The sequence below is a fragment of the Eurytemora carolleeae genome, unplaced genomic scaffold (assembly GCF_000591075.1).
Source record: "Eurytemora carolleeae unplaced genomic scaffold, Eaff_2.0 scaffold135, whole genome shotgun sequence".
Classification (NCBI taxonomy): domain Eukaryota; kingdom Metazoa; phylum Arthropoda; class Copepoda; order Calanoida; family Temoridae; genus Eurytemora; species Eurytemora carolleeae.
The window spans coordinates 59,063-131,151 of record NW_019396194.1 but is presented as its reverse complement, the minus strand read 5'-3'; the positions used below and the strand labels follow the sequence as shown (position 1 = coordinate 131,151).

The 72,089-nt window shown below is 31.8% G+C and overlaps 2 protein-coding genes and 3 long non-coding RNA genes across 5 annotated transcripts; 3 read left to right on the top strand and 2 right to left on the bottom strand.

Annotated features, from left to right (window-relative positions):
- Nucleotides 1-16,608: 16,608 nt before the first annotated feature.
- LOC111697804 (uncharacterized) lies at nucleotides 16,609-22,301 on the bottom strand. Its single transcript, XR_002764384.1, has 3 exons — nucleotides 22,227-22,301; nucleotides 20,177-20,213; nucleotides 16,609-16,658 (listed from the first exon to the last, which is right to left on the bottom strand). It is a non-coding gene; the product is annotated as an uncharacterized LOC111697804 (long non-coding RNA).
- Nucleotides 22,302-28,483: 6,182 nt separating this feature from the next.
- Nucleotides 28,484-45,038, top strand: LOC111697827 (protein msta). The gene is made up of 16 exons (XM_023467954.1): nucleotides 28,484-28,527; nucleotides 28,710-28,786; nucleotides 32,974-33,039; nucleotides 33,704-33,720; nucleotides 34,467-34,538; nucleotides 35,547-35,659; nucleotides 37,928-37,985; nucleotides 38,099-38,135; nucleotides 38,217-38,255; nucleotides 38,358-38,400; nucleotides 40,492-40,594; nucleotides 41,078-41,144; nucleotides 41,518-41,574; nucleotides 41,791-41,816; nucleotides 42,339-42,418; nucleotides 45,000-45,038. Exons 1-16 carry the CDS (start codon nucleotides 28,504-28,506, stop codon nucleotides 45,036-45,038), a joined length of 918 nt encoding a protein of 305 aa, XP_023323722.1. The 5' UTR covers nucleotides 28,484-28,503.
- Nucleotides 45,039-45,194: 156 nt separating this feature from the next.
- LOC111697816 (uncharacterized) lies at nucleotides 45,195-49,342 on the top strand. Its single transcript, XR_002764388.1, has 4 exons — nucleotides 45,195-45,257; nucleotides 45,624-45,685; nucleotides 46,796-46,863; nucleotides 49,277-49,342. It is a non-coding gene; the product is annotated as an uncharacterized LOC111697816 (long non-coding RNA).
- Nucleotides 49,343-49,751: 409 nt separating this feature from the next.
- Nucleotides 49,752-53,716, top strand: LOC111697815 (uncharacterized). Its single transcript, XR_002764387.1, has 4 exons — nucleotides 49,752-49,765; nucleotides 50,644-50,722; nucleotides 52,996-53,074; nucleotides 53,537-53,716. It is a non-coding gene; the product is annotated as an uncharacterized LOC111697815 (long non-coding RNA).
- A 2,070-nt stretch (nucleotides 53,717-55,786) lies between these two features.
- Nucleotides 55,787-57,356, bottom strand: LOC111697814 (chondroitin proteoglycan 2). Its single transcript, XM_023467945.1, has 5 exons — nucleotides 57,265-57,356; nucleotides 56,714-56,751; nucleotides 56,115-56,158; nucleotides 55,993-56,056; nucleotides 55,787-55,916 (listed from the first exon to the last, which is right to left on the bottom strand). Exons 1-5 carry the CDS (start codon nucleotides 57,311-57,313, stop codon nucleotides 55,839-55,841), a joined length of 273 nt encoding a protein of 90 aa, XP_023323713.1. The 5' UTR covers nucleotides 57,314-57,356; the 3' UTR covers nucleotides 55,787-55,838.
- Nucleotides 57,357-72,089: the final 14,733 nt, after the last annotated feature.

Here is a 72,089-nt window from a genome sequence, read left to right as displayed (position 1 = left end):
TCTGAATCATAAATGATACAAAGTAAATTGATGGAAATTTAAAAAAGGGGTTCCATCGAAAACAAATTTTAAGTAAAGGAATTGAGTCTTTGGCATAAACTCTGGTTTTCTAATCCCTAAATCTCTGCAACCCAATGTCATAGACCTTATATATTTGAAATTATGAATTCTGTTAGATACAATAATAAGTTTGAAATATCAACGGATATAAAGATCTAGGGAATAGAAAATCCGAGTTTGTGGCAAAGACTCAATTCCTTTGTCAGTTTGCGCAAATTTTTATGTTACTGCAAAAGTTTCGCAAACTCTTGAATAAAACGAGATCTTGAATATAATAATCCATTTTTTGACAAATATGCATTACATTTTTGAATTGTTTTTTGAAAGGCAATCTAATAGATAGGGTTTCTGCAGCGAACGAAAACTTTCGCGAAAAAAATGCGAAATTTTTTGTTCGCATTTAACTAACTTTTTTGCAAAAATGAATTAAGCAAAAGAAATGCAAAAACGATGCGAAATTTCACAAAAACTACTGATCTGATCTGTTTAAGATTTTAAGGTGTAATAGAAATAATATATTCCCGCATATTTGTTTTTCTTCTCATGTGATTTTGAGTAAAAAATAGTTTCGTGAGTTATTTTCACAGGGTCTATCAGATTGCCTTTAAAAAAATATTCACAAATTTCATGCATATTTGTTAAACATGAGATTACCTAAATAAAATTCTGTATTGTATGCAAAATCTCGATATTCACCCTTTTTTGACTCACCCTGTAGTTTATCTGATATTATTTGGACATAGGACAAATACAGATTCACAAATACATTACACATCACACTTACTTAACACGTTACATTTCATTCAAGTTTAATAAACAATAATACAGCCAATTTAAGTTTTTTTATTTCTAAATATGCAGATTCCCTTTTTTGGTCCAGCTTCATAATATGTTTGCCAGCATGCACTTGTCACATTGGTTAAATGAATACAGTCTTTGTCACACATTAAAGTTTTTTAAATCCAAAAACCCGTGCAACCTGATGGTGTAAACCTTTGAAATTTTAATTTTTCTTGTTATTTCATCAAACAGAATTCATAGTTTAAAATATCTAAGGTCTATGACATTGAGTTGCAAAGATATAAGAATAAGATGTAAGAAAATCAGAATTGGTGGCAAAGACTTAATTCCTTTGCCATACTTATTTGATGTTCCGAGCCGCAGTACTTTGCCATACTTATTTAATGTTCCGAGCCGCAGTACTTTGTTTTGCCCCAGATGAAAGCCACTTGTTTAGTAAGATTCCCTCCCCCCCCATATATCTAAGTCCACACTTACCAGGGAGTTAGAAATGTTTCTTGAGACAACCCCAGCTGAAGATGGCATCTTGAAGCCCTAACCTACCGAGTCTATAAGGTCAAACATTTCATGCACAGGAAGCTTAAAAAAGTCGGGCTGAGAAAAAAAGTTAAAAAGTGTGCATTGAACAAATAATTGTAAAAGAACTAGGCATCGACTTATTTTCCTGGAATTTTAGAATATACAATGCTTAGTCCTATTTAAAGAATGAAAGAATAGAATTTAACCTAAAATAAATATTACAAAATATCAGGGAATTCATTTGAATGATGTTTTAAAATGACCAAAATTCAATTTTGAATTTGAAATTACGATTTGGTCTTTAGTTCTTTCAAGGTTGGTAAAATTCATTATAAAAATAACTTTTTATATTATGCTGAAAACATTAGTTTGATAGTTTTTATTAAATCAATACAATGAGGACGACTTTTTTATGTAAATTTTCAATGTTAACAAGCTTTTCTCAAATTACAAGTTTACTTAAGTAATCAAAGAGAAGCTTTTTTAAATGACACTGAGATATAAGTTAGTCATAAAATTTAAAACGCTTTATGCCAACTTAGTTATACTTTTTTGTAGCACAAGTCATATACATTTTAAAAATGCATCACGCTTGTTTCTGGCCTAAGTTTAAAAGAAATAATAAGCAAAATGCTTTTCGATTTTTGCTTGAGGGCGAGCACATCATAGTTTGCAGTGTTCTCTTAACCTCTATGTTTATGTGTTTTCATCCTGTTTAACAGCTTGATTAAATCAAAATTGAAATCAAAAGTCGTCTTCTTTGTATTGGTATAATCGCCTACCACCGTACAATACTATTTCAAAGAATACTAGGTTTTTTATATAGATATGTAAGTGATATGGATAATACAAAAATATACGTATTTGTTGAATAACACTTTACCTGACTTACAAAAGATAGATTGGTATGTGTAAACTGAATGCATGGGTGTACAGTATAAAGCATAGAACATGCTAGTTCTTAGCAAAGATTATAAAAGGGAAGTTTTTCTAGGGAATTTACATTCAAGAGCCAACACCTTTGGAAATAACGATGTAATCTCTGTTTTAAGTTTTTTTTAAGTCATTGAAAAAGGATCTTTTCTCGTTTGTTATATACTTTTCAAATCTAACAAACCTTCAATTTTTAAGAAATAGAAAGCACTTTTTTATTTATGGTTTTAAACAATTAAGAACAAAAAACGAAACCACAAAATCATAGATTATTTTTTCAATCAAAGGAATTTCAAACTCAAATTTTCTATTTCCTATATCTTAACAACCTGATGGAGCAAATTTTTGATATTTGAACCGAGTTTAGACGGGGTTGAATTACAAGACAAAGTTCAAACTTGGTTGTTTTAGCCGAAAATTGGGTTTCGAGATTTGAGCCGGCGCTCATTTAGAACAGGTTATTGGCGGTTCAGCGACTCGGTTTAAATTATTTAAATTCGGCCTCAGGGTACCACAGGATTTGATTGTTAAATGAATAAACTCTGATGGATTCTAGAAGATAGTGAAAACTTGGTGTATTACTCATCAAGATTGATTTGTTTATACTGGATAATGCATCATTTAATCTAGATAATTGATTACAAATATTTACACAATAAAGAATCAACAGTACGTATATTATATAATATATAATAAAGAACAATATATTCTGATCCGTAAACTATTTCGAAAATATTAACTGTGCTTTAAATATACAGGGTGAGTCAAAAAAAAGTGTGATTTGCGGCGCCTGGTGCAAAATTTTTTTGTGCAACTGTCCTGTTTTTTCAATATTTTTTGAAAAGTTGTAACTTTTTTGGTACTCCAATACCCCCAAAAATATCCGCGAACCTTTTTTTTTCCCAAAATCAAAAGTTTAGAAAAGCAAATATGTGTATATAAATTATTTCTATCGAAATCTAAAATTTTAAAAAGATTGAAACACAAAAAATTCGCAAAATTGTAATAAGAAAATTCGCAATTTTTAGTTCTGGTCTGTTTTTTAAGGAAAAGTTTTTGAAATTCTCTAGTTCTTTTCTTCTTAGTATATTCGAAAGTATTTAATATACGCAGAGCTGAAAACTTTAGAATGGTGGATATCGGGATTAAGGCTTAATCCACTCTTTTTCTTAATCTCGAGATTAAATATTGCTTGTTCTCCACTCATTTTTAATCTCCAGATTAATTATCCGATCAGGATTAAGGATATCCCATTCTAAAGTGTTCAGCTCTGTTCAGTTAAAACCAAAAGAGCCATTGAAAAACATTTGTTCCGTATAACTTGCGAATTTTCTTATTACAATTTTGCAAATTTTCTGCGATTCTGTGATTCAATCTTTTTAAAATTTTAGATTTCGATAATAATAATTTATTTACACATTTTTGTTTTTATAAACTTTTGATTTTGAGAGAAAAAAAGTTCGCTGATTTTTTTGGAGTACCAAAAAATTACAAATTTTAAAAAATATTGAAAAAACACCATTCAGGAGAGTTGCACAAAAAAGGTACAATTTTGCACCAAACTTTTTTTTGGCTCACCCTGTATGTAATATTGATTAAATTAGATTGAAGGATGTTTGTTTTAAACTTTAAACTAATGTTTTCTGGTATTTGAACAACTTTTCGAAGACATATTAAATAATACAATATATTTTTTGAAAAAAGTGGAAAGAGAAAAAGCATGCTGATAAAAGTGCAAAAGAGTGTTTTTCAAAAATAATTTGTACAAAAGTCCATTTGGAATAAAATGAATTTGAAAAAAAATATTTACAGCATTCAACAGTGGCATATATCAGATGAAAAAAAGGAGCAAAATTTGAAATATAAAAATTGGCAGTATGTGCCATGCATACAAAATTTATTTTTAAAGATTGGAAAATTCAGAATACTTTCAGTTGAAATTTACCTTAGTATTGTCTGAGAGCTGAGAAAAACCGGTTCTAGAACTACTGATACTTGGACTTCGGGATCCACGGTAAATGTTTAACTGAAAAAAACAAGTTTGAAAAAAAAACTATTTTGGCAAGATTGATTTTGTGAGAATTAATGTCGGATAAGGGTGGATAAATGGCAGACAGGATATGAACCCACACAAACATTTCCGGAAAGATGTGGATCCAACTTTTTGCATCATTTGCCCGTCCATCCATAACATCTAAGAAACCCCCATTTTTTCTTGCTTTTTAACTGACTAAAAATTATTTAGGCATCCTAATTTTTGTCTAACAATAAATGTTAAAATTTTGTAGCGAGTTTTAGAGTTTAAATCTATATTTATATACATGAATGACAAGCTTAAAATTGAATTTATAAAGGTTCCCATCACTAAATCAAATATATGATGATTTCATGGCAAGATTTCACACATTTTATTGAATATTGAATCTTATTGATTGAGTATATTCTTCAAATTGAGACTAGAATATTGAAAATCAAATATAGAATTTCACTTACTAAAGTTTATTTTGGAAAATTTCCTTTCCTCTCTCTTTTTAGTTTTTGGTTAGGAGTATAGCTAGACTATTGGAGTATAGCTAGACTAGTGGAGTATAGCTAGACTAGTGGAGTATAGCTAGACTAGCTCTTGAAAAGAATTGTCTTTTCAAGATATTCCATTGTCTTACTATATTCAATATCTTCTTGTGTACAAGTTATTAATGTAAAATAAGACATAATTTCAAGTAACCCTTATTTTATAAATCAGCAGTGATAACGTCATCGTTATCACACGCTATCACATCAACGGATTAATATTAAGCGAAAAAAACATTATAAAAAGTTAAAAATGGATTATTTTTAGTTGTGGTTTCTCAATAAATTTGATTTGCATATTTGTAAGGCATTAGATAAAGAAAGATAATTTAGAATACTTTTCAAGTTAACCCTAAACAAGCTGGGGGGGGGGGTTGGCGCCCCCTCCTGTAGTTTTTTGTCCTAGCACTCTTATTTTTGACACTATTACCGTAACATTTTGTGACTTTTAATGAATAGTTAATTAAAGGATTTTTTGTCAAAAAAATATGTTTTATAATTTATAGGGTAGGGTACAAGGCAGAAGGTCTGTGAAAAAAATCTAAAATAGCCCATAACTTGTTTGTGACTAATGCTACAGATATATTTTTGAAAAGCCCTTGAAAAATGGATGTAGAAATATGTGTCACATTTTGATATTTGTTTAAAACAAAAGAAAATTTCATTTTTTTACCCTTTTTTAGGCATTTTTTCAACCCGGCCTCCTTAGCACCTAAACTTTTAAAGTTATTGGTCTAATTTTTTTTTCTTTGAGCTGGTCTTGAAAAATTGGGCTTTGAACATGCATTTCAACCCTATTCTACAAGGCCCCCCTAGGCTATACATAGATTCAAACTCCCTAGCTTGTTTTGGGTTAAAGGTACAGGGTACGGTTGTGAATCAGACTAGGCACTCTGTGAATGAGAGTTCACTTGAGATTACGCCTAAAGTCACTTTTAAAAAACCTGTTTTGACGTTGAAGAGTTAAAAGGTTTTACCTATTCTTTGATTAAAAAAAACCTAATCTTGGGGGAATATAACACAGTTTTGTCATTACACTCAAGACCAAATACTCAGAGAGAGACGATAGGAGAGAGGGGAAGGGGGGTTTGTGAAAAAATATTTGTTGTCCAAATGTAAATAAGTAAAGTTAATTTTCGGCTCACTTCCTGTAATCGTTCGGAAATGATGAAATGGTTTTTAAATACGAAAATATTAAAATGAACAATTTTTGCAAATGGAAATATTCAAAGAACGTGAAAAAGCGATCAAAAATTTTAAAATTGTGAATATTTGTTGTAGTTATTTTGTTAGATTGGTTTGATTGGCTCCGAATTAATCATTTGAAAGAAAAGTGAAAAGGATTGTTGGTGCAATATTTAGATTGTAAATGTTCTTTTTCTAAAGAGTTATGATACAAGTTTAAAGATAAATGTTGCAAGTTTTAAACAATTACATTAATATGTTGATAATGTTATAACCTTCCAACATTAGAAGAGAACAAATAAAATTAGAACCTTTAATCAAATTAACTGTTGAATTTTTCATTTTAAAAATGAAACACAGAAACAGAAAAAAAATGTCACTCAAAAGACAAAATTCGAATCATTGTAAAGCGACAAATTTAGATAACCTGTTATTTAAAGCCAGCCATTTTGTATAGGGCAGGATGTATTTAGTTGTTAGTTGACGGTTAGTTAAAATAATACATAAAAAACTGTTTGCCTAAGAGAAGCTAAACTTCCTTCAAGAATTCGATATGCAAAGCAATTTTCATTAAATGTGAGACAACTTTCTTTTTAAACCGTAACAATCTTTCTAATACAACCCCCATTTGAAAATTATAAGTTTGGTAAAACATAAAAAATCAAATTTATTATAGAGATGACTGTATTTACCTTGCTTCGTGTTCTAGGGATGTATCCATGGTTATTGTGCAGGGCTTCCTGTGATCTTTTTAACTTTTGATCCTTCAGACGGAAATCATTATTTTTCCCAAAAATATGAAAAAGATTTAGAAAATTCGAATTGCTCTTTCTGCGGTAGTTTATCTTTTTGAATTTTTAAACAAGACCAGAAAACAAACAAAAAAGGATAAACAAAGATATTGTTATATTTACTGAAGAAGTGGTTCAACTAGCCATAAATAGTTCAACTACTTCGAGCAGTTCATTAACCCCAACATTAGGTTTTAGATCGACTCACTTTAAACATTAATAAGCTTTAATACCAAAGTGAAATAAATTGTCTTCTATTTCAACTTTTAGTTGAGGCTTTATCTGTGAGCATCTTCTCTTTGTACAGTTTGCGGGTTTCATGAACTTTTTTCGCGCATTTTTATAATGTTACAAAAATAAAAAACTTTAAACACAAATATTTAAAATATTGATCGTTCATAAACGTACCTTCCCTGGGGTCACGCGAGATCCCATATAAATGTGGGCCCGATCTATTCAGCCTTTTTGACGTTTATCGGATACAAACAGACAAATAAACAGACAGAAAGACAAGTAAAGTATATATATAGATTTACATATATAAAGTAGAAATCTATGTTTGTTTGTTTGGATATCCGGTCATAACTCGGAAACCCTCTGATCGATTGGTCTCAAATTTTCATCGATGAACTCGGAAGAAAGTTTGTACACATTGGGAGTACTTATGGAGTACCCTGGGCAACGCTGGGTTCCAAAGCTAGTCTTTTAAAATGAAACTTGAATTTAATTTTCAGTAAAAAATATTAAAGTCAGCGACATCAGGTTCAAGGATTAGAAATTATGAGACGATTATACCTTTAATGGACACTGTACGCTCGGCAGTGGTATACTACCGACTGCATAATATATGTTGTACGAAACCTTTAAAAAGGTTACAAAAGGGAAAAGCATAGATTAATAACAATACAGATAGAACACTAAATTTCAAGATTTAAGGCTTTTCGTTCACAAGAACCCTGAGGCAGAAGCTCAGAGTTCCGCGCAGGCAGCACATGCTCTCGCTCTGTCGTCTTGTAATTCAACGCTGCCTGCGCGGAACTCCTTTGGGCTTCTGCCTCAGGATTATTGCAAACGAAAAACCCCAAATCTTGAAACGACGACATCTAGTGTTCTATCTGTGTTGTTTAAAAAAAACTTGAAAGGACAACATCTAGTGTTCTATCTGTGTTGTTATTAAAAAAAACAAAATCTTGAAAAGACAACATTTAGTGTTCTATCTGTTGTTCTATCTGTGTTGTTATTAATTTATGGAAAAAAAGAAAATAATCCAACAATCAACAAATTGTTAAGTATTTGGAGATCTTTCAAATAAAATTAAATTAAATGACAAACTTGGAAGAAATAGTATTTGTACTAAAATCAAAAATAGATGGGCCCCCTCAATTTGAAGTAAAACATGCTAATAAATGACAGGAAAGTTATCTATAAATAAAACCAAATGATACAAGTTAGAAAATCCAATTAAACTTTAAGTTAGATTTTGATATTTTTGCCTGATTCTCAATTTTGGAGCTTTAAAGTCTTAAATATAAAGAAATATGAGCGTATAATAACTTATTAATTTTTTAAATCGTTTGGAAGAATTTTTGATGAAAAAACTTAACGCTCACTCTTATCATGCTTTTTGTCTGTATAAGTAGTATACAGATAAAAGCAAAACTTTTAATTTCTGAGCATCCATAAACCTTTCCTGGGGTAATGTGAAGTGACACAAAATTTGGACTCGATCGGTTCAGCCGTTTTCACGTTTATTGGTTACAAACAAACAGATATCAGACAAGTAAAGTTTATACTTATACAGATTTAGATATTTAAAAAAATAATAATTTCCTTTTTATCCTTGAGCATCCGCGCCGCAGCAAACGCCATACCTCGCCACCTAGTTATGTAATTATGTCATGCTACACTCAAGCACAATGCACAGAGTTTAAATCTAATTATTGTTATGCTGAACCAAAGGAGCTCGTGTGTAAACAGCCTGAGCTATCTTGTACATTGTAGCTCCCCGGTCACAATATATATATATATATAACTTGTCAGTTATTTAATTAATATATGTATGTTTAAACTTGTGCAGTGGCCTAATAAACGAGTTGGTTTGAATTCATTTAATGTAGTGCTGTACAGTAATGTAGTGCTGTACAGTTATGTAGTTATATACAGTAATGTAGTGTTGTAGAGTTATGTAGTTATATACAGTAATGTAGTGCTGTAGAGTTATGTAGTTATATACAGTAATGTAGTGCTGTACAGTTATGTAGTTATATACAGTAATGTAGTGTTGTAGAGTTATGTAGTTATATACAGTAATGTAGTGTTGTAGAGTTATGTAGTTGTATACAGTAATGTAGTGCTGTAGAGTTATGTATTTATATACAGTAATGTAGTGCTGTACAGTTATGTAGTTATGTACAGTTATGAGATTTTGTACAGTTAAGAAGTTATGTACAGATATGAACTATGAACAGTATTGAAGTTGTGAACAGTTATGAAGTTATGTACAGTATTGAAGTTATGTACAGTTATAAAAGAACAGAGAAAATTTAAATTGATACTGACTTTTTTTAAATGAAGTTGGTACTGATTGAGAATTTACATGAAACGCCGAAACTTTTGACTTTGATTGTAAAGCTAAAATCCATTATTTTTTAGAGCCTGAAACCCAAATATTAATTCAGATATAGACTTAGATTTCGATTTTAACTTGGTGTTAAAATGGTTAAAACTATCTTTTTTTTAAATTTATCAAAACAAAAGATTTAAAATTGTTTTTGATCACATTATTTATATGTAGATCAAATTCTTTAAAAAAATAAAAAAAAATAAACACATTTAATATTTTTCAAAATCCTTTTTTAAACATATATTACCTTTAGTTGCATAGATAATTTGATTCCTCCGTCCCGGCTGAAATACAAGATGAGACATTTAAAAAATATATAATTTACAAATCTTTCTTTCAGATAAAAATGGTTCAAATCTGTCTTGAAAAATTACCAGACCACCAAGTTCAGACTCAAAGTAGGGATGGAAATAAATTTTATTTATATTTACAATGTAAAAAATCTAAGTAAAAATCCTTTTTTTAAACCAAAACTTAATCAATTATTTTGGATGTTTCCGAAATAAAAAATGTAGTTTTCAGAAAAAAAACTTTTATTCGCGTTTTGCATTGAAGCCAATTTGACTTCAGCAATTATGATTGTTTTTTAAATTTAATTCTAAAATTATGCGCAGTGCACACACCTAGTTCTAGTTTTGAGTTGAGAATATCATAAAGCAAGAAGAACTAAACATCACAAGAATGATGGTGGATAAAAAGATAGTTATAAACAATAATAGAAATGATAATTTTATAATCTCAGTCCAAGTATGGGAATCCTTTCCTTTCTATTTTTAGTAATTATAACATTTTGAGCGGGTTTGCCTCAGATGAAATAATTGGTATCATGAAGTAAGAAACATTACAAGAGGAAACTCAACAGAAGAAACGGAAGAAAGTGTACATATATCTAACAACATCAGGATTAAAGGGAATATAAGCAACATTTCAAGTGACAGCGCTGTCCGATTTACAACGGTACCCAGGAAACCTTATAAATCTGATCAAAAATATGGAAAGTAACCGTCGCGCGTTTTTCTGAATTAAAAAGTGTTTATTTCTATTTTTCTAGTTTTTCCACTTTCAATGGCATCGTTGTAAATCGGGCATTGCCATCTTTGTGTGGAGGGTCACTTGAAAATGGACATACAGTCCCTATAAGGATTTTACCAAGAGTACAGTAGTAGTATATGGTACACTGAGGTACAGTAGAATAGTAAATAGTATACTGAGGTACTGTAGAATAGTATATAGTATACTGAGGTACGGTAGAACAGTATATAGTATACTGAGGTACAGCAGAATAGTATATAGTATATACTGAGGTACAGTAGAATAGTATATAGTATACTCAGGTGCGATAGAATAGTATATAGTATACTGAGGTACGGTAGGATAGTATATAGTATACTGAGGTACGGTAGAATAGTATGTGGTATACTGAGGTACAGTAGAATAGTATATGGTATACTGAGGTACGGTTGAATAGTATATAGTATACTGAGGTACAGTAGAATAGTATATAGTATACTAGGTACAGTAGAATAGTATATAGTATACTGAGGTACGGTAGAATAGTATATAGTATACTGAGGTACAGTAGAATAGTATATAGTATACTGAGGTACAGTAGAATAGTATATAGTATACTGAGGTACAGTAGAATAGTATATAGTATACTGAGGTACGGTAGAATATATGTACGAGGAATCTAGAGGTTTGGATACGGGATGAGGGCCGGGGGACGGTAGGAACGAGACTAGAGAGTAGAAACTAGACACACATTCAAGAAAGATATCTAAACCTATCTTTCACAAAACCTCATAAAAAAGGATTATTTAAAATAAGCAGAAAGGTAAATAAGAAAGTTTAAAGAACAAAAATGAACCTAATAATTAATGAAAAGAAAAAAACTTTTTATTTCAAAAGTATAAGATTAATGTTGTTTAAGAAGAGTAAGAAAAGTTTTGTTCACAATAACAGAAGAAAAAATTAATCTTTATTATCTCGTGGAGATTTAAATTAATGTTCTCGAAGACTAAAAATAAAACCACTTCTAATAAATTTAGGTTTGCATTTTTGTTTTCTGATCAGAAAATTTAGCAATAATTTAATTTAGTTTGAAATCACGTTTTCGAGCAAAACCTTCCATTCTAAAGAATTTTTGAGAAGATTTTTTTTTAAATTAATCACTCATAGACGTAAATCTCAAACTTAAGAAGTTACAAGGTCGCAAAGTCTAGATAAATTAGCGTACTCCCTGATACTGAGATTTGAGTGATTTGACAGAAATTTCACATTTTTAGAAGTAATATCATCTTTTTACTTACTAGCTTACTAGCTTGAGAACCCAGCGCGCTGCATTGCCAAAGCTACTCATATTTTTTTCCGTCGTTTACCCGCGCTTGGTCGTAAATTAAAATGTTAGCTATTTTTCATTTTAAAATTAGTGCACCCACCCAACTTAGAATCTAAAAACCAAATTAAGAACATTCCTGTGCTTCTTCCCAGTTCACTAATCAAATTTGAGGCAAATCGGTTTAGGGGTTCCTGAGTTAAAATCGGACAGATAAACAGACAAACAGAGATTACAACTTTATTTAGATTTGAGTGTGTGTAGAAATTAGAAACATCATTAATTCTCAGTTTGGAGCTACAAACAGCCGATACGTTGAAAGGTTACACAACCAGAGAGAAACTATTTTTGAGATCTCTTTTGGGGGTGTTTTTTTTTATAGAATAACTTTGCTTGAGACTAGAAAAATTATAGCAGCTGATTTGCAGTGCATATTCTAAATTGTTTTTAATTTTTTGACAACCCTGATAAGGGTAAAGGGTAAAACTTAAGCTAAATAGTAAAATTGTGCAAAATAAGGTTACCTGTTTTCTTCTGATCTGGTAATGGTAAAGTGCGTTGCTCTGGATTTTTTTTTATTTCTTAATGGACAAAAAACAATTAGCAACAGTTTTATGAAAGTTTAGAATAAGTTTTCATTTATAGAAAAGAGTCAAGACCCGACTATAAAATTCATGATTGCGTGATTTCTTTAAATAGATTTTACAAAAAAGACAGGATTAACATTTTATTTTTTTTATTTTTAACAGCCTCTGACCAATATTTTTAGAATGATATTCAAAAACATTATTAAGTAGGAACTAAGATATAGGATTAATATTTTTTTAAAGGGATCGACTGTTAGCGTAATATCAAGTGTCTCTCCGTGCAAAGATGACAATGCTCGGTTGGATACCATTGATCAATATCGTGAAAGATACTGCCGTTTTCTAAGTTTATTAATTAAGACATTCCCATGTGTGTTCCGGTAGTGAAACCACACTCGGAAATAATCTATTTAAAAAATTTAAACATTGATATAATTCCTACTTGATCAGACAAAGCTTTGCAGGGCATAACCAGGCATTGTCAACTTAACATATGTTAACAGTCCCTTTGAAGAGATACAGGGTTGAAAGATGATTGAAATCGGGAGACTGAGAGTGGCAATAATTTCCCCCCTGTATTTCTTAAAAAATTTCTGTAGAGAAGATACAGCCCGGAATTTTCTATTTTTAGACTTAATATTTGTTTAGTTTCAGGTTTTGTTGACAAATTGTTTCTTTGTGAAACCTGTTTCTCTGTAAACATTGAACAATGTGCGACCAGAAAATCATTTTATAAATTCGAACACAAAATTATCTTGAGCTTGACCGCAAAATGACCGTAAAATATGGAAATTTTAAGGCCCCAACCCTAGAGGATAATGGGGGGGGGGGANGGGGGGGGGTACTAATTGTGAAAATTTAAGGACCAAAAACAGGGATAATCAAATGGTGGATAATTGTTTTCTAAATCTTAAGATTTCTTAAGGAAGTCTCTTTTAAAAAATAAATATTTTATAATTAAACACAAACTACTTTTTTGCTAAGCTAAGGTTTAAAACTAAATTATTTCTTACTATGTGCACATATGCTATGTTTTGCTAGACACATGCAGAGAAATTTTTAAATTTTCTCTTAAATATGAAATGTCGCAAATTATTTTGTAATAATTTACAACCAAACTATTTCTAAAAAGTGCCCTGAACTTTTTTAGAAATTAATCAGTTGTTTTGGACCTTAAAAAGTAAAAATCCTTTGCGACATTTTTTTCAAGTTTCTAGTTCAAATCAGGGGTCGGGCGTAAGTTGGCAGAGGGGGGGATAGATAAGACTCCTAAGAATGCGCGAATACCGGATAATATTTCTTTAATTCTCTCTCTCTATGACAGCTTGCCATGACAGCTTGCTTCTATATAAGTGGAATGTAGAGAGAATTAAAGAAATATTATCCGGTATTCGCTCATTCTTAGGAGTTTTATCTATCCCCCCCTCCGCCAACCTACGCCCGACCCCTTCAAATCAAGTAAAACCAAACCAAACCTGATCCTGTTTACACTTTTCACAAAGTATCATTGGACTATCAGCACCCTTCATTAGAACCGGTTCTTCGACTTGTTTTGGCTCTTCCGTTCTATGTGGATGCGCACCTAAAAACAGAATAATGCAGGATTTTTAGAGTTTTTCTAAAAGCTATATAAAAAATAATACATATGTATACAATTTTTCTTGCAGGAGACTGCAAGTAGTTTTTAGTTTATTTTTAGAGTTAAAAACAGGGGAGCTGGAGCTTAGCTACCTGTTCATGTGTATTAGCCCAAGTGAATACTTCAGACATTTTACCATAGATAAATAAATAATCATAGATAGCTTATGTACGCAAAATCACCAAGAATTGTACAGTCCGCGAACTCATACTTCTAGGGGTCAAAGTGTACTTCAATTATAAGCGGGGTTGATTCCAGGAGGAAGGTTGGCCTGTAAATTTCGCCCATGCTACTCTTAGGTCATTTTTCGGGAACGAAAAAAAGATTTTATCTTGACAAGTACTAATTCACAAGATATTACACTGCAGTACCTCATGTTCATACATCACAGGGCCCACTGTTTATCAACACAGCTGTACAACTTTCCTACTTTATGGACCCTGAACTTTCCTTCAGCTATATTAATTCTTTGTAAACAAAAAATAATCTATTTTGAATAAAAAAAAATAAAAAATTGTATAAACGAAACATTAAAAAAAACATAAACATGCCCCTAAAATAAACACAACAAATCTAGGGTCCGGTTTGCTACATCAGCTGGTAGGCCCATGGAAAAAATTACCAAAATAAAATTTGTACTGTGGCCGAGTTCAGTGTAGATAGATAGATAGAATCATATCTATAAGCGGGCCGTGGTTTGGTGTTTTAATGGATTTCATAAATATCATATTGACGAGAACTGAAGAAGGACATGAGAAGGACTAAACTAACTTAAATTTCTTTCTACAGAACTCATGTACACCACAAGTACTCAATGACATAAGAACAGCCAATGTTCACAACCGACCTAGTTAATCTATATATAATAGGAATATCTTTAAAACATCTCTGTACATTTATATCTTTCAAGATGAAAAATGTCGTCTTATGCGCAATCTATCTTTATCTATTCAGTTTACTTATCAAGGATATTACGAGATTATGGCCTAATCATACAGTACAAACATCAAATATGCAGTACGCTTTCGGAGTACAGTGTATGGGAAGGTTTTGTATCTTGAATTTTATTTAGTTTTCTTAGAACCGTTTATTAACGATGAAATATTGCTCTGTAAAAGTCTAATAGTACGTCTTCCTGTGAAAATGTAATCCTGCACACGATAAAGCTGTAGTGGATTTCAGTAGTTAAATGGTAAAAAAAATTCTCCTAAATAAATATTTTCAGAAATCACCCCCTTGTAATGTAATATATATAATTGGAATCGGAGTACATGGCCTGTACAGCTAGTAAAGGATTAGCGTACATCATCACTCTAAATACTATAACCTCGTTGTTTATAAACATATATAAATAACACTTATAGTTTAAATGTGAAATGACTTTTAAAAATCAAAGGGGGCCCCCCTAATTTCACTCAGGGGGGGGATAATGGACGGCCCCCTTGAAAACCGCCCTTGAGCGGGAAGAGGAAGGGATAAAACCTCCGTCACCCCCCCCCATGGGTTCATATATGCTTTTATATGTATTAATTCTATGTATACTTGTTGTAAAATGAAGGATTTATATATTTTATTATATAATAAACCATCTACATATTTTATATTTCAACTAATGCCAAGAAACTTCAAGACACTATAGTGTCTTGAAGTCTATAGACACTCTACCAAGAAGCAAAATATTACATTTTTATGATTTTTAAATAAAATCGATCCGAATTGCAGCAGATATTGCTACATTATTATATTAATAAGTGTAGTAACTATATTTCAAGAAACTTGTATAAAAAGTACAGTTATAACCAGAAAATAATAGATTAGGAAGACGACATTATAGCTATATCTCAGTGTATTTGATTTGTTACAAAGCAAAACGTTTACTAGACACTAATTAAATCACTAATATAGTGAAATGGGTCTTTTTACACTGCCCAATTGCTTTTTACACTGCCCAATTGCTTTTTACACTGCCCAATTGCTTTTTACACTGCCCAATTGCTTTTTACATTGCTCAATTGCTTTTTACACTGCCCAATTGCTTTTTACACTGCCCAATTGCTTTGCCATGTTCAATGGACTTTTTTAACTTTATTCTAAGAGTCGTCATCCTTTAACAGAGTTTTCTGGTTATCCCTGTATAATTAAACATTTACAAAACAATATTTTTTTACCTTTTTCTTTTTTTCCTTCTCTTTTATTAAAACTCTTCATTCGTTCTGCATTTCTTGCTTCACGTTCCTCTCTTTCTTTTCTTTTCTTTTCTTCTTTTTCCTCCAGTTTCCGAAGCTAACATAGAATTTAAAATAAAAGAAGAACAAAAGTTCACAAGTCAACAAACATTAATGTGATTGTTTAGGGAAAAAAATGGTGGCATAAGAAACTGAGTGTTTGAAACAAACTCTGATATTGTAATCCCTATATCTCTGCAACCTGATATCTTAGACCTTTGATATTTCAAACTTTGAACTCTGTTAGATCAAATAATCTAATTTTGATTTTTACATCAACATCTTATTGAGAATATGAAATATTTTAAAAATAGATAATTAAAGAAGTAAATTAATTACCTTCTCCAGTCTTTTTTCCTCTTCTTCGTCTTTTCCAATTTGCCAAGCCACTTAAATAATTTAAAGCATATTTAATATCAAGATATTGATATTTCTAAACTTAGGTATCTTTATCTTGAATGTTTGATCTAGATATCCAATGTGGGTACGTTAAATGATTGATTCCTCAATTAAAATTATCTGTATATATGTTATGATATCTTGATTCATTACATACAGGCGCGTAGTGGGGGGCGGTACCCCTGTGCCCACCCTAGACATGTACCCCCTAGGCCCCCTAGAGCCAGAGGCAGGCTCTAATTTATTTAACAGTAAACTTACGTAGATATTCAGATTTTTTACTTTTCTTATCAATCGACAATGTCACAATTTGTCCATTTTATGATTATTTCTCAAAAATTCTTTCTTGTTCCTTAATCTTATTTACAATATTTTTTTCGCGGGGTTTCATTTAAAATCAATTTTTCTCTCTTTTACTACTATATTTTATAATTGTATGATTGGTAATTAATTAAGGTCAGATGACTAATAGTCAGCCTTCATGTAGATTAATATAGATTTTAAACTTTATTTTCTTCTTAATACCGGTTTTAAAGGGGGTGCACACAAAAAAATTCGCCAAAAGTGCACCCCCGCGCATGGGTATAAATGAGTTGATCGCGAGTCGCGACCAATATTAGGTATATTTGTGTTAAATTTAGTTTGAAAACCTAGGCGAGAAATAAAGCTTCGGACGGAGTCGAGAATTGAGCTGAAACAAAAGTTTAAGATTTTCGTTATATTTTTGAGTTAAAAAGTAGAGGTGGTTTGATTTTTTTTGAAGGATCATATTGAGGATGTGCTAGGAGAGCAGAAATTAACCTGAGCTGTGTGGAGTTTGAATAGCTGGCAAGTGTCCAACTTAGGGGGAGCGGAGAATATATAATATGGAAAATTATAGTTCATTAAAATATAGTTGTTGTTCCTTTCCTTTCCTACTTGGCAAGGTTGGATATTTTTCTTGCTTGTTAAGTTTAGAAAGTCATTATGCTTGATATATTTATCTGAGTAAAAAATAGTTAGAAATCTCTCCGCAAGAGGTCTCTAAATGTCGTAGAAATAGTTGCTTTGCAGATACCAATCAATCTGTATGATAGCAATTTAGAACTAAAAGCTGGTGGATACAGAGTAATATCCAAAATTCAGTGATGGTGATGGACCAAACCTCTGTAGAGTAAAAAAGTAGATGTTAGTTCCACATTTATTGAAAATATATTTCGGTCTGGGTTGACCCTCGTCAGTTCTTGAGATTGTTTCTTCACAAAGATTATAAACAAACATAATATATTATAAGTAATATCCATCAGTATTCATTTCTATGCAATATGCACTTCTGAACTCCCACGTTCCATGTTGGTGGATTTAATCCGTATATTACATGTTAGAAAAACTAATCTAACAGTAAATCAAACTACTCTGAAACATTGACATACATAAACAATTTTTTAGTTTGACAAGTTATTTGTCTAATTTTTGTCCACCACACTTAAAAAGGAAATCACTGGTTCCAGTGAAGTATTGTTTATGAGAAGAGATGGCCGGAAATGACCAGAAAAGTCTTCAAGAAATGGACACACTCCCCAGTTAAAATTGGGGTTTTTTTGGTAGCCTTAAAAAAATCTTAGATTTTTTAATTTTTTATAAATTTTTTCACCTCTACTTTTTAACTCAAAAATCTAACGAAAATCTTAAATTTTTTTCAGCTCAATTCTTGACTCTGTCCGGAGCTATATTTCTCACCAAGGTTTTCAATCTAAAATTCAACACAAAATGGACACATTCAAAATTTTAAGTTTTTAAGTTTTTAACTACCTCTGTTAACACAAATTCGAAACATAAGGAAGACGATTGTACCGACTCAAATGCCGATGTTTATTCTCAAGATGTGTGTATACACAGGATCCATTTCCGCAATGAAGCACACACATGTAACCCTCGCTCCTCACCCCTCCACACCTCCTGGTACTCAGTCAGCCAAAAACTCTTGAGATGATCACAACTCAGTCTCAGAGAGCTACCCTGGCTCCTGCATGTTGTTAATATAGACGATGCTGACATCCAGCCCATCAAGATGTTCCAAGAGTTCTAACGCTCCTCCACATGAGGATAATCTCAACTCTAAAGAGTTTACTAATCGAACCTGGAAATATTGTTGGGGATTATATATCCTACGAGAGCCTGGAGAGAGCAGAAACCTGTTGTTACAGTTCTAGTTGATCTGCACTACCAACATGAAGTTCTACATAGCTCACATGAAGTTGCTACTGATGTTTGTCAATTTATAGTTTCTTTATTCATTTTTAACCAACCAATTTTAACCCCACTTGGGAAACTATTTCAAAACTTTTTTTTTTTTATTAAATAAATGTTAGAAATATCCATTTAGATCTTTTTTATTTTATTATATTGACTTTTAAAGTCAACAACCTCTTATATCGCTTAATTCATATAAAAAATCAACATTCGTACTTTGGACAACCTCCCGCGTTTCTGCTATATCCTTACTATGGTACATATTAACTTTGACACAGTTTTATATCAATTTTGTCGAGACAGAGACATCGGATAGAATTACTATTGCGATAAACTCCAAAAACTTTTTGGCTTCAGCTTATACCCCCTTTCATTTAACTTTTTCGCCCTAGCACTCACATCATTACCTTGAAATTAAAATAGCCAATAACTTTTTTGTTATTACAGCTACAGATCTAAAAACTACAATTTGAAAAGCCATAGAAAAATTAATGTAAAAACATGGGTCAGATCTTCATATATGTTAAAACCTAAAAAAATTAATTGTTTACATTTTTCTGACCTTTATTTGACATTTTTTTTAAATCTTCCTAGCACCTGAATTAAAAAAGTTATAAGGTCAAAATTTTTGAAAAATTTGCCTTGTTTGACACATTTCTTATTGCCGGTGAGCTTTTACTATTTGTAAGATTATACTAATCTCAATCAATCATCGCTTATTGGATCTTTATTAAAGTTTTTAATCAAACAGTTTTGAGATGTATTGTAGAACACCCTGTAGCTAGGTCGGAGAATTTAATTTTACTATGATATTCAATTTTGATTAAATGTATCCAACATAGTTCTAGATTTGATATTACCTAAGTAATCAATTAAACTTGTATGTACGTATCTCTAGACATGTTCATGATTTTAACTCTTTAATTTTTAAAGTAGCTCACCAAAATTCTCATCAATTTTTATTTGAGAGCTTGCAACCTTTGAATCACTGTTATTCCTATCAACCCCTTTGGATGTTTTAATCACGAGAATTTCCCAAGAAGGGAGTGGTTCATTTGGTGTACCGTTCCGTTTTGCCTGTATGTGAATTGTGTACTATACACTATACAGCTCGCTCTAGCCCGGTTATTAAAATAAACCGGACTTAACAGTGAAATTGGCTTTGGGAATCATTCCAGGGGTTCTTAACCATACTGAACTTTCTATGGGGCTTTATACAATATGTAACTATAATTTTTAACTCACGGGGGGGAGGGGAGTATAACTAATTACTTACTTATTCCTTCTGTTCGCTGGCAACTTTCCGGGACAACCTGAAAAAGAATAAGATTTGAAAAATATATTTCCGATCAAATTCATAAATAACGATTTGCCTCACATTTGATTGTGGAACTTGGTAGAACCACAAAAATATGTTTTTAACTTGGTTTGAAAATCCTAAGTCGTAAGGGTTGACTTGCAAAGAGAAAGTTCAATATCCGGGTAATGCTGGGTTCCCACGCCTTCAGTACAATAGGATATAGAACATGTTAAGAATAAACCCTGTGCTGAAGTCAGAAAACTTTGGTGAGGAGTATCGTTAATCTTAAACGCTTGATCTTGATATCCAATGTGGACAATTTTAAATTTGAGCTAGGCCTTAATCACCGTTTTTTACCCTTATTCCAAATTAGGTAGTTTTTGGATTGAATTTCTTTCATAAACCTTCCCTGTGGTCACGTGATGTCCCACAAAAAATTTGGGCCCGATCGGTTCAGCCGTTTTGACGTTTATTGGATACAAACAAACAAACAAACAGACAAACGGACAGACAAGCCAAATTTATATATAGATATACTGGTAGAGTTTGGAAAAAGCAAATCTTTTTGATTTTTTCTACATAAAGTTGACCTACAAATTAACAATAAATCAAATCAGATCAGAATTCTTCGAATCCAAATATTTAGTCAAATATTAATGTAAAAATTTCTAAAAATTTCTGAAAATCTGGTTATTGTTTTAATTGTGTATTTTCTTTCGGATATTTAAAAAAAGGAAATCACGAAAAGTTTATCTCTGTTTAAAGTTTCGGCTGTGCAGTGTTCTTGAAGTGGTTTATAATTCTACCGGTGTGGTAGGACCGTGGGAGCAAGGTATATAAAACAAAAATGATCGGAGAATATAAATCTCCTCATTTAACAACCTAAGAATGCTTTTTCTCGCTTTAAAGGGACAATTCACGAAAAATAGATGAACCAATTTTAAATTTATTAATCCTGTACCCTTCCCTCCTTTACAGATATTTTAAAACCTCCATATCTTGTAGCGAATACCTACTCCATAACAATTTACTGGAGACGTATCTATCCAGGTCTACTCGTTACCAAGATCAACCAGGACCAACTCTCCGATTTTAAATGCCACAAAGGCACTATTTCAACCAAGCTTAACTCTCCAGGTCTAAAGGACACAAGGTCCAATGAAATTGCTACACAGGCAATTTCTCAACCAGGCTTAACTCCCCGGTTCTAACAGACACACAGTCCAAATCTCAACTCATATAATTTAACAAGAACCCAAGCTATCTTTCAAGCTATATTCCATTCAATGCTAAATCAACTAGCAAAGATCTCTGCTCGTATGTTTTAAAGAGAACCAAAGCTGTCTTCCAAGCTTGCTTAGGCGTATGATAACGTAATTGAGAGCAGAGTCTCAATCAACTAACTTTATTCAACAGCTTAGGTTACAAAGTTGACAGACATTGACGTAATTCAATTCTTTCGATGTCATTGATATCACATGATTAAGAACATCATATTACGTATTTATTGCACGGTAAACGTTTAAGGTAGATATTTAAAGGATTTAAGAGGATAGTTTTAAGGTAGTTAATCTATCTATGTCCATATTTTATATCATAATTTAAGTATGCCGCATGATTTGAGCTAATCATGTTAAATATTTGATTGGAACGCATAAGGTAAAACTAAGCTAAAGTTTCTGAAAGGAAAAAAGTGTGAAGTGTTCGGTTTTTTTAAACAGCCTTTTTCTTTGTTTTTTGTCTTGTTTAATGCTTCATGGTAAGAGATGTTCATTTATAATAATTAGTAATAACATCATAATTATTTAAATAAATGATTGATTATACAAAGAACTGAACACTTGCCACAAACTCTAATTATTAAACCCTATATCTTTGCAGCCTAATAATGTACATCTTAGATCAGCTGACCCAACCGATTTTATAGTATGAATTATGCAAAGCATTCGACATCAGGTGGCAAAAACAAAGGGATTATAACGTTAGAATTTGTGGCAAAATTCCAATCCCTTTTTGAAAATGTTACCTTCGCAACAAAAAGATCTCCTCCCGGTGGGAATTTATGATGGCAAATCATGGACTTGTGTTTTCCTCCTGTTTTTGTATTTGTTTCATATGAATGCATGGTTTTGTTACAGTACAGTTGTTGACACAAATAAAAGAACAACAGGGATATTCGGTAACTTTATTGAATAATAGCATGAAATGAGAAATAAAAGCAAAGTTTAAAATAGTACAGTACAGTACAGTACAGTACAGTAAAATAAAGTACAGTACATTTTAGTATAGTACAGTACAGAACTGCACAGTACAGTAAAGTACAGTTCAGCACAGTATAGTACAGCACAGTATAGTACAGTACAGTATAGTACAGTGCATACAGTAAAGCACAGTACAGGTTGGAAATGCTGAATGAAATAAAACAAATTTCTAAATAGAAAAAAAACAAAAAGAGTAAATTGTATGATCTTAGGATCATAGAAAAATGTTTGCTAATTTTTTTTCTTTTTTCTGTTCATTGGAAAACATAAAAACTTCATGTTGAAAATAGTTTGATATTTTAACATATAAGAATAAATTAAAATATTTAAAATTCACAATAGTTGCCAGAATATTTTAAAATATGAAGACGACTTTAAAATCTATATTATGTTTATATTTCACTATTTGTTGGTCTATAATGAGGGTTGGGAGTGTGACTTAAAAATTAAATAATTAAATAATTAAATAATTAAACAACTTAATTCTTAAATCTTTTAAATGTTGTAATTTCAAGTTACCCTCTATTTAAACGGTACCCAAATAGATTCTAGTACAATAAATGGCAATGTAGAATTTGTACACTCTCATAACAGCTGTATTCTTACGTCACAAGTGTCAACTTAGTTTTTGTGTCCGACAAAATTATCAATAATAGTGATAATTTTAGAATAAAGTGCTTATATTACATTAAAATAAGTGCAATTTTTTGTGTTCTTTATTTTCTGTCTTTAAACTTTTTATTTAATCTTGGAAAACATTTCAACTTATGTAAAAAAATTCGTTTTCTTTGTTTTATTTGACACTTGTGACGTCGTGTATAATTGGTTCATTTCTCTGTTGCCACCTATTGTGCTTAATAATCTTTTAATGGTACCCATCAAACTTTTCTCTAATAAATCAATGTTATTCTAACTTGAAAACCACAATTTTCCTTCTTTCTGTACCAAGAAATTCGTAAGTCACTTTGAAGCTTTATAATTTTTTATTTTTTAACCAGTTATGTGCTTTCCGTACTTTTTAGTAAATGATTTCCAAATTTTTTTTAGCTGAATTTTTTTTATCTGACTGGCAAGAAATTTTTCATAGGGTCACATCACTCATGATGAAAGTTGTCTGATCGGTTCAGTTACAGTGAGGATTGTTGGATAAAAACAGACAGACATCAAAATAGACAAATGAATATATAAATGGTACATTTTTATCAAACTATCCTGTCTTTTTGCTTTGTTTAGCAAGCATAAGCGAACTACTCGCCCCAGCTGCGACCGGCATTTTAGTCTGAAATAATTGCACAGCTAGGTATTTTGCAGGTATTTTTCAGGTATTTTTCAGGTTTTTTCAGGTATTTTTAGGTATTTTTCAGGTATTTTTAAAGTATTTTTCAGTTATTTTTCAGGTATTTTTAAAGTATTTTTTAGGTAATTTTCAGGTATTTTTCAGGTATTTTTTAGCACTTGATCCTGATAACGATAGTCTTACTCATGGTAATCTGACTATATTTTGTTTAAGGAAGATGATTATTTTAAAACCACTTTTCTTTAAAACAGATTGTAAATTAATTAACCCTATAAAATCGGTTGTGGGGATTTGGGGGGGCGGTCCACTCCCCTTCTCTTTGTTTTATCTCCATGACCTAAAAGTGTCACAAGGTTAAAATTTGCCCAAACATTTCATTTGTATATTTTTCTGCGTAGTTTTTGAAAAATTTTAAAATCTCTAAGTTGGATCTCTAAATTTTCAAAAATCGGTAGTTTTTGAAAAGTTGAACTTTTATATCACTCCCCTATCTCAGCTGTAAAAGCAAAACATCCGAGTGGGGGAAGATACCCCCCCTCCCTCTCCTAAATACCCCAACTGGAATATATTTTTATAAATCAGCTGATTTTAGAATTCACTTCCTAAAATTACAAAAATCAAAGAATTATAAAAGTAAAATATAACTGAACCAAATTTTGAAAATACACATTAGAAAATAAATATTTTATTATTTATATAGAGTTTACAATTCTAACTACAATTTGAGACTAGTTACCAAAATGGCATTGACAATCTATCTATCTTTTATTTTTCTATCTATCTATCTATCTACCTTAGAAAATAAATATTTTATTATTTATATAGAGTTTATAATTCTAACTACAATTTGAGACTAGTTACCAAAATGGCATTGACAATCTATCTATCTTTTATTTTTCTATCTATCTATCTGTATTTTATTTTTCTTTCTATCTATCTATCTTTATTTTTCTATCTATCTATCTATATTTTGTTTTTCTATCTTTCTATCTATCTTTTACTTTTATATCTATTTATCTATCTTTTATTTAACTATCTATCTCTCTATCTTTTATTTATCTATCTATCTCTCTATAGTTTTTTAACATCTGTCTATCTCGCTTTTTATTTATCTATATAATGTAATAAATACAGCTCTCCCCAGATTTGTTAACATTTGTCTGTAAATCTAAATGCACTTATAATTAATTACACACAACTTGTAATACGATAAGCCTAGCCTCTATTGTACGTCTGTAAAACTGTATTGTGATCAACTTATAACTACGAAAGTGACTGGCTTAACTATGCTTATATATATCCGGGCTGAATTTGTAAATATGTATATTAAAGAGCATGATGTATTATTACATGATAAGAGTAATTTTGAAACAATCCTTGAAACAAAAAGGCTGAAATCATGCCCATTTGTTTGTCATTGATCGATTGAGAGCTTGTGTCCTTGTTGACATTTATAGCTGGGTTTGTGTCCGTGATGACATTGATAGATGAGAAGATCGTGCCCATGGGTTTGGCATTGATTGATTAAGAGCTTGTGTCCGTGTTGACATTTTTAGCTTTGCTTGTTTCCGTGTTGACATTGATAGCTGAGAAGATATTACCCATTGGTTTGTCTATGATCGCTTAAGAGCTTGTGTTGACATTGATAGCTGACAAGATCATGCCCATAGGTTTGTCATTAATCGATTGAGAGCTTGTGTCCTTGTTGACATTTATAGCTGGGTTTGTGTCCGTGATGACATTGAAGATGAGAAGATCGTGCCCATGGGTTTGGCATTGATTGATTAAGAGCTTGTGTCCGTGTTGACATTTTTAGCTTTGCTTGTGTCCGTGTTGACATTGATAGCTGACAAGATTGTACCCTTAGGTTTGGCATTGATCGCTTAATAAGTTGTGTCCCTGTTGACATTGATAGCTGAGTGTGTGTCCATGTTGACATTGGTAGCTGACGAGCAGTACCTGGATTGATACAGATTTGGAAGCAGTTTTACGAGTACGGCATTTACTACATCTATCTATCTTTAATTTATTCATCTATCTCTCTATCTTTTATTTTTCTATCTATCTATCTATCTTGTTTCTTATTTATCTATCTCCTAGCAACCTAAATATCTATCCTTCCTTCCTCCAATATTATCGAGATATTGATTTAGTTCTGAGAAAATTATCCAAATCAGGAAAATTATCAAAGTAACAAAAACACAAAATCTATAAACATCTAGAAAATAGAATAGAAACAAGAGTAATCTAGAAACTGGAATAATCTAGAATAATCTAGAAACTAGAATCATCTAGAAGCTAGAATAATCTAGAAACTAGAATAATCTAGAAACTATAATAATCTAGAAACTAGAATAATCTGGAAACTAGAATAATCTAGAAAATAGCATAATCTAGAAACTAGAATGATCTAGAAACTTGAATAATTTAGAAACTAGAATAATCTAGAAACTTTAAAAATCTAGAATAATCTAGAAACTGGAATAATCTAGAAACTAGAATAATCTAGAAACTAGAATAATCTAGAAACTAGAATAATTTAGAAAGTAGAATAATCTAGAAACTAGAATAATCTAGCATATTCTAGACACTAGAATCATCTAGAAACTTGAATAATTTAGAAACTAGAATAACCTAGAGACTAGAATAATCTAGAAACTAGAATAATATAGAATCTTGAATAATCTAGAAACTAGAATAATTTAGAAACTAGAGCAATCTAGAAGCTAAAATAATCTAGAAACTAGAATTATCTAAAAACTAGAATAATCTAGAAACTAGAATAATCTTGAAGCTAGAATAATCTAGAAACTAGAATAATCTAGAAACTAGAATAATCTAGAAACTAAAATAATCTAGAAACTAGAATAATCTAGAACCTAGAATAATCTAGAAACTAGAATAATCAAGAAACTAGAATAATCTAGAAACTAGAATAATCTAGAAGTTAGACTAATCTAGAAACAATAGAATAATCTAGAATAATCTAGAAAATAGCATAATCTAAAAATTAAATCAATATTATTTCTTTAGCAGAAAAACAAAAATTTTAAAAAAATTATTGAAATTGAAAAATGTAACTTTCCTTTCATTTATTCCCTTTCTTTCTGCTTTTAACCTGCTTTCTCCCAACTTTCTCTTTAGCTTTCTCTCAAACTTCTATAGATGCGGGTCATCTGGGTGACATACATCTTCAGTGTACACTGTTCATAGACATGAGAGATATTCATATGAAATGATTAGTTTTCTACTGTGTGGCCCAGATAGCTTGACTGTAGACTTAAACAAATGTTTACTGACAAATAACATATAAGGAGTTTCTGACTCGTAAAAGCTGATTATAGCACATAGCGGTCAGCATATATCATAGAGTAGATATTTACAGAGGTTCAGTGTAGAGAGTGCAACAGACATACTGGGCAAAACTGTAAAATTTTAGAAATATTGGTGGTGTTTTTGTACGTATTCTTAAACTCAAGTTATTTTTCCAGTGCTTCCTATTTTTACTTTCTTATTTTTTATTTACATTTTAGGGGGAAAATATCTCTCAGTGCTTCCTATGTAAATATCTATCTATCTCTCAGATCATTTAGCATTGTTTTGTACGCCAGCAAAATACAGGGTGTCCATGAAACATGACTGTAAGTAAATAGTTTTGAATGTCGTCTTCCATACACCACTGTTCGTAGTTCATTTTGTTTAAAAAATCTGTTGCTCAAGTTAATTTTACTATAATATGACTCCTATAATATTTTTATCATTGTCTTTGGTATTAAACAACTTATGGAAATTATGGAAGAAGACATTCTAAACTATTTACCAACTGTCATGTTTCGTGGGACACCCTGTATATGATCTAAATATATGCCAAAATCGAAGTTTTAAAAAAACTGCAGTCCCTGCAGTATGTGTACTGTATGAACCCCACTTACTCTTGGAATCAAGGTTTCTTGAGATGAGTTGACTGAGTGTCTATCTTTGTCTATGGAATAGATCTAGTGTGAGTGTTCCTGGTAAAAGATTTGCGTACATTAACACTCTATAAACTGTGTTGAACCCAATCTTCGAAGGCATCAAACGAAGTTATGAAATGTCGTCTTCTAAACATATTGATGCAGATATTTAGTTTTTTTAAATAAAATAATATTGAGCTCTATAAACTGGTCCCGCATATTACATGGCTATTTATTTATTTTGATTAAGGTCTAATAGTTTAAATTCCATTTAAAAATTGTCAAGACGACATTTTTTAAATTCTTTAAATGTCTTCCAAGTTCTTGGTTAATCTGTATGACAGAGAAATTACAGTGCTTAATTTACATTAATTTAAAGCGTCCAATAGAACAATAAAAATAATATAGAGTCAATGATAAATAAATAACAAAAGACACTTTTTAGTAGTTATTCATTCCTCGTAATTGTAGATTTTTACATCAAGCAGAACCAATGTTTAAACTCTAACACATGGCATATTTGCAAAACAATCTAAGAAAACAACGATGATTTTGTAAAGCAAAAGTAAACTGCAGTTATATTAAAAATGTTCAAAATAAGTAAGTAACTTTCTTTTTCCTGTTTTTGATATTGGGGATATATTCCCACAACCTCTATTTTTTGGAGGTTTTGAAAGTTCAATTCCCTTTTTTATAAAGTTTTTATATACAAAAAAAGTTAAATGTGTAACTGATTTTACTAGAACAATATAATATTATTGGTTAAAAAAATAATGCTAATTTCAGAGAAAAATGAGCACTAAAGCAAAGTCTAAGGGATCATGAACAAAATATTGAAATATAATAAGGCTTAAATGGCGCTTAGCACTGTCACAAAAATGTTTATTAGATACATGCAACAAGCAAAATATTTAAGTACATAGAAAATATATGAGTTTTTAAAATTCAACATTTATAAAAATTGGGATTGTTTTCTTATTTTGAAGATCTGTCCCCAGAGTAAGTCCAGAGAGAGAAAAGGACATTGTTTTCTCTGTGGTAGAGAGAGTACTACAAGCTGTACAAGTTGCCAAAAGTATCATTATTATTTTTGTTATAATCGTTGAAATTTTAGTTTATATTTTTTATTGTATTATTTCCATCATCAATATTATCATAATAATATTATTATTACTGTAATATTTATAGCATGGTTACTTTAGTCTAAACTCCTCCTCCCTTTTCATAGCAGAATATAGGATCTAGAGATTGAAGCAGTGCACCCCTCGAACCGTAAAGACTGTATAGAGATTACTCCGTTTGTACAATGAAGGCTAAGGGACATGCAACTTTATACCGCTATCAGATAGATGGATCTTCAACATGCCTGCCAGAGACCAATGAAGGCCACCAGCCTCCTCTCCCTTCATTATACATGAATATGCATCCTCAGAATCCTCAGCATCACTAAGGAATTTGTCTTCATTGGTTTCTGGAGCTGGTCTAATAGTGATTCCATCAGCCAGTCCCACCACAGATCAGAACATATCAGATGCTGCTCTATTTTTTCCAGATGATTCTATGCATAGAGTTGCTGGTGATCCAAAGCAGTTAGATTATCCACCAAGACCCATGACTCCAGGAGAAAAATAGATCATGAGGATATACGAGGACTGAGTTTACTGATCTCCAGAAATAATTGAGAGACCAGAAGGTTTTCATAAAAGGAGATTCTGAATCAGACCAGAGAGACCTGATGTAAGTTCAGCAGAAGAAAGAGATGATCTTGATGCAGGAGACACTTCTCTTAGAGCAGCTCTCTTATTCTTTATTTTTCCATCTTGTTTCACTGCAGGCTTGTGTTGGCTTTCTTTTATTGCTTTCTCCTATCATTAACTCTTCTTTTATCTTGATCTCTGTCTCTGAGTCCCTATCCAGGTTTAGGTCTATTTGATTTTATTCCTTGATCACTTTTAACATCTAGTTCTTCTATAAATCTGCTAAGTTCCTTTACTTCTGTCCCAGCTGCCTTCTCCTTGTATATGTAACCCCTGTCTACAACGTCATCTATGTCAACATGGACATCTTTTCTGGATATAATCAATCTTTTTCTCTGTCATCCATGCAGTTCATTTTGTTTAACTTCAGGATCTCTTTCCAATTCATCACTTTTCTCTGTAGTATGCCAGGATGCTTCTGTTTCCTGGTAACTTAGGCTGGGAAGTTTTGACATTTAAACTATCGGAAATGTTTCTTAGATCAGTATAATTATTTTTCACCTAATTAACATCATTTAATTCCAGGGTTTCCAGACCTCCGGTGTTAGAACTCTTCTTCACTGAAAAACCCCTTTATGATGCTATCTTCCTGGTTACCTTTTGAATATCCTTCCTGGATTCACCATTTCCCCCTCTATAGTTCTGTTGTTCATCCAGTGTCTTGCCTCTTATTCCTACAACCATGTGATACCTGTTCTTCTTTTCTCAGATTATCTCATGAAACTGATTCCCTGTTATTATTTCCTATTTCCCACATCTCATCAACTCACTTGCTGTTTTTCACTGTTTCAATACTATCTGTATATGTAGTCTTTAGCTGGCTGTCTAGTACTGTCTTGATCTTGTTTTCATGCTTAAACTCTTCAGGCATAAAAAACAGGCATGTTTTCTTCAACTCTATATTGTACAGTCCCATGAGCATTTCATCCTTGAATTCTACCATGTTCCTTTTGTCTGGAGCATATGCTTGTATCTATAACTTCCTCTTGTCAGTATAATATTCTCTGGTATCTTCACCTCTTTCCTGTTTCCTGTCTAGGTATTCCTGTTTCTGGCCTTCCTCATATTTTTCTTGTGAGAACCTTTTCAACATTTCTGTGAAAAACACTCCTGTTTCACCTCTTCATATGCAGGATCGTTTCCCATTTACAGTTAATCATATGAGTTTCCAAATTCTTGCAACATTCGAAACTTTCTCTGGGTTTCCACTATATTTGGGAGCTCTCGCAACAAAATTCTTGCTACAATAATAATAAGTGTTATTTAATTAGCATTATATTTTCCCTGCCCATAACTTATATCTGGTTCTGTTTCTCATGGATGATTGAATCCACTGGTTATTCTTCTCAAGGTGGGTTGAATCCACTGGTTCTTTTTCTCAGAGTGGGTTGTTTCCTTTTTATGATAAACTATGATGATATATCAGGGTTGCTCTCCCATCTGTAACTACTTTCTGTAGATGTTCCATTGTGTCTCATCCATTTTCTCATTCTGCTCCAACATTGTTTCCGCTCTGTCAATCTTTTTCAATTTTTGCAACTCTTTCAACAATTTTTTTTTGTTTTTGTGCAAAAACTTCTTTTTTGTCTGCTCTTGCAACTCCATTTGTTTCCATCGTTACCTTATGGCTTCCAATTCCTTGGTTTGAAGTTTTTGTCGAATTTTCTGAAAAATCAATTGATGCAATAAATCATAACTCATAAACTTGCAATCATGATAAGATCATACATCAGGTCATCTCCTTATTTTGGATCTGTCCCTTATATGGTCAATTATCTTTGCACCCTGATTATACCCTTTTTAATAAACAATTAGGCATTGCACATACATTTATTTTTACATATCATATAAATGAACATATAAATATATTATAACGATTACTTAACAGATTAACAATCGGTTATGATCCTTTTATTTGTTAAGTTCACTAACCTGATCCCTAATAATAATGATCCTATTTAGGATCATGAGCAGGATCTCTTGAGATCTCTGCAATCCTATCAATCTTGGATCCATCATCTTAAGAAGGGATAAACCCTTTAATAATACATCATACTCAGGGATCAAGTTCAATCTCCATTGTTCCTCCAGATATCTCTTCATCCTCAGAACCTGCACGAACAAACAGTCTAATATCTTCTTCCGGGTTGAATGCAGGAACTCATTTAACTGGGCTCCATGACGTCCAGGAGGATCCCAGATACTAGGGAGATGAGGTGGAGTAAGTGCCCGTTCATCAAAGGGCTGAGGACAGTCTTGATCCTCATGATCCACATGATCTCTCAAGATAGAACTCCTTCCTTCAGTCTCAGGGATGTTGATCAGGTCGTTATATGATGAGAGGTCAGTCTCCAAGCTTGGGACACTCTTATCTTCCGCTGCATCCTTATCCTCTACATCTTTGGCTGCATCTTTAGCTGCATCTTCAGCTACATCTTCAGCTGCATCCTTAGCTGCATCCTTAGCTGCATCTTTGTCATATCAATTATCAGGTGTCACTTGGTATGCAGGGTTTATCATCATCTAATCTTGCTACTCATCTTCATGGAAGCTCGCTGTAGGATAGAGTCCTGTATGCTGTATGTTGTACAGGGCCCGGAACGTTAGTGGTAGACGGACGGCTTTATATGCGTGTCTACTCTTCTAAGGTTCAGGCTGTACTGAATCAATCTGGTCTCTCCGATTTCTCATTGTATCTAAGGGACTGTTCACCCTTTTCTGGTTCAGTCCTGAATACAACATTTTCTACTCGCTTTTCCTGTTCCCTTCATAGCTTGTACTCTACTATTTGATTCTTCACTAGGTACTCTAGGTTACAATCTAAAATTTCCACTGTTACAATCTTGTTCATTCTGGTATCCTGTAAATTCTGGTATTCTGTACACTCTGGTTTGCTGTACTGTTGCTGTTTCTTCTGACACAGTTCACAGTCCACAGTTCAACAAGGTAATCACAGAACTTTTCTTTCTTGGAGTCTGTGGCATTTAACTAGGGTTCCTTATCCAGTTGCCTGACTGCTTCCAAGCAGGGGGGACCTATCCTATGTGTTCCCAGAATTATAGCGCTGAGTTTAGTTACACATCTTGAATCCTACAGGGGAAGCAAGAATTGTACATAGATCCTTAGCTTGGTGCACTGAAAGAAGGAGTTTAACCCCTCATAGATATACAAGCCATGCACAACGATACCAGATGTGAGGACTGGACTGCTATAGAAGATTCCTCTTAACAGAGCTTTCAGGGCTCACAACTCCCCATTTTGCATAAAGGGTGCAGTTATAGGTTTTCCTTAATTCCCCTATCTGGGAAACAGTATAAAATGAAGGAACACAGGTAGCAATCCCCTATACCCTTCTTCCTACAAATCTCCTAATCTCTCTCTTCTACTTTTTCCACAACTATTATTATCATTATTATTATCATTATTATTATCATTACTATTTATTATTATTTTCATTATTATTATTAATATTACTGTTAATATCATCATTATTATTATTATCCAGGGTGCACTACTGTTCCAGAGAACACTATATTTACCATCGGCAGCAAAACTATTGTTTTCCCTTCAGGTGACATTCATTTTTATTAAATATTTTAATTCAAATTAAAATCAAATATTTGGACACATTCTAATAGCCAACATTTATATAGAAATATATAAATGAAATAGATAAAAGCATGTATGTTGAACATAAATTTCACTGTGATCTTGCCAGGCTACATCTATTGCATAAAACGTGGTGGGTCGACCATACACTGACTAGTCCAGACTGGACAGTATGACTGAATGCATATATATACAGTTCATGTTTTACAGGCTATCTTTGCTATAATTTTTATTTCTTTTCATGTTTCTAGCTTTTAAGAAAACACCCCCCAGGTCGGCCGCTCTAGTAATTGTAAATTGGCGGTACAGTCAAAACAAGGACCGCAAAGATTGGCCCAGCTTGAATATTCTAATGTACACAGATTGCGCATGCACCTCAAAAATAACTTTTAAACCCCCAGTCCAGTCTTTAAATATTCCGGTACAGCAAACCAGTCTAAAGGTTGGATAATCCAAACCGGTACAAGGTATACTGGTACTGGTCGGTCCTAATGTACCCAGTGTGCAGTTGACCCGGCACAATTTATGTAAAAATATAGGCTGGCTAGAGCTATGTGACAGGGCTGATAAACAAATTCTCCAATTTTTGCAAACATTCCCATTAAATCCACATTATTTATTTTTAGAATTGTATGGCGTGCAGGCAGGAACAAATTTGTGTTTACAAAAAAAATTATTGTTTAGACGTCAGTAACTTTTTTATTTAAATTTTTTTTTAAATTAATTATTTTGGGATTTGGTTTATTGCTTATACTTTAATTGAGACGTTAGAATATAACTGAATGCACAATAGTACCAGGGGGCGGAAACGTCATGTTTGTGTGTCTGTACCAAAAGAGTGTGTGTCAGTTTAAAGTACCGAAGGTGTGTACTGTAGGTTTATACAGTACGTAAGAATCTCGGTATTTGTACAGCCTAGGAGAGTACATTTGTTTATTGTTAATTGTTTACTCAGAAATAAGTTTAATATACATGTAATATATTATTTACATGTTTAAGTCAACACTGTAAAGCCAAATTTTCATGCAAAGAATATAATTTGATTAAAGTTTACAATAATCTACTCGTTATTCAAGTTTAATTATAATCGACGACATTGTTCTACAATTTCCTTGACTGTAGTCATGTTGTGTGTCTGTGCCAGAAGAGTGTTTGTAAGTTTACTGTACTGGTCTGCAAAGCAGTGCGACTGGCTTTCTCTTGCCGGACCAGCGCCATTTCCTTTCCCTATATTCCTGTTCCCAGAATAGTACCCTTCTTTCATATCATGGATGACGTAGATATCGTAGATATAGGTCAATTTGAATTATGTCTAGTTGTAATAATAATAATAAAATTGTCTTATAGCCCTATTAAGGTATTGTTTAGTAAATATAAAGTTGATGAAAGGGAAAGGAAAATGTATGATCGCTTCAAGGGATATATCAGCACTAGAACTTATACTCTTCGATACTGCAGTAGGTCAGTGCAACCGAGCCACATTTGTTATATTTTTGGTTTGCAACCAACTTGACATCTTTTTTGACCTTGTGTCTTTGTGACTTTGTGTCATTGTGACCATGTGTCTTTGTGACCTTGTGTCTTTGTGACCTTGTGTTATTGTGACTTCGTGTCTTTGTGACCTTGTGTCATTGTGACCTTGCGTCATTGTGACCTTGTGTCTTTGTAATCTTTGTTCATTTTAAACTTGTGTCATTGTGACCTTGTGTCTTTGTGACCTTGTGTCAGTGTGACCTTGTGTCTTTGTCACCTTGTGTCTTTGTGACCTCGTTTCTTTGGGACCTTGTGTCTTCGTGACCTTGTGTCATTGTGACCTTGTGTCTTTGTGACCTTTTGTGGTTGTGACCTTGTGTCATTGTGACCTAGTGTCATTGTGACCTAGTGTCATTGTGACCTAGTGTCATTGTGACCTTGTGTCATTGTGACCTTGTGTCATTGTGACCTTGTGTCATTGTGACCTTGTGTCATTGTGACCTTGTGTCATTGTGACCTTGTGGCTTTTTGACCTTGTACCTTTATGATCTACTAGCTGAAGGGCCCGGCGTTGCCCGAGGAAAAAAAATTTTAAAAAATATTTAAATAAAAAATTTGAAAAAAATGATTACGAATTTATTTAGCCTATAATACTCCCGGCCACCCCATAGCATCCACAAAAAAATTCAGCCTAATCGGTCCAGCCGGCTATAGGCAACATATACACTTTTGTCTTGTTTTATTGTATAGATCTATTTATCTATATATTTATCTATCTATCTATCTATCTATCTATCTATCTATCTATCTATCTATCTATCTATCTATCTATTTATCTATATATTTATCTATCTATCTATCTATCTATCTATCTAAATATCTATCTATCTATCTATCTATCTATATATCTATCTATATATATATCTATCTATATATCTATCTATCTATATATCTATCTATCTATCTTTCTATCTATCTATCTATCTTTCTATCTAGTGGTAGGACCCCGGAATAAAGGAGGACCTGTGTGCCTGGATTGTGGCAAAGAGACGAATAACCCCTACTCCTGTGGAATATGCTCTTTTCCTCTTTGCGGAGAGCTTTGTCAGGTCAAAATTATGATTTTAATATTCCTCGAAATACAAGATTCCCCCCCCCCCTCTGCACAACTCTCCCAACTAGAAGTATGTTAAAGAGTTAATCAATTCAAATTTTGAATTCAAAGTTTGCAGCTGCTATATTCATGGAATTACAAGTTTATCATTTCTTATCTTCATGGTAAGGAGGGGGGAGGGTAACCCTCCCCTTTTACCCCCCACCCCTTCCACTTGCTATCAGATCTGTTCACATCGCAACAGATTTTGAGAAGGCCCAAACGGGTCATTTGTTGTTGTTATCCCAAATGTTGATGCGTACATTGTTATTGGTATAATGCGTCAATTAAAAATATCTGACCGCTAAAGTTCATCTATAAAGTTCAGAGTGAAACTGTATTGTAATTAGTACAACGTTAACCCTTCTATAATTCATAACATGGAGAACAATAATGTCTCTTCGCTCCCAACATTCGCCACACAGCCGGGATTCGGTATAGAGGTCGCCTTGGGCGAATATTCTTTTTATCCAGAGCGATTTTCGCCCTCTACTTCGCCCACCAAATCGTCGTCGGTATCCCCATTTGGTTCGCCCCCTAGTCCCCCATCAATATCCCCCCTAACTTCACCCTCATCCTACACCCCTTCAAACCCACAATATGTTCCTCAAAAAGATGGTCTGACAGCTAAACATTGGAGGGTGCAAAATGTCTCCCAAAACCCTAACCTATCCACAAGATTATCAAATCGACCACCTGCCAAATCGGCAAAGACGTCGAAGACCTCTGATGTATCAAACACCTCCGATGGCTGGAAATCGAGTAATTTTTGGACAGAAAACTTTTGCCTTTTTTGAGAGAGAATGCAAAAATATTCGAAATATGAAGAAATTTTTATTATATATATATGATAACTATACATTTCCTTTGTAATTATTTAATTATTTAATTCTGAATTAATAAATATGTATCTAACTCTTCACATTTTTAAGTATATAAATTTTGAAAAAAAAACTATAGATGTTTTCCAATTTTGTAGTTATTTCTGAAAGTATTATAGATTTAAAATCCTAAAATTTCTATCAATATGTTTAATGAGATTATATCAAAGAAATCTTTGACGCAAACGTTTGGCCTGTTAATAGTGTTGTTTATCGTTCTAGATTGTTTTTTGAGAAAAAATAATAAAACTTTGAAGATTTCAAAAGTTAAACTTTTATTTTATTAAACTTGGCCGTATCTTTGACCTAAAAAAAGTGCAAAAACGATCAGAAAAACGATCGATTCGACACATTCGTTTTTGGTCGTTTTTTTTGCATTTAACTTTTGCTAGGGCTTAAGTTTGACTAGGTGTAAGGAAAAATAATATTTAAAATTAAAGAATTCAAAATACATTTGTTTAAATTACACTATGCTAAATGTTGACCTTGAAAGAAAATATAAAGAAAAAACGACCCAAAAACGAACCTGAAGGCACATCATCAAAGGGATTCTACTTAAACTGGACACCAATGGTCTGTAAACGTAATTTTAAATGACCCTTCATTGATAAATGACATATCCGAAGCACAAAATGGTACCCTTACAATAAATTTTTTCATATAATCCATGTTTTTGTATCTCAAAACTGTTAATTTTCATTTGTTGTTTTAAAAATTACTCGCATTGTTTTTGCCACATAAACAATAGAGCAGTTTTCAGAATTAAGCACTTTTCAATCCGGAAAAACGACTATATCTTTCACATTTTTAATCAGATAAAGGGTCTGTTGCTAAAAGTGTGTGCCCCAATGAAACTGGAGGTTCACTTAAAATGACGACGACAGTTACTTTAACCAAAAAAGATCTATTTTTTTCCGCAATCTTTAATTATATAATCTCTTTATTCAAACCTTTAATATTATTAACTACTAGCTGAATTGCCCTTGGAATTAAAAAAAAAACAAGAAAAATTAATTATCAAAATTTGAAGAAAAAAATTAGAATTTTTTTAAAAATCGAATTTTGGAGAAAAAATAATATGAGCAAAAGCTTTATTATATAGATGAATTCTGCCAAAGTTATGTCTGAGGAAGCAAAGATTTAAAAATCAGAATTTGAGGCGAATGCGTACTCAGTAATTTGTTCAGGGGGCTTACATTTTTTTAGTCAGCTCAAAACCCATTGGGGCCCAAAACCCCTTGGAAACTGATCCAGGGGTGGGGCTGAGTCCCCATAGCACCCCACTCCCTGAGTTAGCCTCTGGCTCAGTTCTGTTCTTGGTTATTTATTCCTTAAATATTTAGGTTGGAAAAGCCCATCAAGAGGAATGCAGAATTCTTCAGAAAATTTCTTCAATCAAAGGAAGTTTGAAAAAGTAAAAATAAGAAATATTATGCATTGCATAGTCAGACATAAAAAAGTGCTAAAATAAAATTCAAAAATAATCAAATATTTTTTTACCTTTTTGAAATTAGACAAGACCAGTGTATACCAGTGGATTACTCCGATTAGGTTAAGCAATTTAATTACATTTTTTTAAAACTATTTTTAAAGATTGTTTTTAAAGATTGTTTTTAAAGATTGTTTTTAAAGATTGTTGCTGAAAATGGCCTCAAACCCCCGAATATACAGGTATTTGGTGACATAAAAAAAGGAATAATTTTTCAAATATTTTTCAGTTTTTGTATTATTTTTTTCATTATTTATATATTTCCATTTTTTCTATTTTTCCAGACAGATACAGTTTTTATTGGACAACAATAGCACAACAGTTGAGGTGAATCATTTCACTTCTAAATTATTTATTTTCACGCAACTTCTCATATCAAGGTTTTTAACAATCCTATTACACTGTAAATATAAATCAGCAATATCTTTTTAAATTTGTTTCTTAATTTAATTTTTTTAATATAATATTCAAAAATTATGTTTGTTTGAAAACTAAAAATATTTTTTCCTTTTATTAAGTTTTTTGTAACTCCTCATATCAATGTTTTTATCAATCTAGATATAGATCTTAATTTCTTATTTATTTAAATTGAGAACCAGAAAACTCTGGGAAAGGAAAAGACTTTGACTCAGGTTATGACTTTAAATAGTCCAATGAACATTATACACAGTAATTGTGCAATGTGAACTTATCCCTTTAACTTAATTTTTAATTTAATAAGCTACAAGTTACAGTTCTCAGGGATTATATCAATACAATAAAGACGACAGACGACTTTTTACCCTAACAAGGATTTTTCAAAATATATGTTTACAAGTAAACAAAGAGAAGCTGTTTGGTAGAAGTCAAAATTGAAATAGAAAGTCGTCTTCATTGTATTGATATATACGACGACGACTGTAGTAAAACTATTTTCTTAGATACAACATTAAATACATTTCAGTATGTCGTCTTCCTAATCCACAGTTTAAAGGTTCTCACTGTACCTTGTGAGTTAATCATCGAAAAACAATAATTAATTATATTTTTAAAGCAGAAGAACAAATTATATTAGAATTAAAAGCAAATGTTCTCAAAATTTTGGAATGCTCTTTCATTCTTAACTGTAAACACTTTAATTTATTTGTTTTAAATTGATTATTTTTTTAAAAACTATGTCTTTTCCCGCCTTTTGGCCAAAATTACCCACCCATGATTCTCTTAACATTGAGATAAATAACTACTCGCTCTGCGAAATTTTCATTAAAAAATCGCGCATTTTTATTTCAAAAGATGATAAAACTGTGTACAACTACTTTTGCGGGAAATTAAAATTTTTACTTAACCACGGGTTTTTGCCTTGGTCTTGGTAACCCTTTAGTAAAGTTAAATTCACTTAACTTCCCTGTATGTAAAGTAGTTGTAAATAACTAAATTTACTCACTTAGGCATTTTCGTAAAAATTATTTGAAAAAGATGCTGAAAACATCCTAAAAATTCTTTAAGATAGATATAAGTTAAAAAGATGCTGCAACCAAAATATGTGCAAAACAAGATACATAATACATTTTTTTGAGCCATATTTTTTTTTTTTTTAAATAAGAGTTTTTTGCAAAATTTTTATTCGGGAAATTGAAACTTGGAAAAATGTTCTAGAGAAACATTTACTACCCACGTACAGGACAGTCAGTTAAACCATAACATTTAAATAAAGAGAAGCATCTGAATAACCGTGGCATTTTCTAGACAGATTATCTACCTTTCAACCTCGAGAGTAGGGTTTCCACCGAACGAAAACTTTCGCGAAAATTTTCTTTTGTATTTCACATTTTTTTCACGAAGTTTAGTTCTTTTTTGCGAAAATGATTTTTTTGCGAAATCTTTTTTCGCAAACATTTTCTTTTCAAATAAAACGCAAAAAAGTGCGAAATTTTCGTTAAAACGATTTCCCAATTTCGCTGGAAACCCTACTCGAGAGTGAGGTTTGAAAATTTAAACTTGTGAGTTGTGAAAGTTTAATTTAATTATTCTTCCATCTTCGATTTAATCATTTCACCTCGACGATTCTAATCTACGTCTTAAATGCTCAAACTTTTTACTTTTTCAACTTCATAATTTAAAGGATTTTTGTAATCCACATGGTAGGGTAGAGATGGTCAAAAGGCCGGTCGGTCTTTAAAAAAAAGATCAATGATAGGTCATACCTTTTTTACTATTTAAACTTTACAACTATATCTAAAAAGTCCCTAAAAAATTTATTATTGCATTTTTCTTTAAAAATAAAAATAGAAAAATTTGGACTAGTGATGCATATGTATCTCACTCGCATCTTAACTCTAAGGGAAAAATAATAACCTTTTTGACACAAAAATATTTAATTGTAAAATCAATTTTTTAACAATCCATTAAAATGTACGTAAATATTCCTGATGGTTTAAGGAGGATGAATCAGTGAAGAACACTAGTAAAGATCTTCTTCAAATATTCCTAAGAACTGATCAACTCAAACAATTCTCTCTGGAAGATTTTATCTGGATCAGAGGTAAACAAGAAAACTGAATAAATAATATCACTGTGGACTAGGGTCAATTTTTAACCAATACTGGCTTTGTGACGCGAGGTAAGTACCAGCCGGACCATATCCTGCAGCCCACTCGGTTTCAACTTTAATGGCGCGGCCAGACGGTTTACAGTACCCGGTCTATCTTAGGCCTATTTGACCTTCCCCACTAGATTTGTTGTGATATATTGCTTGATTTTGATTGATAAGTTGGTTGGTTGGTTGATATTGATAGATTAAATAGTAAATTAAATTGGTTAGTTAGTTGGTTGGTTGGTTCTGTATTTGGTCAAGTTGGAGGTTTAATGATTTAACATTTGAATAGTTGGTCAAGTTGTATGATTGGTTGGGGTTTGATTAATTAAAAAGTTGGTCAAGTAAATTGGTCAGTTGATTAGCTATGTAATTCTTATTTATTGATAGATTGATTTTATTGATTTATTGATTGATCGATTGATTGATTAGGAATTCTGGCAACAAATTGTCTGATGTTTGGTGAAGAGGAAAGCCGGGCTCTTTTTCCTCATTTTAGGTTGGTTTTCCTCATTTTAGGTTGGTTTTCCTCAACTTTTAGTATTTTTTAAACAGATTGCCTTGTCAACACAGAACTGAAAGACCCCAAAAACTGTGGAATAGGAAGACGACTGCTAGTTTCAAATTATGATTTTTTAAAGTCTCATGAACACAGATTTAGCCAGTATAAAAAGAAATCTCGTAAAAAGTTGATTTTATAATTTATTATAAACTATTCGCTTCATAACAACGTCAAATATATAAGATTTTATAAGATTGATTAAATACCAGTTTACCGTAACCACAGTTGTATGGGTCTCACAGTTGTAATTCCTAAATATTGGATAATCTATTTTTTTAATTAATTAAACTTTTTTAAATTTTGTTTCTAGTTTGATGAACCACTCGTGTTGTGCGAATGCAAAACATACAATCTACATTAATAAAAGGTATAAAAACGAATATCTGGAAAACAATGGGACCAGGAAGGGAAAGGCAAACAGAAAGGACGATAAGGTCAATTTTGTTACCTCGGAGCTCCTCTAGTTTTGATTTCACACAAAAAGCTGTTTATCCATATATAAATATATTTATATTTTAGAAATTTAATTATTGATATATTTGAATCGAGCATTATTTAGTTTTAATTTTAGACCATTTTTTAGGAAGATAGCTGTACAGGCGCAAACAGGAAAATTTCAACAAATTAAAATTTTAAAATTTTATTTTAAATCAGTAAATGAAACTGTGTCGTACAAGAGATTTTACATTTTATTTTGTTTGTCTCAACCAAATTAAATTGCTATTTCATGAACCTTTATGAATAAATAATTTCAATTAGAATTCTACCATTCAATCTTTGTATGAAAATAGGATATAAGCCTTTCTCTTGTAATTTCAAGTGACCCTCATACATATTGTCCGTTCCCGTAAAGCCATTTTTACCAAGGGGGGGAAATGATATTTTTATCTTGAAAAAAAATGTATGTCAACTTTCTGCATTATTAAGAAAAGCGAACCTAAAATTATCAATTCACAAATTGACAAACAAGCAATATTAATCAATCATTTTTGTTCAAGTAAAGGTTCAAAGGTTACTGATGTGAATCTGACATGCTAATCTAGAAATGAGGGGCACGCCAAATTACGTTTACAGTCCCTTTAAGTTTTTAAGATTTTAGGTATTTTCCGTATATTTAATGTTTTGTTGAAGATATCAAGGAGGGGGATGAAATTGTGATAAACTATGTAACGTTTATTCAAGGGACTGCTCTCAGGAGAGAAAAATTAAAGGTATTTCCTCGTTATTATTTTCTAAGGTTGTTGTAGATTAACTAGCTGAAGTGCCCGCCGTTGCCCGTAAAATAAAAAAACTTTAAAAAAATGGTTTTTGAAAAAAAATCAAAATTTTCTTTAACATATATATGTAATCCCCGGGGTACTATGTGTCCCCTTAAAAAAAAACAATTCGTTCCAACCGTTTGAGCAACTATGGCTAACATATTTATTCCTGTTTCGAGGATTTTTAATAATAAAGACGACATTTTCTTATTTTCCAGGATTGTTTTAAAAGATGAAAAATATTATGAAATGCGTCGAAAAATAATTAATAACTATTGTTTGTATTATCTGAATGATTTATTTGGAATTAAATTGATTATTTTACGATCCGAGTTGAATGTTGCAACTTTCTGAATTTGCATGGACGATACGTCCTTCAGTATGAGTGGTTTTTAACCATTTTCTGCCTCTATCATTTTTCGCAAACACTCCCTTTAAGATTTAGAAATTATCACACTTTTAATCCCCATCAGCTTTTTTACGAATGGTCCTTTATTACTGGTCAGTAAGTACCAAGGTATACAATGTAAGTTCATTTTATATTCCTTGGTCAGTACAACTAATGTGAGAAAAAAAATGTTTCCTTTAATTGGTTAATTTCTCTGTTGCCACATATTGTACTCGATAATCTATTTGGGTGAGTATAGTACGCAGTATGATATCTTCCTAATATAATATTTTTGTAAACAATAATATATTTATATGTTTACATTGTTAACTATTTGTTTGTACAGCAGTATACTCGATATATTTACAGGAAACAAAACAATTATTGTTCAATGAGATTCAACAAACACAGACGTTATTTTTCAGAAAGTGAATTCGATATTATCAAATATATCTTTTTTAATTTTCCTTAACTTTGAACGCAGTCAAACCTTTCAGAAGCACAACGTATAGAAAACGCTAGATATAGCAACAAGGCGTTTTTTTGCGGGAGAATATTTTTTTTTATTTTAGAGAAATTATAACTTTTTAAAAAGATAATCAGTGTAAAGTAGATATCAATTTCAAAAAATCTTTTATTTGAATGGTAATATGGAATTTTATGAAAGCATATTATCACCACTGGAGAACTTTTTTTATTTTTGAGAAAAAAATTTTCTTGTAAAAATAAAACTGTAGATATCATTTTCGCGTAATCGTTTTTAAAATAGTAACACGAAATTCTATTTAATGGTATAATATAATAATTCATTTATGTTGTCAGTACATAAAACAATCTGGGAGGACCTTAAACAGACCAGTACACATGTACATGTTAATCTAGTTTATGAAGACAACATTAGAAATAAAAAACAGGGTAAAAGTCTGTTTCCTTTCAACGAACTTATGAATGTGTTAAATGAAGACGACATTTTTACAAAAATGCAGTGGTCCTCTAAATTAAGTGGAAAATGAAGACGACATTTTGCAGAAAACGCAGTGGTCCCCAGAATATACTGGAAAATGAAGACGATGTTTAGGACAAAAGAATGCAGTGGTACCAAGAATAAAGGGTAAATTAATGACGACATTTTGATTGTGGAAAAGGCATTGCTGTGTTGTATATCTATGAGACGTTGTCTTCTTTCACCATTTTATTTTAGAGAGCACTGTATTTTTAAAAAGAAATAGTGATCTTTTACCATTTTATTTTGGCGAGAACTGTATATTTACAAAAAGTTGTCTTTACTGACCAGTTTATTTTGGCAAGTACTGTATATTTCTGAGAAAAACAAGTTGTCCCTGACATGCATAATGTTCCGCCTGCATTTTCTGAAATGTCCCTTTTCTTGTTTGTATGTTTTGTGACAACAAGGTACTGTAAGTGCTGTGAGCCCGTTAGGGTCCCTGAGAAAGTTTGCTGTACTAAATTAAGATAATAACATTGATAATAATTAAACTATTTCGCACCTTTAATATCCAGGGTGTGTTAAAAGAACAAACAAAATAATGATATTGTTCAGATACAATGTTGTACAAGAAAATTTAATTTCTCTAAAATATAAAAAAATATTCACCCGCAAAATACGCCTTGTTGCATTACCTAGCGATTTCTATAAGTTGTGTTTCTTTAAGGTTTGAATCCACTTTGAACATTGAACAATATTTACAAATACATAATTAATTAACTTTTACCGTGATAAGATAAAATAGGATCGAAATCTTTCGATTTTCTAAAAAAAATATCAATCATATTTTGAAATAGGTAGAAGACATTTATTTTTTAAATCTTTTCTTAAAATTTATAAGCATTGAACAAAGTAATATTTTTCTCCATTTTCTTGAATTCATTGTATTTTTGATTAAAAATTATATTATTAAGATTTATTTATTTAGGGTGTAGATACTTAATTTTTTTTAAATAAGTTAAATCAAAGAGCTTTTCTTAAAATTTATAAACAAAAGCAATTAAATATAACAAGTTAGCTCGTAACTAATTAATCACATTCTAACTACATATATTTTCTATTTTAGAGTGTTTGGAAATATAACAAGTTAGCTCGTAACTAATTAATCACATTCTAACTACATATATTTTCTATTTTAGGGTGTTTGGAAATATAACAAGTTTACTGAAAACAACTAGAATGTACATTTACTCAAACTAAAGAAAAGTTGTAAACATTTTTATATCAACATTATAAGTAGTAATCTTTGTTTGTCTGTTTGTCTGTCCAATCATAACTCACAATGTTTTAAATATACATTCTCACAACACCAGTGCCTCTCAGATCAGAATTGAGAAAGTCTACTCTGTTTAGCACTGGTGAGAATACATAAACTCTCATCTGCCTGGACACAATGAGTAAGTTTATTTAAAATCTTGACCGATTTGTCTCAAAACTTGAGAGAAACGGGAATGTTCTTATTTTTTTAAAATTCTCAATTCAGTGGAAAAACTGCAGGCAAAGCTGGGTTCCCTGGCTAGTAAACTATAACAATTAGACCTTAAATTTAAACTATGAAAAAACGGCTATTTCCGATCGTTAAATATTTCAAAATTAACTGTATTGCCGTTTGTAAATGGACTTTTCCGTTAATACTTCAAAACTTACAATTCAGAAACAGAACGTTGCCCAGCCCTAATCAATTGAATTATAGTTTTCATATAAGGATAGTTTTTTATATTCCAAATAAATATATTTTAAATGTTTTTTTTTCTTTTTTTCAGCTCTTTGATCTGTGGGAAATGTGAAAGTGGAGTACTTGTTCCAGAAAACCCACTAAACCCAGGTAAAAGATAAAAACAGAAAACTTTTTAATAAACGGAAATGTTAAACCCTTCTTAACTGTTTCCTCACCAAGTAACTCAGACTCTACTTTCATTACAGGCATGATTTCATTTCCAGTAGTTTAACTTCAAACAATAAACAATGTTAGGCTTAGTCGTCTCTATTTTTTCTTCTGTTTGTTTGAAATTTTTAGTTTATATATATATGTCATAAATTCTACTCAAATAAGCAATTGTTTTACCTATTAGTAGTTCACACGGAAAGGATTGTAAATCGTTTTAACACGATCGAAAAAACGATAGTTTTTCGGGTTTTTTTTATTTTTGTTTTTTTTAAACGTCTTTTCGTTTTTTGAAAAATTTGGTCGTTTTTGAAAAAGAAACCTTCGTTTTGAAGATCAAGTATTAAGTTGAACGATAAATTTTTATGAAAATTAATTTCAATTTTTGTCAGGAAAATAAGGTTATGAATGTAGTCTTGAATTTTTTTTTTATCGAGACAAATAATTTCTGAATGTTTTCTGACCTCGGATTTTTGGACCAACAAAATTTTTTCTCTTTAAAAGGTCGTTAACTATTGTTAACGAAGGGTCGTCGTTTAATAAAGGGTCGTTTTTGAAAACTAACGTTTTAGAAAATGATCTTTTTATAAAATGATCTTTTTTTAAAATGATCGATTTTGAAAACGATCGTTTTTTAAACGAAAAACGATCGTTCCTTTTTTCGTTTTATCTTCTTAGTTTTTAAAAGTAACGATCGTCTCTCAATTGTGAAAACAATCCATCACGATTCAGACCACAGTAGTTTAATTAACATAGCTCATGAATTTCATAGAGAAACTTGTTGTCTTCTAAATGAGATTCCTTGATGAATTTGTCGGGATGACTGGGAGATTGACAAATTTATCACATTGGTCAAATCTCTCGTTCAAAGGAAGAATTTTGAGACGACAATTCAGATTTTTATGTTTCGTTTTAGCAGTACACTTTTTTTTGTCAAGTCATCCTCATTCCTTATGCTTTTATTAAAGTAAAGACACCATCATAAAACATCAAAAATATGCTATAAATGAAAAAATATTGAAAACATCAATTTTATTTTTCAATATTTAGAATCGGATTGGGTTTGTTCTGTTCATAGTTTCAAGATCTCCTCCTTGGCACACAAGCAGCTGATACAGGTTGTTTAAATACAAACAGCTGATACAGGCTGTTTAAATACAAGCAGTTGATACAGGTTGTTTATTAGAAGATGACCTAAATTATATGAAACTCTCTCACGAATTTTTTTGTTAAAACTATTTTCAAAGTTACAAAGGTATTAGTCTTTGTCACAAACTCAAATTTACTAATCCTCATATCTTTGCAACTTGATGGTGTAAACCTTTGATAATTCAAACTTAGACTATTTGATCTAACAGAATTCTTATTTTGAAATATCTAACGCCTATGACATTAGGTTACAAAGATAAAGGGATTAGAAAATCAAAGTTTGTGGCAAATATGCAATTTCTGTGTAAATAACCATTTTACAAGATAACAAGATAAAAAAAGGAAAATTATTTTATGATTTTGGCTTTGTCATCAACTACTGTTTTTTTTCCATGGAAGCATTCTTTATTATAATTTAATTTAAACGCCAGCTGAACAGGATCTGCTGTTTACAGAATAAAAGAGTCCCATATCATGTTGGATTATCTCCTAGCTATTAAAAACTTTTAAATTTCAATTTAAACAAATTTTTAAATGATTAAATTTTCAAAAAAAAATCTGTCATGAGGCTTTTAGGACGCTTCACGCCCATACTCTATTTAATCTTTTTATTGTGGCTTTCTCTGTGAGAATCTTTTCTTTGTACATTATAAAACAATAACAAAAATAGTTTGCTGATTTTAAAATATTTTTTCTTGCATTTTAAAAATTTCACAAATATCAAAAGTTACATCCAAAATGCAACTTTTTGTAATTCTGAGAATTCATAAAAAATTCCCTGGGGTCATGCAAGATCCCACACAAAATTTAAGCACGATCTGTTTAGCCGTTTAGACGTTTATTGACGTTTTGGCGTTTAAAAATTCCAATTTATTCGCCACTTGAACTAATTAATTTGTCCAAATTACTGCAGTACACGCCGAAAGCTTGCTAGACTTTAATCTTTATCAATTCCAATATGTTGTGGGACACCCTGTGTATTAGAAGGTGTTCTTCTCAATTTAGTTTTCTCTGAGGACAATGTGAAAACTTGAAGCATTACATTTCCAAGTTTGAGTCTAATCGGAGAACATTCGTCCATAAACCTGTAGAACTTTTGTAAACATATAATTCGTAAAGAGGGTTGCTTTAGAAAGACAATTACCTGAACTTTCTGACTTTTATTTTGTTAGAAGCAAGGGATTGTAACCTTTCATTGATAGGAATTTTACACATAATTTCAAGTGACCTTCCATAGATAGGGATTGTAAACGTAATTTCAAGTGACCTTCCATTGATAGGGATTGTAAAGGGATTGTAAACGTAATTTCAAGTGACCTTCCATTGATAGGGACTGTAAACGTAATTTCAAGTGACCTTCCATTGAAGTGGCATGTCTGATTCACAACGGTAGCTTTATCTGATCAAATGTGAATTATTTATATGTTATCCGTGTTTTTGTTTTTAAAAACTTTTTGCTTTGATTTGGGGGTTTCTCCGTAAAGGTGACCTGCGCATTCCTTGCTGTGGAAACAATGGAGAAATTATCAGAATTAAATATTTTTCAAGCCAGAAGAAAGTACGTTTCTTCCACATTATTCATCAAATTATGTATTCAATGGTACCGTTGTTAATCGTTACCTTCGGTTTAAATCTAAGGTCACTTAAAATGAAATTTGGAAAAAAAACACTTATAAACCTCTTTTATTAGACGTTGTAAAGAACTTATAAGCGTCTTTTATTAGAAGTTGTAAAGAACTTAGAAACGTCTTTTATTAGACGTTGTAAAGAACTTATAAACATCTTTTATTAGACGTTGTAAAGAACTTAGAAACGTCTTTTATTAGACGTTATAAAGAACTTATAAACATCTGTTATTAGACGTTGTAAAGAACTTATAAACGTCTTTTATTAGACGTTGTAAAGAACTTATAAACATCTTTTATTAGACGTTGTAAAGAACTTATAAATGTCTTTTATTAGACGTTGTAAAGAACTCTAAACACTCTCCTATCTAATTTTATAATCTATTATTTTTATTTTTTATTTAATTAAAGGTCTACGAAACCATGTTTAATAGATATGAAGATTAGAACTTTGAAAGTACAGTTAAACCATTATATATTGAATACATCGAAAGATTTCATCAAATGTCGTATTCTTCACCTTCTGATATTGGAATGTTGGAGATACTTAGTTTTTTAATTAAATGATTATATGGAGCTCTTTAAAACTGTTCCAGCATATTCATGGTTATTTACCTATTTTCGCAAATTCTGAAATTTACGTGAAATAGTATAGAACCCATTGAAAATTTGTAAAGACGGCATTTCATAAATTCTTCCGATGTATGGCTCATTTAGGGTTTAACTGTATAAGAAATATGAAATATTTTTGATTAAGGGAATAAAGAACTATCTGTATGGAGAGGAAAGATCTCGAACTATTGCTGGACTTGAGCAAGATCTAGGAAATTTGAACATTAAAAATGAGAATTTAAAAATAATGAAGATATAAAGGGTCTCAAAGAATCTCCAATACTAAGCGATCTTCAAAAAATACAAAAGTGTTCTAAGGATCAGTTTTATCTCCTTATTGGAATGAACACCAAAATTTTTTTTACAGTTCAAACGCGGGATGTTATATATCTTTTTTTCCTAATTAGACTATATTGTATATCTAAATTCCGCATATATTAGCAGAAAGGATCGAAAAGCGGTGTACAAATGTTTTTTTCAAATTATTTTTTGATAGAAATGTTGAACAATTATCTTCATCCCAATCATCATTTACTCATGTTACTCAAACGGAATATTATCAGGTGCCTAGTATATATTATATATAATATATATATATATATATATATATGGTTAAAATATATCAGAGTTCTAGGTGGGGTTAAAATATATCAGAGTTCTAGGTGGGGTTAAAATAAACTTTTTCTATCTTCAAAACAAATAATATTTAATGATATTAAATATCTATTAAAAAACAAATGAGAAGATATTTAAAATTACAGATTATTTCAGGGTTGTAACTGGGTGTGTCAGTAAAGGGGCGGGGGAGGGACACTGAGCCGAAAATTTGCGATTAAAACTTGTCATTTATTCTGATTTTGATTATTTTTTACACATAAATTATGCTTATTACTTAACTTTACCTAAATTTCTCGTTTTCTATTAAGCTTGAATTCGATTAGAAATGGAATATTTTCTAATCTCTATATCTCTGCAACCGGTTGGCGTAAACCTTTCATATTTCAAACTTGGATTATTTAATCTAACATATTTCATAGTTTGAAATATTAAAGGTCTACAGCACTGGGTTGAAAAGATATGGGATTTGAAAACCAGAGTTTGTTACAAAGACTCAATTCCTTTCTACGGTGGTAGGCGATGAAAGTAATATAATGAAGACGACTTTTTATTTTTTCCGAATTATAACTTTACAAGTAATTATAGAGAAGCTTTTTTAATTGACAGCTTCTCTTTGTTTCCGTGTATTTTTTTAAAGTTTATTATTGTTTTCTGTCAAAAAAAGTAGACCTAAAAAAATCTGCAACTGTTATATGAATTAGAAATCTGGATTCATTGTCGTCTTTGTTTATAATCCAGTAGCAATGCCGCTAATATTTTGGTATTTTGTATCTTTTATTAAAAATTCGCGGTCGAATTTTTTATTGTTTTTACTATTGTATCCCCGTATCCTTGCAACCAAAAATTTTTGTTGGAATCGTTTTTTAAAAATAAATTATAAAAATTGAAATAAAGGTTTGGTGGATCCTGGATTTCCTTTATGGAAAGCAGAGACCTTGAAGGATTTGGGAGCCTGTGAGATGAATTTAACAAGGTACCAATAGTTAAACTGTGTATGAATAGTTTGCACCCCGTTTCTTTTAACCATTCTAGCTGTTACATGTTCCACTGAAAGTCGCCATTTATTCGTTCTCTGTTTTTTTATAGTTTATTTATTTCTAAATGATGTTAAGAATGTTTAAAATAAAATTGCATCTGATATATTTTGAAACAAATTTAGGAATAATCAAAAACCATTTTTCAAACTAATATGCGATATTGCATCATAAAACCAAATGAGCAAGGTCGACTTGCATTTCACTCTACAGGGTGTCCCACGAAACATGGCAGTTGGTGAATAGTTTTGAATGTCTTCTTCCATAAACTGTATTGAATATTAAAGACTTTTTGCAGTTTATTTATAGTTTAAAAACTTCACTCAAATATATTTTATTTGGAAATCAATTTTACTATAATATGGATGCCATAAAACATTTATTATTATAATTTTACTATAATATGGATGCCATAAAACATTTATTATTATTCTCTTTGGTAACAAACAACTTGACATATCATGGAAGAAGACATTTTAAATTATTCACCAACTGTCATGTTTCGTGGGACACCCTGTATCTACCGGCAGTTTTTTTATTTAACAAGCTTTTAACATAAACGTTTAGTCTTGGAATTTCCAAAATGTTTCAAAATTGACGGAGATATCAAAATAATTTTTCAAATTTGTAATTAAAATTGTTCAATATATTTTTTGACAGTTTTCAAGATCTAAGATAATTTCATGTTTATAAATGAGCCAGAGATGGGAACTTAAAGGGAGTGTTTGCGAAATATGAAAGGGGATGTAGGTCAATGTCGGATTGAATTCTTTATCGATCGCTTTAAAATTAATCATTCAGATTTTGATGTGAATTGTATGGACGCTAAGCTCTAGGTATAAGACGTTTTTAATCATTTTCTCCGCAGAAGATAAAAGTAAAATAAGCATTGATTGATATCGAATTCCATCCGACATCAACCTAAACCCCCTTTCATTTTTCGCGAAAACTCCCTTTAAGACATTTGTTTTCCCATGGTTAAATTTCTACCGTGGTTAAAAATGATGGTTTGGTTTGGCTATTTTAAGAGGATTTTAGTTCATATTGACTCATTATGCACTTATCATATCTTGAGTTCCGAGGCCGAATTAAAAAATTTGAGCTTCGTCTAATATTTAAGCCGGGGCTCAAATATGGTTGGATCCACTTAAAATTGTATTCAATTTTTCAAGATTTAAGCCGGCGCTCAATTAAAACCGGTTTTCTGTGGATCAAATTCATGAAATCCTTTTAAACAAGATGAGTTGTTTCTTATTATACCTTTAAAGATCGATTGCAATGTCTCAATATTTATATTGATATTTGGACACTATTATGTGTTTTTCTGTTTACTAATAATTTAAATATAAGATATTCTTTTTGAACAAATTCACAAAATATTATCTTTATAAAAGACGACCTTTGTATTCTGCTAAATAAATTATATTTTAAGAAGATATTTTTTGCATATTACACGGGCAGCCAAAGTACATTTGAATTTCCGAGCCGGGTCAATCTTTCCAGTCCCAGTTTATACTGTACCGCCCGGACATCGGGTAAAAAAAGCAGACACTCAATAAGACTAGCCGGTGAAGTTCTGACCTACATTCAGGCAACTAGAGCAAGTTTCACAATATACATGTTAATATAAACGGCAAAACAGGACGGTACATCAAATGAATTCTCCGTTTTACTGAGATGAATGTGTTACTGACCTTTTTTGTACGCTGTACACTGCATTGCATGAACCTTGTACAACCCAAGGATTTAATGCAAGAAAAGTTATTTTAGAGGTGTACGCATCTTTTGTACTGCAGTGTACTGTCACTGGGCGGTAATGTAAAACACAAGACGGATCTCGAAGCCTGAGATGGGATCCATCTTTCAAATAAAAAATCAATGAAATATTCTGGTCATTAAATCTATGGGTCTTTACCTGTGTGCTCAGTTAGTTGTTATACTGTACACTTACAACTGTTTACTAATACTGGTATACTTTAGGTTAGGCCAGAATCAAGTTATAATAAACAAATGTGCAGTACGCTCTCGGTATAGTTTATAAAGTTAGTAAAGGATTAGGGCACATCATCAGTCATCACTCTGTACACTATATTCTCGTTGCTTTTACAGCTCCAAACACATGCATTTCTCTAGAAATGGGATGATTAATTTGGTTTTACTATTCCGTTTTGCCTCATAGAGTCTGTACTCATTATACTTAACGAATGTTTAGAACTGAATTTGAATCCGGGTTGATTGATAGACCTAGGTTTCTGGAGAGGGTTAAAAACAGTATGAAAATTATAGAGCAGGTATAATGCACTTGAATCACTGTAGTTCCCTTGTCAAACGTTTTGTTATAAAAAGACGCTTTATGAATTTCGAGAGAATTTTTCTCACACATTTTTATGTACAATTTTTTTATCCTGGGTATAAAAAGTGTCTAACATTTTTGACGTTCAAAGCAGGTTTCTTAAACATTTCGTAGATTTTCATTAAAAATCCCTCATTTTGATGGAACTTGAACTGAATAAATTTATATATCTGACCTCTATCATTTCGGAAAATATGTTTTTAAATGATTTTAACTTTTGTTTGTTTGTTTGAGGTTTAAATTCAACTATTTTAATCCCGACCCATTTGGGTTTTTTTTCAATCGTTCGTTCGTTCTCAAAATTATCGTTTATTTTCCATCTTTTTCGCTCGTTTTCTCACTTAACGAGCGTAGACACTAGACAGTCTCTTTTACTTCTTAGTTTTAATTTTTTTTTCAGGCGAGTAATTGTAAATCCTGTATAAAAATAGAACGACGGCTTGATACAGGAGAACCTCTGGCAGAAGAAAAATAAAAACTCTGTTTGTTTGTTTTAACTCACTGTTGGGTTTTTTATGTTTATTACAAATATATTGTTTAAAATATAATTGTTTTCAAGAATAAATGTTTCTTAATCGTTTACATGAAAAGAATTAAGTTTTTGACACAACTCAAATTTTCTTATCCCTATATCTATAAAACCTAATTGTGTAAACCTTTGATATTTCAAACTTAGATTATTGGATCTAAAAGATTTCATAGTTTGAAATGTCTAAGGTCTACGACATAGGGTTGCAAAGATATAGGGATTGTGAAATCAAAGTTTGTGGCAAAGACTCAATTTCTTGCATAAAATAATAATTAAAAAAAATAAAAATATACCATAAAACTCAGTTTTTAATTGAACCCCAATTAAATCAGTTTAAAGAATCTTTATAGACAAGTACTTCCAGTGGGCCTTAATCTGTATAGTGACATGTCTAATTCACAGCGACATCCTTTAGATATTTAGTTGATATCGACGACAAAAATACAAATTAATGTAAAATAAACATTTTATAGAGGAGTCGAGTCAGACTCTAATAAAAACGCATAAATAACTTCCAGTATATATATTTCTTATAACTTATTACTAGAGGGTTCAGAACTAGAGTCAATATCGATATCGCACGTGTAGACTGTAGATGATGATATCAGTACCATGCCCCGTATCCGTTCTATCTCATTCTGTTGAATCTTGTGGAACTAGTTTAACACGGCCAGGCATTGTCTTCCACAATTTCACGCTTTTTTCTCTCGGAGGCTAAATTGTTACCCGATTATAATAAAATTAATTTCACATTATCTCTAGGATGTGATATGGGAAGAAAAATATATTATCAGCTTTGGTCAGTCCTGCTCTGAATAAATGCTATTTGTGACTTCAGGATGGAATTAATGTTGTTGACAGTTGATACTTCAAGTGTGAATATTGAAAATGTGAATTTTCTAGGGCTCTCAGAAAAGGGATGTTTACATTTTTTCAAAATGTAAATGGACTACACAGTGAGACCCATAAACCTGTAGAAAAATTAAGGACTTTAATTACACACAAATGTTATGACTCATTTTACTTAAAAAGTTTATTTCCAACTACATGGTGAAACTATTTGAAAACATTCAATAAATATAATATTGAATATAAATATTGTCTTCCTATACCACAGTTTTAAGGTCTCTTTGCATACACATGTGCTTAGCTGTTAAAAACTACGTCATCAATGCTTCATCCTGGAGCAAACTACAGTTTAAAGGGTACCGATGTGAATTGGATATGCCAATCTACGAAGTTAACACTCTCTTTAAACTAGCAACATAATTTAGATTAACTAGAGCTGAAAACTTAAGAATGGTGGATATCGAGATTAATGCTTGATCCTCTCTTTTTCTTAATCTCGAGACTAACTTAATTTTGTACTTATATATCCTGAAAAATTTATAAAATTCAACCAATCAGAGTCGCGTATATAAAGCCGAGAAATTTTAAATTTTTCGCGCCATTTAAGATTATATACAGAAACGGGAGGGACTCTCTAATTTTAAAAAAACGGTTTTTGATTTTTCAATACTAAGAAAGAAAGAACGGTTTAAGAAGAAAATCAAAAGTGTGTCCATTGGATACTCAGATTAAGTAATCGGGATTAAGGATATCTCATTCTAAAGTTTTCAGCTTGGGCCATTTAATCCATTATATCCAGATAATAAATCCAAAACTGATGAGTGTAAACTAAATTAATTGGTATGTTTTCATATAATTTATAGTATATATATATATATATGTATATAATGAAGGATGTAATCGTGGACTATGATCCATTTATGATACTTCACACAACACTAAACTGGATAGAAGACATTACTAGTACGACTTTGTTACCTTGTAGCTTTTCTAGTTTTGATAATGCGTACAAGTATATAAAGGAGAAGGGCAATAACAAATAACTCAAGCCATGTTTGTTTTTAATTATAGCTCTTCTCTAAGTGGTGTTAATTATCATTGAAACATATAGGATTTAAATCTAACTTGTTAATTACTTTATAAATTGACGTGACACGGCAATCAAAATAGTTAGAAAAGAAGCACAAACTATTGCGGGTCGAGTTTTAACTGCTTTGTAACATTATTGTGTTGTTTGAACCCCGAAACGAAGCTCTCATTTATAGAACATAATTAAAAGATTAAATATTTTATTTTCATATTTCAATGATTAAAGCGAGCTTAATTAATTTTTTTCTTCGCAGCCTTCAACATTGAAGGGCCAATCACAGACCTGCAGATCCTCATTAAACACTAGTCCTTCCTAATACATAAATAATTTATATAATAATATTGATAATGAAAATAATAGTAATGATAATAATAATAATAATAATAACCTCGAAGTTAATAAGATAGGGTATCCCGTAGCTGCAATCACAAAATTCTCCAGTGCATACACCGCTGAAATAAAAAAAGTGTTAAAAAATATAATTTCAAACTATAAAAATAAAATCCTTACTTTGTGAATAATCCACCCTCGGCGTCATCATTTGGGCATTCAAACTATAAACATTATTAATAACTAAGGAAACGTTTAAAGGGACTGTAAGCGTAATTTTAAGTGACCCTTCATGTCAAATTCACAATGGTGCCTTTTTAACATTGGTCTAATCATCCAGGACAATGATCTCGGTGTTTTTATCTCTTAAATATTATTATAAAAAGCCCAAGATCTATGAAAGGGTATCGTTGTAAATCTGGCTTTGACCTCTTTGCATGGAAGGTCAATTGAAATAATGCTTACAGTCCCTTTAAGAGGTAAACACTTTAAAAGTAAAATGTATTCGATTGAAAAGTTAAATCGAGAAATCAATATTTAAAGTTAAAAAAAAAGTTTAATTGAATAAAATGTTGGATTTTAATCAGTACAATATTAACTCCTGGGTACAATAGTCAAATATTAAAATATGTACAAAAATGAAGTTGTACACATCTGTAATCTTTATGTACCGAATCCTATAATCATTAAAAAAAAATTTAAAAAGTTAAACGACTCAAAAAAAATAGCATTGATTTTTAAAAGAAAAAAAAGTTAAGGAATTGTTATGTTAGGCTTACCCCTTCACATCTTGGACCGACATCACTTGTTACTTGTCCTGTTAAGAAAAATCAATTTTCATTTTTTTTATTTAGCTAAAATTTTTCTGATCCCGAGTTTAATAAATTCGATCCGCGTCTCAAATCCGCCAAAAATTGGTTTCAATTGAGCGCCGGCTTAAATCTTGAAATATTGAATACAATTGTAATAGGGACCTGCAACCATGTTTGAGCCGCGTCTCAAATTTAAGCCGCGGCACAAATCCTTTAAATTCGGCCTCTGGAACTTTTTTTTAATGCAAAGAATTTAATCATCTTAGATTATTTGACACATAATACAAAATTGGGTTGAAAAGCTGAATTAGAAAATCATAGTTTTGCTGTGACGACAAAGACTCAAAGACGGATGTAAAATGTGTTTTGAATTTGTTTCCGTTGGAGTAGATTAATACGGTCTAAAGTTTATAATTTTAATAATTGTGAAATTGAATCACTATTATCTAGAAAATTCTAAATACTCTAAATTTTTAAGTTTTTACGTTAAAATTAATTTCATAACATCAATGGCTTACCTAAAGTGACAGACACACAAAGTGCAGCTAAAACCAGAAATTTAAACATTTTTAATTAAAAATCTGGACTATAGAGGTTTACAGGTTTATGTTGAGAATGTCTAAAACGTTAAAAAAATATGTATTTTATAACGATTTTTTATCTTTTCGAGGGAAACTGTAAAAAAAGGCAGTGCAGACTTTATATCTGTAAGTTATCTCCTATAAAATATTATTTTTTATGCAAATAAAAAAGTCAGATATTTTCTATTTTCTATCAATGTTATAATTGTGTTTTGTTACAGTTAAGGTTCATGAGTTTACAATGTTTGTTTTTATTTATGGACATCTTTGTAATTTATTCTTATTGTTCTGATCATTGTAAATATTATTATTTTGATCATTATTATTATTTTGATAATGTATTCCTTGTAATCATTATTATTATTTTGATCATTGTGATTATTTTGATGTATTCAATGACCTTTTCAAATGACGAGTTCATGATCAGGGTGTTGTACAATTTTCAGCTTTACAGTCTGCATTAGCGATCTATATATCAGTATAATAATTGATCAATCATTTTGATATTGTATTTATTATTATCATTATTATCATATTGATCATTGTGATAATTTTGATATTGCATTCATTGTAATCATTGTGATCGTTTTGATATTATTGAATTCACTGTGATAATTTTGATATTGTTTTCATGCGATCATTGTGATCATTTTTATGCTTACAATCAGTCTGATCATTATGATGCGTTTGATCAAAATGCTTATTGTTAAAATTTGATAATTTTAATCACTTAAGTTTGTAATTAAAATCTTTGTTTTCATTGTGATAATCATTTTTATTTTATCAATCAAAAACAATTTTTGAATATTTATGATTTCTCCTTGAAACAAACAGATTAGTGTTTGAATATTATATTTGTATTGAAATGTCTTATCTTAAAAGGAAAACAAATAATATTTATTCAATTTCAACAAAGAAACTTAGAATTTATTTCAAATGTTTTTAAAAATTGAATTAAAACATAAAACTTTAACTTTTTTATGAATTAATACAGGGTTACCTACAGAGGGTTAGGTTCAGGGGCGTATTCAAAAATTTTTCCAGGGGGGGATTAATTTTTTTTTCTTTCCAGGGGGCTCAGCACCCGTTGGGGCCTGAAAAAACCCTGAAATCAATTGATTTCACTGGTCCAAGGGGGGGGGGGCTTAGCCCCCATAGCCATTTAAACTCCTGCATACTCTAATGTTTTCTTTGACTTCAACCCTAAAAAGGCAGGAGCGTTTAGAACATTTTCCCCTTTTCTTTAGGTACACTGTTGTAGACCTCATTTGGAATCTGATGACAGACCTTTCTTGATTTACTGTAGCATTTTAGTCTGGGAACCAGTTTAGAAATCTGTTCTGGAACATCACAGCAGGATTCACTGGATACAGGGCAGCATACAGGAACATTAACAGAGTTGCATTTTTGAACAGAGATATAGTCAGTATACTCCCTGATAAAATCATGGCACTCTTCTCTTGGCACATCATGGCATTATTGTCTAGACTCATCCCAACATTTTTCCTTTAGAACATCCTGGCACACCATCTTGGAAATAGTCTTTTCCTTGGGAACCTGTTTACAGAGCTGTCTAGGTTCATCCCAACCTTTTTCTTTGGGTACATCCTTGAACCACATAGTGATTATTGCAGACAGGATTGTTTACAGGGTTGCATTCTCTAACCTTCTCTTGTTCAGATTCCTTTAACAAGAGAAGAGCCCAGGAACCTGTCTACATTGCTGGACATTTTCAACCTTGTACTGGTGATCAGTCCCGCTGTCGCTGTCCTTCTCATGGGTGATCTTCTTCACGGACTTCTGCATGCTATTGCACTCCTTCTTGGGGTTATCATAGCACTTGCTCTTTATCACCACCTGACACTGTTTGCCGTTCATGGTCTCCAACTGGTTTGCTTGTATCTTGCCGCAGTCCTGTTCCTGTTTCTTAGAATACTTCTTCTTGTATCCAGTTCTAAAATCCTTCGTAGCTTTGATGGTATTCTTTTCCTTAAAGTTGGTGTTCTACTGCTGTCCGTATTGAGTCTGGCACTTCTTTCCATACTCAGTTAGGCACTTCTGCTTCATGCTTGGGAACATCATGGCACTTTTGTTCTTGTCATACAATATCTTTCTGTACATCTTCTTGCTGTGCATCTTATTTCTGTATATCTTCTTGCTGTACCCTTTTTTATGTCTACATCTTGACTCTCTAGGTTGTTGCTCCAATTGTTGTATCTGTCTCAGTGCATTCCATGTAGGGTTTCTACTCGCAAAACTTTTGTGCAATTTTTGCAGAACAAACGCAATATTTTTCTTTCCTTGCTAATATTTCTCGTAATTGATCCCTGCTGGATCTCTGCTAAAACTGTCATTCAAACCAAAAAGGTATTTTTCTTGCGCTAGCCTAGATGCTCCTAGGGATGTTAACGTTTTCATTTTTCAGAAAAACGATCGTTTCGTTATGAAAACGACGACGAAAAATCGAAAACGAAACGATCGTTATAAAAACGATTGTTTTTTTTTAAAAAGTCCGTTTTTTAAAAATGGTCGTTTTTAAAACGATCGTTTTTCAAAATGCTCGTTTTTCAAAACGATCGTTTTTCAAAACGATCGTTTTTATAAAATTCGTCGTTTCGTTAACGATCGTTAACGACGACCCTTCGTTAACGATCGTTAACGACAACCTTCGTTAACGATCGTTAACGACGAGAGGAAACTGACCTGAAGGGCATCTGTACATATCATTGAGTAATTTTTAAGAAAATATCAAGGAGTTTTAACTCTCTCACAACTGTTAAACTTCATGTAAGACGAAATTCGATAAAGTTGCATGTATTTTTTTCCAAAAAGGACCGTTTTGATAAAATTCGTCGTTTCGTTAACGATCGTTAACGACGACACTTCGTTAACGATCGTTAACATAATTGTCAATAATTTTTTTTTCAAAAACGATCGTTTTTTGAAAAACAATCGTATAAAAAACGGTTGAAAATCGTTTTAATAAAAATGATCGTTTTCAAAAACGATCGCTATTCGTTTTCTTAAAGTTCAAAACGAGTGGGTCGTTTTTAAAAACGATCGTTTTTTTCCGAAAACGAAACTATCGTTTTTGAAAACGAAACAAAAAACGATCGTTTAACGATCGTTTACAAAAACGATTAACAACCCTAGATGCTCCATGTTTTCTTGAGCCTTTTTCTGAGCACTTTTCCCACTTCTTTGTTGATGTTTCTTGACATCTGTCTCTGAGACTTTATTCAGGTTTGGTCTTGTTTGATCTGATTCATTGATCTTTTTCCTCTTTGATTCTTCTATAATTCTGTTAGTTTTCTTTACTTCTGTTCCAGCTGTATTTTCCTTGTCTCTGTAATTCCTTTCTACGTCATCATTTGTGTCAACATTGTTCTCAGCCAGAGCTGTGAGGGTAGAAGGATTGGAACCTGTTTTCTTAAACTGGAAGACTTGCTCTTAATCCCTTCTTATCCGCTGGTTGTCTCTCTGAACTTTCTGGTTGATTCTCCGTCTTTGCTGTGCTTGTCTAACTCCGAATTTTTCCTGGATACAGCTGTGGAACTTACATACAAATCTGTCGTTTCATTTGGACTACTTTGAATTTTGCTTATTCCGTCTCCTGATAAAACAGCTGAACAGGTTGGGTTTCTCAAATAACTCAGCAAATCATTTCCATTGATTGTTTTCCATATCTTTACTTTGAACTGCCTTGATTTTCCTTTTCTCTCAGTCTTCATTCTCTTGTTGATTTTTCTCTCCTTTGCTACCCTCCTTGGTTTTGCAACTTTTCTTCCTTTTTTATAAATCTTCATTTTCTTGTGGATTTTCTCTCCTTTTCTAACATCCTTAGTTCTTCAATTTCTCTTCTTTTATCTTTTTTTCCCCGTATCTCTTGAGCTTGATGTTTCTCTCGATTCATGCTGTTTATAGCATCCTTTTTTACTGCTTGGTTAACCTCATTCAATTCCAGGATTTTCGGACATACATTGTTAGAACTGTTTTCTGCTAAACCCGCCGTATCTGGTGAAACAACTGGTTCCCTGTTCCTGTTTCCTGCTGTCCAGTTTGGATTCTCCTTTTTTCATTTTAGGAAATGTTTCTTTAAATTCTCATACCATTCCTGCCCTTCATGTCCGCAATCCTTTATTATCTGTTCTTCTTCCTTGAATTATCGCAGAAAACTGTTTCCTTGTTAATATTTCCTGCTTCTCCCATTTCAACAACACTCATGCTATTTTCTACCGTCTCAGAACTAGTTGTGTTGTTGTTTCTTGTTTCCCACATTTTATCCCCTCTCTTGCTGTTTTCTATCATCTCACAGCTATCTATATATGTAGTTTTTTTAACTCATGTCTATCAGGAGATAACTGTCGGTCTAGTACTGGCTAATCTCGCTTTCCTGTTTTGGTTCCTTAGGCATGAAAAACAGGCATGTTTTCTTTAACTCTGCATCGCACAGTCCCTTGAGCATTTCATCCTTAAATTCTACCAGGCTCCTCTTGTCTGGAGAGTATGCTTGTAACCATAACTTTTCCTTAGCAGTATAATATTCTCTGGTATCTTAACCACTTTCCTGTTTCCTGTCCAGGTATTCCTTTTTCTGGCATAACTTCTCGTTGTCAGTATATTATCCTCTGGTATCTTTCCCCTTTTCCTGTTTCTTGCCTTCCTCATATTTTTCTTGTGAGAACCTTTTCAACATTACATTTCTGTAAAAAACACTCCTGCTCCATAGTTCTTAATTACTAACCCTGTAGAATGAAACAGGGGAGGGCTCCAAAAATCGTTCTTTAGGAAATTACCAAAGCATAATAATTGCTTTTAATTTTATTGCGATTATTTTACATGATTTCAATGCTAGAAAATTTAGTAAGTTTTCATAGTTCTAACAAGAAAGAAAATTGACCGAGAATTTATTGTAATGTTTCTTCCGAAAGAATAGAATTCATATATATGAATATATGTTTCTTCCGTACAATATAATTAGAGTAAAGGAAAACAAACCTTAGAAAAATCTTTCATAGCTCGGCTGACAATGTCTTTTCTATCTTCTGCCATTTCTAATGAAGGTTTCAATAAAATCTTCTTTCAGTGTAGCAATTTCGTTCAAAGCGCGATCTCTAGCTTCAACCATTTTCTGTAAAAAATATAAATTAACAAATAAAAGTTAAATGATAAAATTCACAAAACTTAAAACACTTTCAGATTTAGAAATTCTCGGTCAATCAAGAAAAATACTGAGACTGCGCCAATGCCAAACAGTTTGAGAATGAATTCCAAAATGGAAAGAAAAGTCGTCTTTGATTCTCCTTCCTTCAAATACAAAGAAAGCATAATTTTAGAATAATGAATACATATTTGTCCTCTTTAAGATTTGAGGTTAGGGGCTGAGGGCGTGCAATAATGATTGGGATTTAGTTCTAACGAAATGATTATTTAGTTTTTATTTTGTTGAAATATATCAATAGAAGTAAGGTGAGAGGAGTAAAGGGGGGAGTTTCTGCAATAATTCTTAGTTAATAAGTTAAACTGTTAGAGATTACGGAAAAGGTATTAAATTGGTGTAAACTTTTCAAGGCTAGAAGTGAGGAAAGAATATGAATTCTGATCAGATAGCAGCAGCTCAAAATGAGGTAAAATAAAAAAAATAAAAAAGGGTTACCCAAAAAGAATGAGACTTCATTGACGACTGTACGGAATTCAAGTCTTATTTTTTTGCACTTGCAAGGGTTCCAGCTGTAAAGTTGTTTAATTTTTTGCCAGATTAATTAGCATCCCTTAAAATACATTATCAAGACAGACCTAAATTCAATATACGTCATATCTAGGTCGTCATTACAGTCTGATCTTTTTGGGTAACCCTTGTATATTTTTAACAATTTCTGTATGTTTGTGCAGTAATAAATATCAATTTGACGATATCGTTTTTTATACAGTGAATCCCAGATATATGAATACATAGCAAGAGTTTGGTATAATGTCGTATTACATATTTAAGATCAAATGCCGTAGAAAAATGAGTTTAAAATTAATATATCAATTGGATTCATATTTCAGGGGCCAGGCGATTAATTTACCTTGAATTAAAAAAAAAAGTTTCTTTAGAATTATAAAAAACTTATGGCGGTCTATGTATTCATAAATCTAGGATTCACTGTATTAGTGCAAAGAGCGTCGTCTTGCCCCATTGCTTGAATTGAAGACTTTACTGCAGATTTTCTCATTGAATCCTTTTATCCGCGGATTTATATGAAATTATCATCCCATATTTACAGTTTTTATATTTAATGAGAAATCTATCCTCTAGTCTACAACTCTCAGCAATTTCTCATAATTGAAATTGTTGAAAATACACTAATAATTACAGGAAAATATGTATATAATGCTTAACAATGTAAAAGCGACCCCAAAATAAAGCCAATTTTTTCTCTGAACTTTTGGAATTTTGCCAAAGTTCTGGTTTTTAAAGTTAAAGATGTTGTTTGAGTTATGAAGAATAATATTGATAAAGTTCTTGAGAGAGATTCTAAACTTCATGATTTAGATGACAGGTATATTTTAAGCACGGTGCTGTAGGCGATTGTATCAGTACTAGGCTTTTAGGGCGCTTCGCGGCCATCTTCTATTTCAACTTTTAATTGTGGCTTTATCTCTGAGCATCTTCTCTTTTTTAGCTGATCCTGTGATGCAGGACTGCAGTATCCTTTTCACTGCTTCATTTGGGATTTTTTCCCATTCATATCATGGATAATCAAATGTGTTTCCAAATTTTCGCACCATTCAAACAATTTCTCCGGGTTTCCAACATATAAGACAATTCTTTCTCTGATAATAGTTTCAACATTACACATATCTTTGTATGTATCCTCTGTTGCTGTTCCAGTTTTCACTTCCCCTTGTAGTTGTTCCATGCGTTGTTGTGATTCATGCATCTTCTTACTCTGCTACAAAATTGCTTTCACTTTTTGAATCTTTTTCAATTTTTTCACCCCTTCATTTCTTCTCTGACCTTGCAACTCCATTTTTTCCACTCTCTGTTTCAGGGCTTCCCATTCCTTGTGCTTAAGGTTTCCACCGGCTCTTTCGTTTTCCTTCATGTCTGGTCTTTTGATATCTATAATTCTTTACTAAAATTGTCCACTGTTACATTCTGGTACTCTGTACGCCCTAGCAGCAATCCTAATTTGTTGTTGGACTGTTATTGTTTCTTCTGACACAGTTTCTCATTTTCCTAGTTACACCAGGTAATCACTGTATTTTTCTTCCTTGGAGTCTGTGACATTTAACAAGGGTTCCTTGATACTTGCCGCTGCTACCACTTTTGTGGTAAATTCCCTACTCCATAAGGGGTTCTTAAACCTGTATCTATCCAGGTAAAACTCAATCTCACTGCACTATCAATGTCAAACCGTAGACGATCTATTTAGCTATCAATGTCAAACACGGACATGATCTCGTAAACTATTGCTACCAAACACTGGAAAGGATATTGACTATACAATCAATGCCAAACCAATACTTACAAGATAAGCATGGATATATATAAGCGTAATTAAGCCAGTCACTGACATAGTTATAAGTTAATCACAATTCAGGTTTTGACGTATTAACAGACGTAGCTAAGCTGGGTTTATCGCATTACAAGTTTTGCGTAGTTAATGACAATCACATTTAGATTTACAGACAATGTACAACATAATATATCTAGGTATGTGCAGGTTAACAAATATCGGGATTGCTACGATATTTGCTACAATGTAAGGCAACACCGTGGTTTTTACCTTGCTCCCGGCTTAAATCTGGTTTATACATATATATGTATATATATATATATATTTATATACATGGAATTCATTATTCATTATCTTGTCACAAATGCAGGGAAGAAAAGCTAAGATTTTTGCAGTAAATATATATTTCTTGGTTTTATTGATCATCAATGAGTCCATCGATATTCAACTTAGTGACCCTCCATTTCTAGGACAATAGATTCACAATGTTCTGTACTCTTTTAATCTGTATCTGGACATGATGAGGATATTTTAGTTTTCTATCTAAAAATTGATAAATGTTATCGTGGTCTCTTTGAATCAGTGTTGTTTTGTGGATTTGTATAGCATTGACAAGAAAGGACAATATAAAATTTTGTTTTAGGAAAGATAAAATTACCCCTAAAACAAAGAGACTTAAAGGGTTAATCATGGATGTGATTCTTTAAATGAATGCTTTAGCTCACTTAAAGTTACTTCGAGCACCCCAAATTTAAATTAAAGTTGACGTAGCATAAAAACACGCTCAATTTGCAGTCAATGACGCTAAAAATAATTAAATAGTTCCTGTTTTCCTGAATTATGTCACTGCGTGTTGAAATCATATTGGTCCCAAAAATACCGAAAGAAATATTTTTTATTTTACGTCTTGGAGTGAAAACAACGAAATTGACCCTTGCAACGCAATTTTAAGTGAACCTCCTTTTAAATGAGACATGACCAATGCCCGATTAACAACGGTACCCTTTCTATACCGCTTAATTAATAATGTGATAATGTGGACGGCATAATGTTTATTTCTGACAAGTTACTCCTTTTTTTCTACTGCAGAAATCCACAAGTGGCATTTACATAGAAACCACAATAGTTATTAATAGTTATTTTGATTGGCAAAAATGTTGGATATCTCATTCCTTTATCAACAAAAATGTTAGATATCTCATTCCTTTATCAACAAAAATGTTGGATATCTCATTCCTTTATCAACAAAAATGTTGGATATCTCATTCCTTTATCAACAAAAATGTTACGGAAAGCGTTGTGAATTGGACAGGGTAAACTAAAAATGAAATGTCCCTTGAAATTGTATCTACAGCCCTTTAAGAATTAAAAAGGTAAGACATCTATTTTCCAGGCATTTTATATTTATTTTCGAACTTTTTTGTTCACCAATATTATGCAATGTTATTTATCTATATATAAAAAGTTGCAATCTCTGTTTATTTTTTGTGTCCGATCATAACTCAGGAACACCTTGGCTGATTTGCCTCAAATTATGATTGGACAACTCGGGAGACCCTAGAGATTATTCTTATTTTGAGATTCTAAGTTGAGTGGGTCCATTTTGAAGGGAAAAATAGCTAAAATCGTAATTTACGACCAAGCGCGATTAAACGGCGGGAGTAGCTATGAGTACCCTGGGCAACGCTGGATTTTCAAGATTGTATCCAATATTTTCAGAATAATTAAAATTTATCAACAAATCTGAATAATTTTCTGAGCCGTCATTATCTTTTCAATTCTGAAACCAGGGGTGTATATCTTTCTTTGCAATAATTCCCCCACCAACTCATTTGCATGTTGTTTCCTAAGCCATGCGAAATTTAAAAAATCGCTTTTTTGACAGCAAAAGTTGGGAATCTGCCAAAAAAAAGAGATAACAAAAATCGCTTATGTTCAACAAAAATCGCTTATTTGCGCCATTACTTGTTTTTGTAAAAAATTCGTCATTAGAGGGGGAGGGGTCCGGGGGAAGATTTTGAAAACTATGCCTAAACCCCTGACTGTGAGTGCTTAGAGAGTGCTAATGAACATTGACCTTCCGTCAGAACACTGAACTTCTAGTTATCTTGTTCACATCAATATGTATATATATAATTATATATGATTGTTAAACAAGAAAACATTATGTAAACAATAAACAGTAAAAAGATGTGAAAATACTGTTCAATCTATATAAATCATGCCAGCTTGGGAACCCAGCTTTGCCTGCAAACCAAACTTTCTCCATTAAAATTAATCAACTCAGTTTAGAATTTTTAAACCAAGCTTAGCACATTCTCGTGGGTCCACCCAGTTCCCCAATCAAAATTTGAGGCAAATCGGTCCCGAGTTCTGATCGGACATACAATCAAAAAAAATTATATCTAATTCTATTCAGATACTTGATCACAAAAATATCCTGCTTATATCTAATTCTATACAGATGCTTGATCACAAGAATATCCTGCTTATATCTAATTCTATACAGATACTTGATCACAAAAACCTATTAAAGGGTATCGTTGTAAATAGGGCATCCCCATCTTTGCATGGAGGGTCACTTCAAATTACACTGATGACGTCCCTTAAAAAAATTGAAAATAAAAGTTATCATAAATATGTTTAAAATATTATTTCTATATGCTTGAAACAAATATATACATTTGATTTGATTTGATTTGATTTGATTTGATTTGACTTGACTTGATTTGACTTGACTTGACCACTTTTTTGTATCGTTTCTACTTTGTTTTTTAAGAGTTGAAAATATTAGTAGATGTTTAATATCCTTTAAGGGACTATGATAAGAATTTAAGTCACCCTCTATTTAATAAGGATAGGCATTCCAAATTCACAACGGTACCCTTTTAACCTTTCTGTGATCATTAATGTGGAAGATATTGTCGTTAGTTTATCTAGAAAAGTATTTGAATTTCTCAGAAACTCGCAAGTCACTTTTACAGAGAAACCTTAATTGAAATTGATCAATTTGGAGCAAGAAGAACAGGGATATCAGATTGCTCAGAACTAGCGTTGTTCATATCAGACATGTCCCGCTTTTTTAATAGTGGGTCACTTGAAAATCCGTCTACAGTCTCTTTAAATCTATCTGATTCTGATCCTAAAATACGTCTACAGTCTCTTTAAATCTGTCCAGTATCTGATCTTAAAATACGTCTACAGACTCTTTAAATCTTTCTGATTCTGATCCTAAAATATGTCTACAGTCTCTTTAAATCTATCTGATTCTGATCCTAAAATGACGTATGGTCACATATTGTCCATGGTTAAAGGGCATTGAGACTCACCTTTTTAGTCTGCAAAGTGATTATTATATTTGAAACGAGGAAACAAATATACTTATTTCAATTTTAAAATATGATTTAATTTTGACATTGTCGGAAATATATATTGCATGCCCTCGAGTTATACTGGTTGATAATAACAATACAAGACACTGGCACATTTTTCCTCAGCCTAGAAGTTAAATCTAGGAACTGGCAATAGTAACTTTTCGGGGTTTTATTTCATCCTACTTATTACTCCTTCCATAACCGCAAATGGCGAAAACGATGCAAAATTTCGCGAAAACAATTTTCGCAAAAAATTATTTTCCGAATAAAAAATTTCACAAAAACCATAAATGTTGTAACTGCAACAATTAATTGAGCAAAAAATCTCGTGGAATTCTCTGTTCTAAGAGCTCAGCATTAGAAGTTTGATTACATCATAATTAATAATAATAAATAATGTTTCATAAATGGCTATTTGAACAGACAAATTTTTGGTGATCTTGGACGATTTTCAACCCTAACCGTCCTTAAACTAGTTTGTAAATGCCACCGTTTTTCCTCAATTTTGAGGTTGATTTAATCAAAAAGAATTAGTATATTAGTGCATACTACTAAAGTGATAACCAGAAAATTCTGGAATAGGAAGTCGACTTTTAGACTAAAGTTGTGAATTTAAAAAAGTCCAGTGAACATAAATCAAAGCAAATGTGCAGTGTAAACAGACCCATTTTACTTAATAAGCAATTTTCTTTGTAACAAGAAACTTCAGTATTGTTGTCCTCCTATTCTACAGTTTTCTGTATATCACTTTAATTTGAAGTAAATTGAACCTCCTGCCCCCCCGGGCCCCCCCCCCCCACCAACCAAATACCAAAGTATAAAAGGTGCACTCCAGACTAACCAGAGTGAGAAGCATTCGGTTTCATTAATCTGTAATAAAACGTGTTTTGGTCTATAATTCAACAATCTTTAAATTTACGGATTTGTTTATTCTATACTTTTTCATTAAAAATATATATGCCGACAAAAACGTATTTAAGAAAATTATGTATAAAGGGTCAAATTGTGATCGAAAGTCACAGCTTTCTGATATATTGACAGAACCGTTAAACCCACGTGAGTGCAATCCAATAATTTGCGCTAGCATTTCCGGTTTTACCCTGCCAACGAATTTATATTTAATGTAAGTTATCAAAAATGAGAATTTATATATTTTTTCACGTCTAAAGGAAAAGTAACAAAATCCTTGGATTCGCAAAGGTCGAGGGACAAAATATTATGTAGATAGTCTCGATACAGAAAAATTGTCTCATAGTGCCAAAATAATGGTGTTTTTGGCAATTTTATTTTTGAAAAATCCTTTGTCTTCATAGAGAACATTTATGTCTGAAAAATGTATAGCACTGCGATTCTAAATATTATTATTATAGATAATTTTCTTCTCCACAAGTTGTGATTGAAAAGTATGATGTAGCTTATACATCTTTCGTAAACCCTTTTCCAATCATCACCTCCCGTCTTAGAAGAACAAATCATAATTTTCAACTATCATCAAAGCACGTTTCCCCTTCTGTACTTATAGCAACGGCAAAAAATTTAATACTGAAACCCTATACCCCCAGTCCCCCAATCCTCTCTTAAAAACCCCATAAAAATGCATCTTCACGTGTAATCAGCCTGATATAATCTTTATGGGGGGACTCTTGAAACTTAATCTGATGCATTTAGATTTTTCAAGTTAGAACTGACCAAGGTTCATTGATAAGATTGGTTACTCTGGATGTACTCCAATGTACGAAAAATGTCGTTTCTTTAGCATAGATGGATAAATCTGCATATGACGTCACTGATTATAGAGGCGAGCGTGACGTCATATGCAGATTATATCTATCTATGCTAAGAAGACGACATTTCCCGTACATTGGAGCGCATCCAGAGTAACAAACCTTATTTCAGAACCTTGGAACTGAGCAACTATTAAATTTTATGACTTTTAACAATCAGGAACAATTGAAAAGTGTAAGAAATGTTGAGTCACAATTTACAAACCCTTTTATTCTTGGTGATTCATTTATTTGCGACAAAAATTAAAATAAAAAACTAGCAACAGTCCATATATTAAAGTTATTTACTCATACAGGTATATTGTATGATGTATAATGCATATTTATGTATATGCATGGTTAATTGCCTTACTCCAATATTTCTTTGAGTGTGTCTCAATCCACACACAACAATATCGAACTCTGTCCTGGTAGGTCTAAGTATAGTATGTATTGGCGCACAAAGCTTTCAAACATCTATACCCTCTACCAAACACTGGTGGGTCTATATGTGTATCTATCCACATACAAAGCTATTAATCTCTGTCCTCTCTACCGAATCCTGGTAGGTCTAAGTATAGTATGTATCGGCGCACAAAGCTTTCAAACATCTATACCCTCTACCAAACACTGGTGGGTCTATATGTGTATCTATCCACATACAAAGCTATTAATCTCTGTCCTCTCTACCGAATCCTGGTAGGTCTAAGTATAGTATGTATCGGCTTTCAAACATCTATACCCTCTACCAAACACTGGTGGGTCTATATGTGTATCTATCCACATACAAAGCTATTAATCTCTGTCCTCTCTACTGAACAATAGTAGGTCTTAGTATGTATTTTTCGACACACAAAGCTATAGAACTCTATACTCACTACCAAGCAATGGTATCTCTAACCGTATACTACCAGGGTCTATATTCAAATAACTATATTTAATTATAAGGTACAGATAAAGATTAAACTGACCGATAATACTGTCAGGTGATTAAAACGTAATATATATGCCGGTAGGTTCAGGTTTCAATGATATGGGGATGTTTACTATATTTAGTACATTCATGTTCTCCATAGCTGGCTGAACTGCTGTACCAAATTGGCTGAAATTTTATAAATGAACCTATGGGTATCCCGGGATGAGAAGGGCTTAAAGAAAAGTTGGAAATATTTGAAATATAACGGGCATCGTCTGGCACTTCAGCTAAAATTATGATGTGGTTCCAAGCGCGGGTAAATGGCAAAACTAACTATGAATAATAATAATAATAATAAGCATGGTAAAGCTAGTAATTATATAAAACAATATAAACAGCATACTTTATCTGCCTAAAATATTCAAATTGTCGTAACGTTCATTTACTAACAAAATTTCATTGTAAACATCAATTGTTCACATAGAGCCTTAAACGTACTTTAAAATCAACTGTAATTTTATTGCTAATTCTATGATGTTTTATAACTATGTAAAGATTTAACATCTGTAGATTTTATACCTTTAATTATGTTACAACACTCAGCTCTCACCTTTATTAGTGATGTCTCCCGTTTATAGATATAAAATCGTTCGAAGGATCCTGTACGATTTCGTTCGTTTGTTAACAGAACGAACGAATTTTCCGAAAGATTTTAAAAAAACAATAATTTTTTTACTAAATGAACGATTTTTTCAAAAAAAGAACTTTTAAAAAACGATAGTTTTTTTAATTTACAAACTACAAACATTTTTACTGAACAAACGATTTTACTGATTGAATGATAAGTTTGAGAACAAACTAAATAAATTTATATTTTAACGATTGAAAAAAACGAAATTGTTCATTCACGAACGATGAACAAACGAACTACAAAAAAAAACTAAGGCGCTCATCTCTACCTATAGATATGATTTTATCTACCTTCGTATACTATTCTAAGACAGCGGATATTTAACAAGTTATGTAATTTTGCGGACAGGCTTCACGGTTGTTAAAGCTAAGTGGATTCTAGATTATTAAAAAAAATTATCTCTGCACAGTGTATGTAAGGTTTTAATCTAACAAATGTCCATTCTGTCTATCGTTCATTCTTGAAAAATGAGTTGTACTTTTAAAAAGTTTGAACTGAAGTTCAGGGTCCAAA

Coding starts and splice junctions, on each gene's coding strand:
- LOC111697814 (XM_023467945.1), bottom strand. CDS start 57,313: ATGTTTAAATTTCTGGTTTTAGCTGCACTTTGTGTGTCTGTCACTTTA. Junction 56,159..56,713: donor TCGGTCCAAGATGTGAAGGG/GTAAGCCTAACA, acceptor TAATGTTTATAG/TTTGAATGCCCAAATGATGA. Junction 56,057..56,114: donor GAGGGTGGATTATTCACAAA/GTAAGGATTTTA, acceptor TTTTTATTTCAG/CGGTGTATGCACTGGAGAAT.
- LOC111697827 (XM_023467954.1), top strand. CDS start 28,504: ATGAGCACTAAAGCAAAGTCTAAG. Junction 40,595..41,077: donor AGATTTTATCTGGATCAGAG/GTAAACAAGAAA, acceptor TTGATTGATTAG/GAATTCTGGCAACAAATTGT. Junction 41,145..41,517: donor GCTCTTTTTCCTCATTTTAG/GTTGGTTTTCCT, acceptor TTTTGTTTCTAG/TTTGATGAACCACTCGTGTT.